The following is a 54,556-nucleotide window of genomic DNA, read 5'->3' on the forward strand; positions in this document are numbered from 1 at the left end:
CTTTTTTTTTTTTTTTACCTGGGACAACAAACCCACTGTCAGTTCTTCTCCAGCCATGAACTAAGAGTTGGTTGTGATCAGATGATGATCCCAGTAGTCCTTACAAACATGACAATCAAGAAGAATATTTTATTTTGTGGAATTACAAAAAATTCTCTTTAAAAAAAAACTGTATGGAACAAGTGAATATTCGAACCTATGAAAAGTATCAGGATCAGCATGGGCTTCATCTCTACACCTGTAAAAGTAAATCAGCTGAATATAACGTGATCTTAAAATGTTACTAGGATTGTGTGTATAAACAGATAGATAGATAGATAGATAGATAGATAGATAGATAGATAGATAGATAGATCGATAGATCGATAGATCGATAGATCGATTGCCAGGTTTTATGGGTTGCATGTACAAGGAATTTGTCACGGTGTGCTGCTACAACAGGAATATGAAAAAAACATCCCAACATCAAAACTAGGAAATAGTAAAAAAAAAAAAAAAAAAAGTATCAATAATAAAATAATGATAAATCAAGATATTAATTGTAGTTTGTGCAGGGGTAAAGCGAGGGAGTGCAATGATCATTTTCCCAGAATAAGTCCAAAATGCAGGGTTGCTATTTTATGCAGGATTTATATTACTGTGATGTTTATGGAAGCACGTTGAAGATAAGAATTTAAGTTCTTCCCTTGAATTTCAGTAGTGCCCTACACTAAAGAAGAAAAATATCAAACCACAGGATATGAAATATAATCTTTACCTACCTGTCAATTTAGAAAAAAATATGAATTCATATAAAAGGGGGAAAAAATTAATATTAATAATAAAAAAGAATATATATATATATTCATCTTTTTTTATTATTATTTTTTTAATTATTATTAATTCAGCACAAATTGAGTTTTTAATAGCTTTAGAAATCTTCCTGACCTTTTGAAAGGTTGTTGTGTCTTTTTTTTCTTTTTTCTTTTTTTGTTAATACTTAACACACAAACCCTGAATGTTTCCATGTCTAACTTAACTTTTTTAACAGCCAAACAAAAAACTAAACACAATGCGAGTTGTACAAGTCATTGTTGGTAGATTGTTAAGGCGCCACTCCCATGTTCCTGACACTGCCTAATCTTGCTTCATGACTAAAACTATGACTTCCTTCTATTTAACTTTACGACTACAAACAAGCAGCTCTCTGATTTCACAGTAATTTCACTTTCATCTTGATTACTGATTCGCGTGTAGATAACATCACTAGGAGACTCTTCTCTCACCGCAAAAATTACAATAATTATATATTTAAAGCACGAAAATTAGTTTGATTACATTTTAAAAACATTTTCTAACATGTGTATTTCCTTGTTTTGCAGATTTAATTAGGATTTGATCTTATTGTGTGCCTGTAGTGAAAACACGGCGCAACACTGGCGGGAAGGAAACAAAGGAGACCTGAAATACTCGTCCTGTAGGTCAATTATATAAATAACAGCAGCAGATGCAGAGACCTGACCAGAAGAACATATTTGAAATATCAGGCATTTTATTGCATGTATCATGTTCTTAAATACGGTGGTCAAGAAGTGCAAAAAACATGAACAAAAACAAAATCACAAATCCGAAAACAAAATAAAACAAAATAACAAATCCGAAAACAAAATAACAAAAATCTGAAAACAAAATAACAAATCTGAAAACAAAATATAAAAACACAAAAACAAAATAACAAATCCGAAAACAAAATAAAACAAAAACAATAACAAAATAACAAATCTGAAAACACAACGACAATTCAGACAAAGTGGAAAACGGAGGTATAGTTTGCAAATAAAACGCTTACTGATCATTGGACGAGATGCCTGTCATTCAAGATATACGGGAAGTATGAAATCTTATAACTTTGTTTCTTGTACATGTGTAAAGTTCTCCATTAAACTTTTTTTTAATTTTGAATAGTGCGCCTTTAAAGATAAGAAAATAACACACACTATACCTTCCTTTTCCGGTTTGTCTGAATTGTTGTTGTGTTTTCGAATTTGTTGATGTGTTTTGCATTTAAGCTTCACCGCACCTGTTTTTTGTATTGTTTTTATTGTTTTGCTGTGATGCAGGTCTGTATTTCACCACTCATTCAGGCATCAGCGATACACTCATTTCTCACGCACTTTTATTAAATTGTTATGTTCTTTTCTGGATTTTCAGTCTGATAAATGCAGAAATGCTGCTGTCTGATATAATAAACAATGAAAATAAATGTGCTAGAAATCCTGTAATGGAGGTGCGATAGAGAAAAGACACCATCATAATATTCAGCAAATATTGCAATAATTGCTGAATATTTCCTCCCTTTAGCAAATATTGTTTTATTCTGCATTTTAATTTGAAAAATGTTTATTTCATTTGGACACGCCTTCTCCTTCAGTGTTTTTTTTTTTTTTTCTTGAACTGTACATTAATAGTGTTTTGAACTAAGTGCACGTATGGAATTCTGTAGTAAACCCATAATATGGTTTATATTTTCGATTGTCCGAACGCATTGCCTCGCTTTGTCCAAAACTCAAACGTTTTAAACAAGAAACATCACAAATAAAACATCAAATGTTTACATGGACAGTATTTATTATTCTGTTGATAAATCATGTGCACATTGATCTGTCCTGTATATTATTCGGTTTGCTCTAACTAGTTTTGTGTTCATTTAGATATTTTTGTGTAGCGTATCAGCCCTGGAGGAATGCCATTTGGTTTCATTTTGTACTCCATTGTACATGGTTGGAAAGACAATTAAAGCCATGTGACACAAGACGTGCAATAAACCCACTGAAATGTTATGATGTAGAAGAATGTAAGACGGAGTCCAACTTACATGCGTGAGACTAATTTGCGTTTATGCTCTACATATGTGATGGAACTTGTTTTATGTTCAGAATGTGAGTTGATGTGAACAGGGAAACACACGTCTCATACACAGCCATTATTTCACATGTAGTATGTTAACAGAATGACATAATGAGGTATAATTAAATGGCAGCTTCCCAATAAAGCAACTGTTCTCTATTGTAATACACGTGTCATCAAAATCAGTGAAAACGTATCCATAAGGCAACACAAAAAAATTCTTTAAACAACATATAAATACAGTGGAACCCGGTTATCTCGCCCTCGGTTACCTCGTCGACGTTTTTAAAGTGGAACCGCCAAATTCTCGCTTTTTCTAAGCATTTTTTATCGGTTGTATCTCGAGCACAAGTGGGGAAAAATTTGCCATTTAATGTCGGTTATCTCGGTGTAGCCGCAGAAGAACTCGCGGAAGTGGCGGAAAAATCAAGCCTTACAGCTGCTCCAGGTGTTGTATTGTATACTGGTGAATCTCTGCTGTTAGTTAGTGCTAGTGTTCGTAGTGTTAGTAGGGGTGCGGCGTGGCTTTGGGAAGAAAAGAGCAGCCGTTGAGAGAGTGCCGGTGGGAAGGCACGTACCGGGATACGCATGCGCGATAACAACGACCGCAGTGAACCAACATATACCAACAATAACGGACGGTGAGAGTGTGGAAGTTTAAATAGGAGCTGGTGATGATGATAAACGAGCACCATATGTGCGCGATTGAAGCAGAGCTTCAGAGAAAGCGGCCGAGAAAGCACCTGACACGCTGAAGGGGGCCGAAGGGGGCGTGGCAGGTGGATTCCTGACAGATAAACATGTAGTGTATGTATTTTTATAGCATGCCTTCATCAAACAAATCGCAGCAACGCTGTTGTGTAAAAACCCTTCAAAAACACGTGCATGCACAATCTCATTTATTAACGCACATCATGTACATAAAGAAATTTCAAGCACGTCAATATACTGCCGCCATTTTGATTTTCGTTTATCTCGATCATCGGTTACCTCGATGCTTTTTGGCGACCCCCTAGGACATCGACATAACCGGGTTCCACTGTATTAAATTGTAAATATATATAGATAAAAGAGCACAAAGCAGGAGATGCTCTCCAAAAGGTGGTGAGATCAGCTGATCTTTATCTACAGCGAGCCGTGCTGGACCAACAGCCAGGAAGATAAAGAAAGACCTCCGCCAGTGGACTGTTCTCTCAGTTGCTGTCAGGACATGCAGAGAATATTAAGGCGCTTCTTCTTCCTCCAGGACATTCAGACCCTCGACCAGGAGGACACCAAGGAACACAAACCTCAAAACGTCCTTCTTCTTCTGCTGTTTCTTTTTGCACATACTGCACAAATATTTGCACGCATGTTTTAACGCTTTACTGTATCAGAAACGCTTGAAATATTTTCACTGCATGGTGTTGGATTGGGTAAGTGACAGATCACAAGAAGAAAACAAAATTAGCCAGAGGAGAAGATCAGATTTGCGAGAACGAATTAGGAATCCACTGAAAAAACATTTGTGAATCCTAATTTTGGTGAAAAGTGTCACAGTTTTGTTTTTTACTGTCATTTTTCCATTGTAGAAAAAAGACATTTCTTTAAACACTCTGCTGAGTTTTTATCAGCCCACGTGACTGCACACCAAAACAAAACCAATGAACAGACGTGGACGAACATCTGCTAAACACATGAGTAACGATTACAATATCCAGACCCTGTCGAGATCAGAGCAGCACTAAAGAGCAACACGGTGGATTTTTGTCATTTCTACACTTCCATCCATGGAGGACGAGGTTCATCTTCACAGCAGGATGCCGTGTGAAGGTCACGGGGTGATGTTTCTAAAAATCCAACTACGCATGATCAAAATGTGAAAAAGAGTGAATTTTACAGTTGCTGGAGGCTCATTAAACTAACAGGTTGGAGAAAACGCGATGGAGGAACATCAACTCAAGTCATGTTAAGTAACGTGGCTTCACAGCAGTCATTCTCCTTCGTACAAAGCTGTCACACAAAACACTGTTCCTTCAGGAGCGTCACCGAACATCTCAGAACTACATGAAGTCAAGTGTTTGTGGTGTTTAATTATCAGTGAACAGAAAATAAAAGATGGAAAGAAACGTTTGTGAATTTGCGAACACACACACACACACGCACACACACACACACACACACACATCAATAACCCAGCATTGTCATGCTAAAGAGCGAACACTTACCTCTGCCTCTGTAGTAATGAATGTGTTTGAATGTCCTAATTGTGATTTCTGAGCAGCCAGAAATCTGATCTTCTGATCTTCTGTGTGAAGAAACTGAACAGGCCGAAGTAGAACTTGGTGACATAAAGGAAACTTAGACAACTTGAAATACTCGTTTTTTTTCTTGTCTGAAGCTGTGATATAAATGACAGGAGCAAATTCAGTAACATGAGCCGAGGATCATAACTTAAATATCAGCCATTTGAAAGCATCTGCTGTTTTTTTTAAGTTGGACTCTGAGGAAGTAAGAAACACTGCAGTCTGATATTATAAAAAAATATTAATAATAATGTGGAAATGTGGAATGTGTTCGTATACGATTCCTTTATATTTCCCTCATTCAGCAGGTTTGATTCTGCAGAAACCTCAGCAACAACTGTTCATCCATTAATAAATAATCACAGGATTCATAACTTCACGACGAGGTTCTTCTAATACAAGAAACGAAAACGAACAAACGGAATCGAAATCGTTTGCTTTCATTGTTGCACTGGAATGAAAATTTCAATCTGATGTCCAGCTGCATTGCGAAACTGAAAGTATTTGCAAACAACAACAAAAAAAACGGTTGCCATGGTTACCGTGAGGAATCAGTCGAAGTATTTTTTTGAGAGGTTTACTTTGATACGCAAAGCAAAATGTGTAATGAGTAAAAAAACTAGCTGGAAAACAGTATCAGACAGTAGTCTGAGATATGTTGAATACTGCATTATTCATAAGATCTGCAAGCTAGAATGTATAAAACACCGCAATTCAGCACAGAGTGATTTTGAAGCTTGGTAGATATCAGATCATCTCATATTTAAATGATTTTCATTATGTTTTACAAATTTTAAGGTTTTTACTGTATATCAGATACACTAATACATCCGTATGGGAAGAATGTGAACACTGACTGCACCTCCACGCCTTCTCATCTCACCTACATTCGTTCCTGAATGTATCCACCCTTGTGGATACATGAATCTTCACTAAATCTCCAAAAAAATCTAGTGAAACATTTTCCAAGAAGAGTGGAGCTTACTATAAAAGGAAATGGAGATTGAATGTGGACTGGGATGTCTTATGGTCAGGTCAATCTTATGGTCAGGTGTCTACAAACTTTTGGCCAAATCTTGTACGTTATTATTTCCATAGCAATCGCTTGTTTCCCAGGAAAAAGCATAACCAGACTTGTTTACAATTTTTGAAGTACACTTAAAATGCTGAAGATTATGCAACATGTATGGAAGGAGTCTCCAGTGCTTTTACAGTGCTTTTCTAATAGTCACTGTAACTTCAAGTTTTTAGACATCTTCAGAAAAGGAGGAGTTTACACCATATAATAAGTGACAAGACAACATACAGTCACAGTAACACACTATACAACAAAACACATACAAATGAGATATCTCTTAGACAAGGCTGCAGAATCGGACAGTCTGATCCCAAAGAAAAGTCCGTTCTATGTTTACAGCAAAAGCCCACTCAGTCCTTTCTTCACCTCAGTCTTGGTACTAGAAAATCCAAAAATCCCTGACTAGAAGACCTCAGAGATCTCCACTGAGCAGCGGCGTTACAGGAAGGCTGAGTATTCCAGGTATGTGTGCCAACAAGAACGCTAGAGGGCTCCAAATCACCACTTTGTGGTTATTATTATTATTATTATTATTATTATTATTATTACTACTATTATTATTATTATTATTATTATAGATTTCTTTGTAATGGTGGAATGTGAGTTGTATGGATGTGTGAGACTCGTGTATTATATTCGCAACGGATTAGCAAGTATCCTATCGTCTAACTGCGATGAATCAAATTTCTTAATTCATTTAGTTTTTTATTACTTTTATCTGGAAGGGGGGCCACCCAATAAGTCTGTCTCAATTAAAAAATATCTTAATTCTTGTATTTATCGGTTTAACTGAGAATCAAAAATAATGCTCACGATCTAGACAATAGATTCATATAAGGATTACGAAAAACGAAAACTCCAATTTTTATCTTTATTTAACCTAAACATGTTTTAAGGCACCCAGTCCTGCAAAATATTTGTATTGATTCATCTTTTATCATTAGTCAAAGAAGTGTAAATTTGAAATTCTAATACCGCAAAGTTTTAAAGCAATAGAATTTCAGCAAATCATAATTATAATAAATTAAATTGTAAAAAGATATTTTATTAGTTTTCATTTTCTTTTATTTGTATTCTACACTACAATTGCTATCATTTCCTAGCTTTGTTTTTTTTATTTTATTTTAATGTCACAGAGAAGTGGTTCAAAGCATTTCACTGCATATTGTACTGTGTATGGTTGTGTGCTACGTAACATTTGCTGATGTCAGTTTAGTCACTTTTCAAGAAAATAGCAGAGAAATGTAAATTAATTTAAATAGTTTTCATTGTTATCATTTTTGTAACACACTCAAGTGCTCTATTGTGTTTGTTTATACAGGACCAGCCAATAGTTTGGACACACAGCGTTTTTTTGTTATTTTCATCATTGTATTATTATCATTGTATTAACAGTTTTGATTACATGAAAATGTTTATCTACCAAAAACGTGTTAAATAACCCAGAATATGTTTTATATTATCAATTCCTCAACTTAGCCACCTTAAGCTTTAATGAAAGCTTTACACTCTTTGAGTTCATCACCTGAAACGGTTTTCCAAAAATCTTGAACAGTCCCCAGATGTTTTAAGTGTTTCAACTGGATTCAGATGGAGTGATTGTGAAAGGCAGGTTATCTGATGCAGTATACAGGACTGTAATATATAATTTTGTATTTTTTTTAAGGAGAAAAACTATTGTCAGAAGTGGGATTCGAACCCACGCCTCCAGAGGAGACTGCGACCTGAACGCAGCGCCTTAGACCGCTCGGCCATCCTGACATTAAAAAAGACTTGGAAACATTTTGTCTATAAAGATAAACTTAAACTATTTGACTCAAAAAAGACGATAAAAGACATAAGAAATAATTTATTACTATTTCCTTCAAAACACAAATTATACAATTTCATTATTTGGTTGTAACTTAATTTTAGTGTTTGTAAAAAAAAATGTACATTAACGTTAAACCGAACAACTCGGGAATCGGGCAGGAGACTCGAGACGTGTTCTGGAGTATTAGAAGAAAATACAAATATTTAATTTTCTCTTTCTAAAGCGAAAACTGAACGACCAGAAGATACACGGACCAATAGAACTTATGCTCAGAGAACTTTTACACTCAGACAATTGTGTTGGCCGAGGAAAACCCCAGGTCGAGGTCATAATTCCGCGACGGCGCGGTATGTTCTAAATGTGTTGTATGTTTTTAAAACGTGATTTACTGCGATTTTACTACGTTTAAATGCTTGTTTTCAATGTTTCTATATTCAATTTATGTGTTTATATAGTTTAATTATTATACACAATTTTATTCATTATTTATTATCTATTGAGCTGTGGCGACCCCTATTGGCAGCAGCCGAAAGAGGAATAAGCTTATTGTATATTTTATATATATATATATATATATATATATATATATATATATATATATATATATATATATATATATATATATATATATATATATATATATATATATAAAATAAAATGTTTTTAACCATGGTTGTCAACTTGCCATCTGCAGTTATCATTAAAAACAATACAAATGTTGATTTGCACAATTTACACCTTGCAAACTCAAATACTTTTTTTTCTTTTTTTTTACAGAAAGCAACAACCCAGCATGAGTGAATTTGTTCAAAGGAGAAATCCCCTGTTTACTCCCCAACAAGCAGCCACTATACATTTTCAAATGTCTCAATTAATCTCGATACAGACGCTCCCCACCTTACGAACAAGTTACATTCCGAACGACCGTTCATCCTAATGATGTAAGAGCTATAAAAACTATCAAATAAACATTAAAGGATACAAAAACAAATAAAAATAATCAGAATACTGTATGCAATATTTTGCATTAAGTAATAAAACAAAATAAAAATTCATAATAAAAAATTTATTGGTCCGAGTCCAGTGCACATCATGTGGACTCATTACGGTCGCCGAATGTTTTCATCTCCGAACAAATTTCACTTTGAGGACAGGTTTGGTCGAATCCGCGAAAGTTCGTAAAGTGGGGCGCTTCTGTATATGGCTTTTGAATTTTTAAAAGTAAATTTTTAAACATAAATACCAAGATTCAGGGTTCTCGATAGTTATAATAAGCAAAACGGCTTATTTCATCTTTTTGTAAATAAAAAAAAAAGATGAATCAATCAACTAAAAAAAGATCAGCCGATTAAACGATTATCAAAATAATCGTTAGTTGCAGCACCACTTTGGTTGTGCTAATGCTAGCAAAGACTTTGTGATGTCTCTTGTTAGCTGTTTAGGATTATTAAGTAAACAGTCTGAACATAAAATAAAGAGATCTGTAGAACCAGCCTACATCAGAGAACACATTAGCAGTTAGGGTGATTTTTCTTATGGTTTTAAAGCGTTTTCGCTGCAAGAAAATAACTTTATCCACCACATCTCGACACCCATTGCCGTGTTTTTTTTTTTGTTTATTTAGCTGAGTTAGTGTAAAGTCAATTTCAGAAGCTTCATGGTTCACCATAAAACATGCAGTGAAAACAAAAATGCTGTTCTGTTATTCCCGTCCGAGTGTCTTGTCCTGGTCTTCAAAATCGCATGGGACTAGTAAAGGAATAATTCAAAAATTTTGTTTCTGTTATTTATTAATTTTTTGAAATATATTTTATAATTTTGTTTATTCTTTGTACTTTTTAGGTCACTCTTGTTTTTTCAGAGCGGTTTATTTTGTGTGGATCGGAACGTTGTACTTGACCTTCATTACAGCCTTCTGTCTGATGTTACCAATATAAAAACAAATAATGTTTTTATTTACCGTTTATTTAACTTTTATTTACTCTTTTGAACACTTTCAGTAATATGACTTCCCAATAAGATATCGCCTGTGAACATTAGTTAACTACGCTAACAATCTAACTAACAATCAATAATGCTACGATAGCATTTATGAATCAATATACATTTCTAAATTTAGTTCGACATTTCAAAACATTGTTAGCATTATCTAATGCACCGTGAACTAAAGCGAACAATGAACAATTGTATTTTTAATACTAACATTAACAAAAGTTAATAAATGCTGTAAAATGAATACATTTTTAGAGTTTGTTCGTGTTAAGTAACAACTAACGAGGCCTTGTTGTAAAATTATTCTCCTTTTATTAGTTTAATACTTTGCAATAATCAGTTACGTAATGCATTAACATGAACAATCTACCAATAATGTATTTTATAGCATTTATTTCCCTTTGTTAATAAATGAATTCATATTAGTTATTAATTAAAGATTATCCAGTTCTTTTCTCTCATAAAGAAGCTTCATGATTTATTAAGTCACTCGTTTTCTTCTTTTTTTTAAGGTGTTTTTACTTCATCAAACAAATAGAAGGGCACCAAAGTGGTGAAAACAAACACCGGCCATCTTCAGGTGAACCCACGAGTCCTTACCATGTTATAGGAACTTTCAGATCATGATTTTTGTGATGTCTGAATATGGACTGATTTAAGTCAAATTTCTGTCACATGACCTTCAGTTCGAGGGATGCTTTCCGTTTTTATGGCCAGTTAATCAAGATTAAGAGGCAAGTAAATTTTTCAGATAATAGTGTTAAAGATTCGGTTTGTATACAGCTGTTACAGAGGTTTATTGCTCTTATTTTTCTGATTAGCATTTCTGTACCTCATTTTGAACAGCCTGCTTGTATATATTGGTATATTTATTTTATAATAAAGAAATGCAGTCATTCTTAAAGTATATATATATATATATATATATATATATATATATATATATATATATATAAAAAACGTTTTCCTCATAGAAACTCTCTTTTTCATAACCTTTTTTTTCTGTATTTTTTTTTTCTCATTTCACTTTCTTTCATCTCTGGATTAGATAACCCATCCGTCACATGCTCTCTTTTTTTTGTATTGTGTGTAAAGTAAACTTTCTCTTTTGAGGCATATCTACTTTTCATTTAGATTTTTTAGTTACAGTTTTTAACATTTCTCATAAACACCAAGGTCAATAAGGTGGTGCAGTTTAAATGTGCTTAGAATTTACTTTGCAAAGTGTTACGACTTCTTTTTATATGTCTAGGGTTGAAGCTGTAACATTCATACTGTGATCCATTCTGTGAATGGGCCAGGGAAAAGGACACGTAAACCAAGTATAATATAAAAGGATTTATTCAAACAAAGAGGAACAGGAGGGAATGGCAAAGTATATATAATATTTACACTAATCAAAATCCAAAGGCTTATTAAATAATCCCACAGGAGAGAGAGGCGGAGAGTGGCGCTAAAGAAAAGAACACAACAAAACCAACCCAACTACCTCAGTTATAAACCACTAACCTAACTCTAAACAAAACAGTTTTCAGGCGCCTCTACACGCCCTAGCTTACCTACTCTAAACTAACAAAAATACAGAAGTAGCGCACACTCCTAGCTAGTGTCTCTATACATAGTATCACCTACGTGTTGCAAGATGTAAGTCACGTGACATACTACCTGCCCAACACTCCTGGGGAAAACACAAAGGTTGTTGTCGGAATATAACCACTCAAAAACAAGCAAGATAACAGTCAACGATTCAACAATTGTAGTACAACCAATAAACAAGCAATGCTTCAAACACACCAATGCAAAACAAATGGTGCTCATGGTGCTCTCTCCAACGTTCCTGCAGTCCTCTTTTTAAACCCCAACAGTTGACTGGATTGGCCACAGGTGCAGTCAGGTCACACACGTTGATTATCTCCCTAGCCAATAGCATTTCAAAGAGGGCGGAACCTTGAGAAATTGACAGGAAGGTGAACCAATAGAGAGAGACAAACACCCACACACACGAAGATCCAATGGGACGTAACACAAAGTTTTTCAAGTATTTTGTAAATGTTCATATATTTTTTACACAATAATTTTGGTAATCACAGCTGCCAATTTTCTTTATTTTACTTTAATTAGCGGATTTTCTTTGTTTAATTGTTAAAAAATGTCACTCTTTCTTATGGTAATTCACAGTAAAATCTATGGGACATTTTATTTAGTGCATAATTATTCTGGAGAGTGCACAGTTTTAAACTGTAAATGAGTTTACATTTTTTATGTATTTTTTTAACTGAATTATTCAGAGGTTATTTTTTTTACACAGCAGTAAATTTGCCAGTGTTGTTTTTCCAGTGTTGCTATAAAGTGTTAAAATAGGGGTTTGCATAAACAGATTGTTTTAACACCAGACATGTCGGATCTTAGTAAGCGGTGGTGTCGTTTGAGTAAAAGTGAACTCTCTTTCAGACGTAACCGGACCACACCTCCATTTCCGTGCAGCCGTCATGTTGACTGAACCAGAACACATGCGGATGCAGAAATGAGTCCAGTGCAGGGCTTTTTCCAGATGGATTTTGTTTCATTGTCTCTCCCTCACTTCTGAATCACTAAGAGGGTGTATGTTGGTTTTGTAATGAAGTGAAGTCCAGTAGCCATTTATACTGCAAATATGTGGTAGCATCTGAACACAGAGGGACTGGTGCTGTGGAGGAGGCAGAGACATGTGGGGTGGAGACAGGTGTGGTGGGGTTGGAGACAGAAAGAACAACGGTGGTGGTGTCGAGGAGACGTGTGGTGTGAAGATGGAGCAACAGGTGGTGTAGACAGAGAGACAGGTGATGGGGACAGAGACGTGGAAAAAGTTGTAGAACAGCAGTTTTGCTTAGGAATAACATTTATGAAATGTATCAGTCATGATTTCAGCCTCATAGCACATAGACACCACTGGTTGAGGTGGTAAGCCAGAAGAAATATTGTTGCTTTATGCATAAAAGCATAGCAGGCATCATAGTATAACTTAAGTTATATAAAGTTATTAGATTAGATTCTACTTTGTTGTTGTGCAAGGTACATGAACAAAGTTAATGAAATTTGGTGCAGTAGGTAATAATATATGGTGTGTATATATAGTAATATACAATATATTGTGCAAAGGTAAACATGTCAGGAGAAAATATACTCACATGATATTGTTTTGTACAATTATGGATGTATGTATATACAGAATAAATATGGGTGGAATATACAGTTATGCCCCTCGCCCTTTCCAGTCAGCGTTTCTTGTGAATGTCCTCCAAGATGGTAAGCTGAGTGCCGATGAATCGTTTGGGCAGTTTTCACCACCCTCTGAAGGGTTTTACGGTTCAAAGCAGTACACATTGAGATGCAGTTAGTGAGGATGCTCTCAATGGCACAGTAAAAGTTCTCTACTATCCTGTAGCACTGGTGGGACTTTTTAAGTCTCCTCAGAAAAATCAGGCGCTGTTGTGCCTTCTTGATCAGGATAGGAGTTCGGGAGACCCAGGCGAGATCCTTGGAGATGTGGACTCCAAGGAACTTAAAGCTGGGTACACGCTCAACAGCAGCTGGTTTTTCTGTCAGTGTGTACAGCAGTCAAAGACCTTGGTGTGATCATTGACTCGAGTTTTTTCTTTGAGTCTCACGTAAATAATATCACCAGGATCTCCTTCTTCACCTTAGAAATATTGCTAGAATTAGAAATATGATGTCGTTACAGGATGCAGAGTTCATGCTTTTGTAACATCTAGATTAGACTACTGTAACGCTTTACTGTCTGGGTGTTTAAGAACGTGCATAATTAAGCTTCAGTTAGTCCAGTATGCAGCAGTAAGAGTCCTCACTAGATCTACCACATCACCCCTGTTTTAATCAGTCTACACTGCTCCCAATTAAATCTCGCATTAATTATAAAATTCTACTACTGACGTATAAAGCACTTAACGCTCTCACGCTGCAGTATCTGAGTGAACTCCTGTACCATTATAATCCCCCACACCTACTTAGATCAAAAGGTGCAGGCTATTTGTTGGTACCTCAAATAATGAAGACTACAGTGCGGGGCAGAGATTTCTCTTACAAAGCCACACAGTTATTGAACAACCTTCCAAGACAGGTGTTGGAGACTTAAACAGGTGGTATGGGCTGGTGAAGACAGAGGTACAGGTGATGTGGTAGAGAGAGAGAGAGACAGGTGGTCTAGTGTGGTGAAGACAAAGACAGGTAATGCTTTGTGGTGGAGACAAAGAGACATGGTGGGGGTTAAGAGAGATAGGTGGTGTGGTAGAGAGAGAGATAGGGGGTGTGGTAGAAAGAGAGACAGGGGGTGTGGTAGAGACAGAGACAGGGGGTGTGGTAGAGACAGAGACAAGTGGTGTGGTAGAGACGAAGACAGGTGGTGTGGTGGAGACAGAGACAGGTGGTGTGGTAGAGAGACAGGCAGGTGGTGTGTTTGAGGTGGAAACGGCATCTCTGACCGTTCTCTGATTTAGGGTAACAATTGTATGTTTGGATGAGATAAGACAGAGATGATTTTCTGGAGCAAAACACCCTGTCATTTTCCTCATGTTGTAACCTAGTAACACACACACACATGCACATATTCTCTCTGTCTGTCCTCCAACTCTCTCTTCTTTTTGTTTGTTAGCATAGTGCAGTTGTCATTGTTGTGTTAGTGTAATTGTTAGTGTAGTGTAGTTGTGTTAGTGTAGTGTAGTTGTGTTAATGTAGTGTAGTTGTCAGTATAGTGTAGTGTAGTGTATTTTTAGCAGAAGTTTTAGGTAAGAAGCATTTTATTCATACATTCGGTTGCTATAGTGGCGAGTCCTCACGCTGTGAGACAATTTGGCCCTCATCAAACTCGCTCCCATTTTTCCTTCTTCTAACACATCAACTTTGAGGACAAAATGTCCACGTGCTGCCTGATATATCCCACTAAAAGGTGCCATGATGAGGAGATAAGTACTATATTCACTCCACCTGTTATAATGTCAATGTTATGCCCGATGTTTGATATATACAGCATATATGTGTGTGTGACGGCTCGGTCGTGTCTGATTCCAGCGTGTGTAGTAGAGTCTCGGCTCCTAATCAGGAGAGTGTGAATCAGAAGCAGGTTTTGGAGGTCTCACCTGCTGGAGTTCGACCGCTTTACATCTCCCCAGCCTTCACGTGTCCTGATTCAGCAGTTCAGATTATTTTTGCAGTCACAAGTTAAGTTTTTTTTTGTGTAACTGATTGTAAGAGTCCACTTCAGTCTGATCAAATTCATCCAATTTTTTCAGAGCAACTCAAACTTTAATATATTATACATACATGTTGTTATCGGTGTGTGGGGAGAGCTCCATCATGCACTGCTTCACACTGCTCACTCATGTAACACTCCAAAGGTGTTTGTTTCTGTGTGACCAGTTGTAATAACCTTACCATCTTTTTCTACATGTTCCAGTACAGTGTATAACACATCCACATTATCCTCCTGATCCAGTGTCCAATTGCACTCTTTCTCCTTCTCATAGGGTGATGGAATGGAGCTGGCCTCCCACAACCCCCCTGTGGTCTGAGATGGGGAAGGGAGGGGTTAAAGGTTTTGGGAGTGTTCTGAACGATCAGTTCCAAACCAAAAATTGGGAGGGTTTGCTTGAGAAGGTGTTAGCCCGATTGTCTAAATGAAAATAAATATAACCACAATTGTCCTACCAAGGATGTCCCAAGACTAGAAGGTTTTTTTAAACTGCTCAACTCCTGGTTCCAGAGTTTTGAAGAAGAGGTTTCAGATCAAGTGATTATTGGGGGACGTAAATATAGATATTCAAATAGACGGAAAGTGTGTTTGCTAAATGACTTGTTAGGAACAGCAAAGTTAGCAATTTGGAAAACAAAGGTCTAAAGCTGGCTTCCACAGAAGGAGATGTTTAAAGGTAACAGTTCTCTAAGGTGTGGTGTGCCCATCTGGCTTTATGTGTGTGTTACAAAGATGAATTGGTGAAATGAGTTATTGTGGGTGGGAGACTGGCTCTTGGTTATGTTTTTATATTTACCTTCTTTTGTAAAGTGAAAGATTGGTAAAACAAAAGGGGAAAAACTAACCGTTTATGTAAAGCTACAATAAATGTCTTGTTAAACCTCTCCTCTTTTGTTAAACACTCTCCCCTGCTCACTCTCTCTTTCTCCCTTCCTCTCTTTTTTTCCCTCCCACTTTCTCCCACCCTCTCTCTCTTTCCTTCCCTCTCCCTCACATTGCTTCTCACTTGTTCACTTCCACTGCTATTCTGTTCTCTTGCACCAGGGGGAGCATGTTCCTTTAGAGTCAGACCCTAAACACTGTCTCACTACTGGACACTTGCAGAACCAGAAGAAGAGATGATCACCCAGAAATCGCCTTCTCTCAGGACATTAATAACAAATCAAATGTTCCTCAATATTTTAAAGCATTAAATCACTAATTTCTCTGTCCGTCAATGACGTGTAAGTGACCTCCACTCACGAGCGCTAATTTTCATCTCCTTTAAGGGCTCATCTGATAAACCTCCCTTGAAATAGTGATCAAAGTGTTATGACCATCTAGTTTAGTGATGCCTCACAAGGGGTGTAAGATAATGATAGATAGATGAATTATGACCTTCACTTGTTAGTACACTAGCCAACAAGCCTGTTAGCGAGCTAGTTTTATGATTAACTGGCCCACCCAGCCTTGGGTGCAGTGGCTTCTCTGTAATTAATGATTGTGTGGTAAGAGTAAAGAGACTGTTAAAGCACAAACACACTTATCAGTAATGTTTTTCTTGTTTCAGGTTCATGCTCCAACACTGAGGAATAGTCCAGATCGATGTAAACATATATACTGTATGAATGTGGATTTTGGAATCTGTTCAAGGTAATCGGTCTTTAGAAAAACTGCAGCTACTCAGTGAATAGTACATTTCAGTCTGATAGCTCTGATTTGGAGTTTATTATAGAATAGACTTTATTTGGTACATAGACATTACAGCACAGTGAAATTCTTCCTTCCCATATCCCAGCTTGCTCAGAAGCTAGGGTCAGAGTGCAGTGGCAGCCCCTGAAGCACAGAGGGTTAAGAGCCTTGCTCAAGCTTGGCTATACCGGGGCTTGAACCCCCAGCCTTCCGATCAGTAACCCAGCACCTTAACTACTGAGCTACCACTCCCATATAACAAGCTTTTGGAGGGACAGAGTCTGTTCCTAAAAAGAAAAATATATAATAATTAAACACAGATCTATGTTTAAGGCAAAGTGCCACAAGAGCTGAATTTCCTGAGCATTTGATTAAACATTTATTTAGACACACAACCTTTTAGAGTACCACAAAACGCACACGCTGCTGAGGAGCAGGTGGTAGTCCAAAAGGGGTTGAGGCTTGTAATGTGTTATGTCACAATGATTAACAGTGTGTCAAAGAAACGCCCGAGTTTTATTTCAGAAGATAAACCCTGCTCAGAAAGGAGGTGTTTCACGCAGGACTTGGTGGCTCAGTGGTAAGAGCCTTGCCTCTCATATGGGAAGTAGTGAAAGAGGTAAGTAGAAAAGATAGGAGAACAGAAGTTAGAGTAGACGGGGGTTGTAAGAGTAGATAGGCGGGGCAGGGGTCAGAGTAGATAGGGGGGGGTGAGTTATGAGAGTGGATGGAGGAGGACTGACCCACCCAGGAGGAGGAGGACCCAGGAGGCGGCGGCTCGACCCAGGAGGACCCAGGAGGCGGCGGGTCGACCCAAGTCAAGTCAAGTCAAGTTTATTTGTATAGCGCTTTTCACAACAGACATTGTCTCAAAGCAGCTTTACACAAATCAACAGTGATGGTGAATGGTGTGCATTTGTCCCTGATGAGCAAGCCGTGGCGACTGTGGCAAGGAAAAACTCCCTTAGATGTTATGAGGAAGAAACCTTGAGAGGAACCAGACTCAAAAGGGGAACCCATCCTCATCTGGGTGACATCAAGAGTTTGATCATAAATCTTTCAACAATACAGAACACTGGAGAGTGAGAACTAACATGATTACTGGAGTATAAGATTATAAGTAACCCAGGAGGACCCAGAAGGAGGAGGCGGCGGGTCGACCCAGGAGGACCCAGAAGGAGGAGGCGGCGGGTCGACCCAGGAGGAGAAGGTGAAGGCGGCGGGTCGACCCAGAAGGGGGAGGCGGCGGTGGCGGGTTGACCCAGGAGGAGGAGGAGGCGGCGGTGGCGGGTCGACCCAGGAGGACCCAGGAGGAGGCGGCGGCGGCGGCGGCTGGACCCAGGAGGCGGCGGCAGCGGCTCGACCCAGGAGGACCCAGGAGGAGGTGGCGGCGGGTCGACCCAGGAGGAGGAGGACCCAGGAAAAGGCGGCGGCGGGTCGACCCAGGAGGAGGAGGAGGCGGCTTTAACAGTGTGTCAAAGAAACGCCCGAGTTTTATTTCAGAAGATAAACCCTGCTCAGAAAGGAGGTGTTTCACGCAGGACTTGGTGGCTCAGTGGTAAGAGCCTTGCCTCTCATATGGGAAGTAGTAAAAGAGGTAAGTAGAAAAGATAGGAGAACAGAAGTCAGAGTAGACGGGGGGGGGTGAGTTGTAAGAGTAGATAGGCGGGGCAGGGGTCAGAGTAGATAGGGGGGGTGAGTTGTGAGAGTGGATGGAGGAGGACTGACCCACCCAGGAGGAGGAGGACCCAGGAGGCGGCGGCGGCGGCTGGACCCAGGAGGCGGCGGCTGGACCCAGGAGGTGGCGGCGGCGGCTCGACCCAGGAGGACCCAAGAGGAGGAGGACCCAGGAGGAGGCTGCGGCGGGTCGACCCAGGAGGAGGAGGACCCAGGAGAAAGCGGCGGCGGGTCAACCCAGGAGGAAGAGGCGGCGGGTTGACCCAGGAGGACCCAGGAGGAGATTCCAAAAGCCACATTCATACAGTATATATATTTACATTGATCTGGAACCTTTCTGTGTTGGTTTTTGTGCTCCAACAGTCTTTAAGCGTTCCCCTGGTACCCTTACTCTTACATCATGATATACACATGAGAACATGGGTTGTAGTTTTCACTGCCATACACACATTTCTGAGCTGAAGTAAATCTTAGCCAGACAGCAGCAACACCCCCGGCAATGAGTTTGACCTACATCGCAATCATGGTGATTAGAATATCACGATCAGTAGAACCCTAGACAAAATTGTACAGTTACCAGGTTAACGTTTGGATTAGTTTACAGGACACTTAAATGTTGGAGAAGTGTATATATAGTGAGATTTAAAGGATTTGGGACGTCCAGTGCTCCAGCAGGCGAGATCTTCACATCCTGCTTCTGATTCACGTTCTCGGTGATGATGAGCAGAAACTCTACTTCATACAGTGAAGCGCTGAAGGGAGCACGCTAGAATCAGACACATCCGAGCCGTCACGCACCATATCCTCTTCTTAACTGGGGAACAGCTCCAGCTGCCAAAACTGTGGGTCTGCATACACTGTCTACACACACAAAACTGTAAGACAGTAATTAAATAAATAAATGTATTTTATATATATATATATATATATATATACACACACACACACACACACACACACACACACACAGTAATCCCATGTATATCCCACTTTAATCCCCCACTTTACCACGTTTTATCGCGGAATTGCCTTTGTCACATAACTAATTAGTTTGGCTGATTTTCCCAGTCTCTCACGGAGAGCACCATAGTCCAAAACACTTATAGAGAATAGTTTTTATGAAGTTTTATGTTGAACTAATAAAATGTATTAATTAAAATATAATTATTAATTATAAAATGAAGTAAAATGTTAATACAGTACAATAAGTAAAGACTGCTGTGACGCCTCTTTTTTGACGTTTTTTGGGGTGTGGCGTCTGTTTATCGCAGGCGCTTTCGGAAACGGGGGATTACTATAGATCCTACCTCTTCTTTCGGGTGCTCCCATTAGGGGTCACTACAGACCTTCACTTCTCCAGGCTCTCCTCCACCTGCTCCCTACTCTCACCACAAATCACAAGATCATCCACAAACATCATAGTCCACAGAGACTCCTGCCTGACCTCGTCCATCAACCTGTCCATCACCACTGCAAACAGGAAAGGGCTCAGAAATTTCGCAGTAACATTTCAAAACAGAGTTTGTACTAATAAATTACATAAAAATCTTTAAAAAACTATTTTAATATTGTATTTGTTACAGGCCCCGTGCAAAAGGCCGTGTGAGCAGATTAAAAAGTCCCTGTAAAAACAGGAATAAATGAGGAGACAGGAGCAAACGTGTCTGTGTCTCACACAATCCCCAGCAATTGTGAGAGCACCTGTGCGATACTGCTCCTTCACGCAAATCCTCAGTTCATTTTCAAAATAAGAGTCCCGATCCTTCTCAGCAATACACAACATTTCAAACGTTGCAGTTTTCAGCTCTCCATGAAATTGAACATAAGAAATATATGTAACAGACAGTATTTTAAACTTTGTGGTTTTTCAGCTTTCAATTACATTTAACATATTCAATATATATAAAACGAAAAACAGGGTATAGAAAACAAACTTTGTTCGTTCAAAATCACAATACCCATAATGTGTACATACTTTAGGGTGTCACATCCTCCCCAACAAAATAAAATAGGCTCCAGTTACAAAAAAAACTCACACAATTAAACTCTTCAACACATCTATTTGTTTCAATATACTGGCATTGGATATGTGAATGGTCCGGATGTGTTCATGTCAGTGTAAGGTGATATCTGAAAGGAGTGTGTCAAAGGTGTTGTCCACACAGGTAAGTATGGGACTGTATAAGCTGCTATGTAATTGAGTGTGTTCTGGGGTTGTACTGAGGGTTGACCTAGTGTCTCATATGTGAACATTAACTTTGGTTTTCGTTCCCGTGCAGATCGTCTTATGAATATCGGGTCTTCTTCTGCTGGATCGTCCCTTGCATCATTCATCTGTGGACTTTCCACTTCACTGTCTTCACTCCTTGGTGAGGATATGGAGCAGTGAACTGCTTCATCCATTGGCTGACTACTGCTTTAGATATCTTCCCCTTGTAGTGACACTGACATTTGATCTTGTTCTCCACAGGCAGGTACTGGTGACAACATTTCTACCTGAAGATTCTCCTGATTTGGTTCTGGACTTGGTAGGTAAGTATTCTCTCTTCTAGGTTCTGTCCAACTAGCAGGAATCCTCAACCAACACTCCAGTATCACTCTCATCCGAATCAGCCTCTTCTCCTGCATGGTAAGCGAGCTCCTTGCCTTGTGTCTCTCTGTCCCTTTGACTGTTTTGCTTACGCTTCACAGGTTTCCCAGGATCCAATGGAGTTTCCACAGGTAAGTCATTTACCAATAACAGCAGGTTTCGATGCAGAGTGCGTGTTCCCTTCTTGCTTCCATTTTCAGGGCTCACCTTATACACCGGGTTGTCAGCTACTTGTTCTGTGACCACATAGATGTTTTTCTCCCAGTATGGTCTGAGTTTTCCCGGACCTCCTCGCTCACTAAGATTTCTGACCAATACCCTGTCTCCGGGTCTTAGCACTACACCTCTGACTTTAAGGTCGTACTGGGCTTTGCCTCGTGCACTTGCCTGCTTGCTGTTTTCACTTGCTATTTGGTATGCCTCACCCATTCTTCTAGCCCACTGTTCAGCAAAACCTCGGGGTGTTTGCCCCTCATCTTCTTCAACCAGCCCGAATATCAAATCAATTGGGAGGCGAGGATGTCTTCCGTAAAGCAGGTAGAATGGAGAGTACCCAGTTGACTCATGACGAGTGCAATTGTAGGCGTGTACAATCTGGGGTAGGTGATCTTTCCACTTTGCTTTTTCTTTGTCAGCCATCGTTCGGAGCATCTGGAGGAGAGTCCGGTTAAATCTCTCACAGCTGGGTTCCCTTGAGGATGATATGGAGATGTTCTTGAGTGACGCACTCCAGCCAATTGTCTGAGACTCCGGAACAGTGCATTCTCGAACTCTCTGCCCTGGTCGTGATGTAGCTTTCCAGGGTAGCCGAAGCGAGGGATGTAGTCACTGAACAACCGCTCAGCCGCTGTCCGTCCGGACTTATTTCTCATAGGGTAAGCTTGAGCGAATCGTGTAAAGTGGTCTATGACAACTAATATATATTCATACCCTCCCTGACTCTGTTCCAAGTGCAGAAAATCGATGCAGACAAGTTCCATTGGCGAGCTGGAAGTTAAACTCCCCATAGGTGCTCGTACATGTGTCACTGGTTTTTTTGCTTTGATGCATGGGCACTTTTTAGTAATGTACTCCTCTACTTCTTTCTTCATGTGTGGCCAATAGAACCTCTCCCTCATTAAGTGGATGACTCTTTCTTGGCCTACATGTCCCATCCTATTATGCAGGTACTCTAAAGCCAGTTGTCTATACTTTGTTGGAAGAACAAGTTGTTTTCTTCCAGCCACGTGCCGATACAGACACCCATCTTCCAAAGACAGCTTGCTCCACTCTCTCAAGAGTTTCCTGGCTGGACCCCTCACACTTCTCCTACTGTCTTCATCTGGCACCTTATCTGTCTCTTTCATCTCCATTATCCTAAAGATCACTGGGTCATCCCTTTAAGCTTTGGCGAGTTCATCCTTGCTTACAGGCGGCAACAAGGGGGCAGAGGAAGATTGGTCCATGTTTGCGTGAGCCATATTCAGTGCTGCAATCCAAGCCACATCCTTCTTCCTAGCTGCATGAGTTCCATCCCAGATTGCTCGTATCACCTCTAGTGAGAGATCCTCTGTGCACTCTGCAACATATTTCCCCATATCAAGAGGAAGGCGTGACAACGTGTCAGCATCAATGTTGGCTTTGCCAGGTCAGTGCTTGATATCGAAGCGAAAATCCGCCAGTTCTCCCACCCATCGATGGCCTACTGCATTCAATTTTGCCGTGCTCATGACGTAGGTCAAGGGATTATTGTCGGTGTAGATGGTAAAGTGCGGGGCGTAAAACAAATAATCCCTAACCTTCTCACACACTGCCCATTTTAAAGCAAGAAATTCCAGCTTCACACTATGCAGTCGGTAACCCTTTTCAGCTGGAGAAAGGGTCCTAGAGCCGTATGCGATGACCCGCAACCTCCCATCCTGGTGCTGATATAGGATGGCCCCTAGGCCCCTTTCTGATGCATCAGTGTGCAGCACGAATGGAAGGTTGAAGTCTGGGTATGCCAAGACTGGGGGGTTTACCAGCATGTCTATTAGCAGGTCGAGGGTTTTCTGGTGTTCACTGGTCTATTCCACTGACGTTCGCGAAGGCATCTGGGGACCTTTTCTCTTTCCTGGGTTGTACTGGTTCTTTGTTGCCCCTGGCTGAGTCTGGAGTAGTTCGTAGATAGGTTTGGCCACACGTGAAAAGTCTTGTATGAATGGGCGATAATATCCGAGGAATCCAAGGAGTCTCCGCACCTCTCCAACAGTCTGGGGTCTGTGACTCTTCAGTGCTATCACTGCCTCAATTTCGTGAGGGTCGATCCTTACCCTATTGGCCGACACCAAACGACCCACATACCGGACTTCCTGGCGAAAGAGTTCACACTTCTCAGGCCTTAATTTTACTCCGTGGTGCCTAAGAGTCTGAAGGACTTTTCTGATTACTCCTACATGTTCCTCAAATGACCTGGCGTAACACAACACATCATCGTGGTATGGAGCACAGCACTCATCCCTGAGGTCATCCAGCATCCCCTCCATGCTGCGTTGGAATGCTGCTGGTGCATTGGACAGGCCAAAAGGGATTCTTACCCACTCATATAGGCCCCACGGAGTGATAAAGGCGGTCATGTGTCTCGAACCCTCGGCTATGAAGCCCTGGTGGTAAGCCTTTCCCTGGTCAAGGATGCTAAACCAAGAATACCCTCCCAGGGTGTCGATCAGGTCTTGAATCCTCGGCAAAGGGTGTCTGTCTGGTACGGTCTTCTTATTAAGGAGGCGGTAATCCACACACAAACGCAGTGACCCATCCTTTTTCCGAACACAGACTACTGGTGCCTAGTAGGGGGACTTAGATTTCACAATCCACCCTTTCGCTAGAAGGTCTTGGATGTAATCCTTTACTTTCTTGAACAAGGGTTTGGGTATTGAGGAATAGGCACGTTGTACTGGTATGTCATCTTTGAGGTTGATGGACATTTGGAGACTCGGGATGCAGCCAACATCACTTCCATCTCGGGCAAAGGATGCAGACTCCTCATGCAACATTTGCTTAACCACTGCTAGCTGGCCCTCATTTAGATGGCTGAGATCGACAGGTGGATGCCACGGGGTTGAGTTTTCCTCCACCGCTGCCACCGATGCACCATGAACCTTTCCACTGGTCTTTGTTTCATTTGACATGTCCGATTCCAACACTGTCTCAATGGGGTGGACATACCCTAGGATGCTGTTGTGAGGCAGGGTGATGTCGAATGTAGAGTGGTTGCCGACAGGGACTGACACGTATGAACTCTGGATTTCCAAAAGCCCTTCACCCATATCCAGCTGCTCCAACTGCACATTGTCTACATCTGGCTCAAACAGGGCTATAGTGCCAGACTGATCCATTTTGGGTGGTACTCTGCACTTTACCCATGCTACCTGACCTGCCGGTATCAACACGCTGTCTCTGTTTACTCTCAATCGTCCCCACTGTCCACTGTGCTCAGGCGTTTGTACAAAACTAACCAGATTCTTGGCTTCCTCACTCGATACTGCTATTGCACTGGAAAGCAATGAAACTAAAGTAGGAACTAAACGCTCTGGTTGGCCCTGAATTAGCTCTTCTACCACATTAAAGCCAAGCAGCGGCCTCTCAATTGGGATATGGCTCACCAGAAAAGGGACATTAATTGAGAGGTCAGGGTTGTTGTTTCCTTGTAAGTTGACTGTAATGACAGCCCACCCATCAAAGGGTATTAGATCTCCATTGATGGCATAAACTTCTAACTGCTCTGTCATTCCCATTAGCTCCACTAGAGGCCTTACATCTACAGTGGGTAAGTATTTGTCTTTCCAGATTCGATCGATCATGCTTACTTGAGCCCCGGTATCAAGCAGAGCAGTCACCGCAAGGCCATTGAAGTTACACTGAGCCAGGGCTTTTTTTCCTATCAATTTAACAATAGTTTCCTTCTTAGTTCCAGGTGACGATGGACTGTCAATTTGCTGATACCTTTCTTTCTCACAGAGGGTTTGTTCTTTATAGCAGGGAGACATTGTTGTAGGTTTACATTTTACAGAGTCAGGTTTGATCCCCAAAATGGAGTCCTTGGGGTATTGGGACATACAAGGCTCGGTCACTGGTCGTCCCCTGGCAGTGGCCGTTTCCCGTTTCCCTGCGGTTTCTGCTTCCGGAGACATCCACGAGCCCGGTGCCCCTCTTCGCCGCAGAGGAAACAATGAGTGCAGTTCTGTTGACCAGCTTCAACACACCTGGGGCAACCTCTGAGTTTTGCTCCTAGCTGTGGGGGGTGGTCTCTTGTAAAGCATTGACAGGTGTGTTCAGGTTGCGGCCTTAGTGTTGACTGGCGCATGGCATCTACCATACTGGTAAGCGCGTCAATGCGAGCAGTAAGTTGTACGATTGGGTCGTTTTTGATTTTCTTAGGTGGCTCTTTTACTCGGTCAGGTTCACTTTCAAGTTGGGCAGAGCTTGCATTGCTTTGTTTGGGACGAGTTATTTGACCCAATCTTCGTGCTCGCTCGTTTTCATCATTCGTGATTTTTATTACATTTCTCACAATTGCCTCATCTGTGATATTGTGGTCAGCCAAAAGCGGTTTGAGCTCACTCCTGACGTCTTTATACTTGTGCCCCAGGCCCTGATACACAGTGTGAAGAAACACATCCTGGATTGTGGCTGGGCTGTATCTCACATCAGTGTTGGACTGTTTGATAGCAAAGAGTATTTTCTGTTTAAGGCCTATTGCCCTGTACAGGAACTGTTGAGGTGTTACGGTCTCCATCTGTTTTGCACACATTAATTCCTGAAATAACTCTGTGCTGCTTTTGTCCCCTAGGTGTGACTGAAGAAACCTCTTAAGTTCTTCCACTGTCATATCTTCCTTATTCATAATCATTTCTTTGAAGTTACCTGGTTTAATTGCACGTAGTATTCCCCTGACCAATTCAGCTTCACTGAAATTCTCTTTAACTCCATCATCAATCTGTCGACACACACTGGCATATGTTATGTCAGATGCATAGTCACCAATTTGCCCTCCTTGTATCTTAAATTCACGACGCTGCAGGTAGGAGAGGTCTCATAACGAGACTACTTTTTCAGAGATCCCCTGTGAGGTGCATTCAAGAGTCTTATTTATTGGCATGTCACTATTGTGTCTTACAGGTGGGCTTTGAGTGGAGTGCTGTGTATGTGGTGTAAGATACTGAATGAGTTTTCTGCTCAGCTCTTCGAAATCTGCGTGTGTGACTGTAGGGTTGGTATCTAACTCTCTAACTTTCCCTAAATCAGATGCAGTTTTGAGTGTTTCTCCATGCACAGTGTCTGAAGTGATCATGTGACCTGTGGAGGTGTGTATATGTGAAGTGGATACAGGTAAGACATTAACATTACTCTTAACCTCACCATGACCCGGCGCTGTAGCACCATGCTCTAGTATAACAGCCTCTACAGTCCCTTGTAAAACCAAAAGTTCAGCCATACCTCTGTCCTCTGATTCTAACAGGTGAGTGCTGTACATGAAGGCATTTATGTATTCAAGACAGCCCACTTGATCCTCAACATCAAGTTCTGAGAAGTCCTTCCCTGGTATTGGACCGATGCTTTTGGCGACTTGGAACAGTTCAACAGAAGACAAGTTGAGTAAACTTTTCCTGATGTCCCACACCAGGCCCTTGCGTACTCGATCAGCCATGATGACCTCCTTTCCACAGTCCCTCAAGCCACTCGCACAATCACCAGCCCACTCCTCACCGACGTCCTCGCCTATTGGATCACCAACTCACTCAGCGTCCGCACTCGTTTGGTCCTCAGGATCAGGTTTGGTGGATCGACCTCCCTGGGCATCAGGAGTCGATCCCGGACGAGCCCCCAAAAATCTGTTACAGGCCCCGTGCAAAAGGCCGTGTGAGCAGATTAAAAAGTCCCTGTAAAAACAGGAATAAATGAGGAGACAGGAGCAAACGTGTCTGTGTCGCACACAATCCCCAGCAATTGTGAGAGCACCTGTGCGATACTGCTCCTTCACGCAAATCCTCAGTTCATTTTCAAAATAAGAGTCCCGATCCTTCTCAGCAATACACAACATTTCAAACGTTGCAGTTTTCAGCTCTCCATGAAATTGAACATAAGAAATATATGTAACAGACAGTATTTTAAACTTTGTGGTTTTTCAGCTTTCAATTACATTTAACATACTCAATATATATAAAACGAAAAACAGGGTATAGAAAACAAACTTTGTTCTTTCAAAATCACAATACCCATAATGTGTACATACTTTAGGGTGTCACATATTATTAATTTAAAGTAGTAAATAAAACATGACAAGTAATTCACAATTCTTGTTGAGTTTAGTGGTTTTCTATTAAATTGTTCCTCTTCATTTCATAGCTTAAATCTAAGATCCTTTCTATGACTTAATCGATAAAACGCTTCCGCACTGCCCCATACCCCCATAAACATGCCTCATACGCTATACTTCCTGATAATGTTCCTGTCTCTAATGAAAGAAAGAAAGAAAGAGAGAGAGAGAGAGAGAGAGAGAGAGAGAGAGGGGTAAACAAAGAGAGAGAGATGGAAACAAACAAACAGAAAGAAAGACCCCTGAGATTCATGTCACTCTTACCAGTGAGACCCGCACACACAGTCTACACTCCCGACATGCAAACTGAAAGAGATGGATGGAGGTGTAGAGAGAGAATCGGAGTGTAAGAGATATTAGAAGCTTGAGGTGGACATCAGACTGCGTGGAGCTCATCTTCTTGAGCTTCTTCTTTATTGGCGTTCGCATTCTTAAGTGGAGCAATACCGCCATCGACTGTCGGTAGTGGATCAGACTTCTATCCCTACTGTCCAGATCTGCCAGGGCTCAAGCTTTCGATGTTGCTGCGTGTTCAGCTCCTCCATCTACACCCAAACCCTTACTAGTCCAGAGAAGTGGAGTAATCTTAACAATAATAATAATAATAATAATAATAATAATAATAATAATAATAACAGACTGCATCTATAAACTTTCCTCCATCTAGATCCATCTTTTTTTTATTTCTCCATAGTCACTCCATTTATTACTTCATACATCCACGACTTCTGTCCTCCAATCTTATCATTTATTACGATGTGCTTTTACACCATCTTTAGTTTTATGGCTTTGTTTTTCTTCTAAACAGTAAAGCACAGTCTTGAATAAGCCACCATCTCAGGATCTCCCTCAGACTTTCTCAGGCATTGTCTCGGTTCTGCCCCGAGCCCCCTGCGGTGTCACAAACTATAAGAATAACGCGCATGCGCAATTAACACAAAAGGAACAATATAAATTTTTTTTTAAATGAACAACTTTTACTTTAATTTACTTTTTGATCCGATATTAAGTAGTTTCAAAACCAGTGTATCAGTATTAATAACAGAATAATGAAAGCCATTATAATTCATATTAATAAGACTTTCATGGACTGGACTTTTTTGTTCTTTAAACTAATCATGCAAATTATAATCTATCACACAAACCTGCTTCTACATTACTTTCTTTTCATAAAGGGATGAAAGTATGTTGAAGTTTTTCCCCTCGAGCCTGTTTATGTTTCCTCTGACTGATCGCTCAGGATTCTGGAAAAATTAAGCTCTCTCAGAAGGTCCAGATGATGCCGTAGTCCCATGATATATGACTGAGTGACAGAACGCTGATTTGTTTGTATAATGAATGCAGGTTCCGGTCCAAGATAAATATCGAACTCACTCATTTCTTAGAAATTCAAGGAAGGTTTGATCCTGTCCATACAACACCAGTACTGAAAGTATGGTAAGGATCGAATCACCAGTCCCTAATACAAACTCGGAAATAAACCCGCCGATGGAAGTGGTGGTAGCATCACGTCCACTGACGTGACCTGGAGCATGTTTTATATATGTTCAGTTATAATGGAATTAAAAAGAGGTTTTATTCAGTCGTTAGAAGTATTCATTGTAAATGCTTTATTCTTGATATATACTTAACACTCTTCGTAGTTTTGATAGTTTTCTCCTTCTTAAAGGAACATTTCTGTTTATTAATCAGGGTTTGTGCTGGCAATGGTTATGGTTTAAAACAATTGGAAACGCATGACGAATAAGTGGAAAGTATTGCTTTATAACTGTTATAACTGTGAGACGTGTGTGTAAGTGTGTTATATGGTGAGGTTTGCATGCACTCTTTACTTAATTATCTTTGAAGTGAACCCCAAAATGAATGTCACCATGTCCGTGTGTAGAATCATTCCAACACACATCACTAACTCCCTGCTCCCTGCTTTAAGAGGCACGGATCAGGTAATGCAAAATATAACACTCGCTCTACATTTTCCTGACAACCATCAATTTTTTTTTACTTTTTGAAGTAATTACAATCAGATTTGTATTTATAGGAACCCTGAAAGATCACGTTCATGCAGGATCGTGATGAAGAGTCGATTGTGTTCCGAGTTATGTTCTCTGCGCTCATTTGCTCCTCACCGTCCACCTGCTGAGATCTGTAAGGACACAGCGACTGTTCAGATATACTTTTTGTCGTTGGTTTTGGACGAGATCTCCTCAGTTCCCAGACAGCGCACTCCCTCCAGCAGCATGGGCGTGCCGTGATGGCGATCTGCAATATTCGAGAATGAAGATACCAGGCTTAATTTTTTCATTATCTTCTAGCAACATTGTGGTAATTTTTCCATCACAACCTACACTAGTTTTGCACTTTGAGGGCCCTATATGGGCTTTCTCTGCTACTCTACAGAAAGCCACAAAGGCCCCTCAAACGGTTAAACTGCCATGGGGTCCATATGGGCCAACCCTCATGGGGCTCTTTTGAAATTAATATAGATTTGCCCTGCCCAAACTGCCCCTACAGTAAACCTACACTTTCTCACAGTGGTGCACACAAACATACACACACACACACACACACACATACATCTACAAATATTTTTTAATGCCATTATATATCATATAAGAAATGATTATCTAACGTGGAAAACCGTGTACACGTGACTGACTGATTCCGGCTGGTTCTCACCCATCACTCTGGCGTGCACTCTGACTTTAACGCTGCTGTCTCTCCTGCTTCTGTTGATGAGTGTGAGCTCATCCTGCACCACTCCTTCCTGCTGAGCGCTGTACTCACACACTACTTTCACTCCTCCTACACACACCGAGAACAAGACAGCACAAGTGTGTGTAATGATTTAAGAAGGTATTACAGAGGCATTACACAGAGAATTGTGACATTTTGAACTCTGTACGACAGAGAAACTAAATAATTTTTACAATAAACAAAACGATATACAGTGAGAAAGACCTTTTTGGGAAAAAAACTCAGAATTGGGGCGGGGTTTAACAACCCTTTTTACTGTAATTGGATATTAAGATTTTGGATTGACAGCTACAGTAAGTAAAGTTCAGTAAATTTTGGAGTGAGTTCTGGTTCCGCTTCTCCGCACACATAGTGTTTGTACGGTGTAGTAATGAAAATAATTTACTCAGTAAAATGTTTGTTATTAATAACTGATTCGTCTGCACAAAAATATTCACTCACCACATACAAAGAACACGAATACTGAACGCGAGAAAACAACATTGACACTGAAATTGTATTATTTATTTCTAGATTCATTTTTTATTTCTAACTTCACCTCCAAGAACCAATTTGGGTCAGTATTATTTTTATACGGAAATCCGTTTTATACGTTTTCTGCGAACGCTGACCTCTAGTGGTAATTGGAGGTTATGGTTGAAATAAAATATGTTAAGAAAGTTTTTTTTTAATTAAAGACTACACTTACATAATATATAACCAAAATGATCGGATAAGTATCCAAGCAGGATGAATAAATAAAGAAATGTAAAAAAATAAATAAAAATAAATAAAATCACTCAACGAACTCAAATTTATCTCTAGCATTAAGATTTACAGCAAACAACTTCCTCAGTGAGCATTTAATTACTGATTTATTATTCATCCAGAGTAAGTAATTAAACAATTCTGGTGGTTTGTAGCTTTGAAAAAAAGAGCATTTTGTTTGTGAGAAAAACAATTTCAACTGTTCATGAATATTATAATTGACGACTTAATTGGACTTGAACTTCTAAAAGCTGTGTATTTATTATTAATGTACTGAAGCTGATGTAACCCCTGTTTTCCTGCTTCCTGTGTCACAGCGTGAGAAACACTGCAGAAGTTATAAATAATTAAAGACAAACACCATAATCGAAAGACAAATACAGCAGATGTAAATATACTGCATCGATCTTTGAAGGTTGGAGGCGGAGTTACCTTCAGGGCAGGGTACGATGTGGGTGGCACGAAGGCGCGGTTTGGGCGTGGCACGTAGCGCTGGAGAGAGCATGCTGTCTTTTCCTAAAGTGGGGACTTGCGGGATCAAGAAGGTGATCTCGTATTTATGTAGGATTTTCAGGAATCCTGCCTGAACACAGAATGTCAGAAACTTCAGTGGAACACAGAGACCAACTAATGCATTTCATCATTACAAAGTGGCACAGAGAGGAAATGTTTAAAATATGTGTGTGTGTGTGTGTGTGTGTGTGTGTGTGTGTGTGTGTTACCTTGACCAGGTAGGTTCCATCAGGTTCAGCGATGGCGGTGATGATCTTGTCATGCTGCGTGTCGTCGCCGCTCTCGCTGAGCACATCGTCCTCCGTCTCGTCTGGGAAATGAACACCTCCGCCTTTAGACGTGGAGCCTGTCGGAGGGACGGTGAGCAAGAGAACAAGATGGTTAGAGAAGAGTGAGACGAAACAGCGAGTGGGAGTGAAAAGGACACACAGGGTGGGTGTGACGGAGCGAAGTGTGTGATGGAGAGACGAGGAAGTGAGGAGAACGGGCTTGTTTGAAAAATAAAGACAAAAATAAAAAGAGTTGAACGAAAATTCGAAATAAAATATAAACTCCATGCCAACAATAACACACACACACACACACACACACACACACACACACACACACACACACACACACTGACTTTTCCTTCCTGTTGCCATGTCAACACAAGGCTGGGATGACGGCGTCAGCGAGATGTCATTGTTAATGGACAACGTCTGGTGTGCGTCTCTGACACCACACACTTCCTGTCCTTCTTCACTTCCTGTCCTGCTTTACTGTCGGTTACACTGAAAAAAGAATTAAACACACACACACCTTCTTTACTGTCGGTTACACTGAAAAAAATAATTAAACACACACACACACACACACACACACACACACACACACACACACATACACACACACAGCCTGGGCACAGAACCTATACAAAGCAAGAAATATGAAGAGGAGAGAAAAACGCAGTGCGGACGCTTGGAAAGTGGAGATCACCGAGTTGTGCTTCACTCAGACTGGTTACATAAAACCTCTTTATTCCCATGTGGATGAAACTCACAGCAGCAGCAGCAGCAGCAGGACTTCGCTCTCACACTGACAGGACAGGAAGCAGCTGGTAAACGCCTCGGATTCACACTGCGACACAGTCACTGTATTCAACCTTACAGTCGTCGTTCCACACAAATCACAATACAATAAAGCCTGTGAAGGTGAAGGATTACAGATCAGCCACACTGCTACTTTACTTCTACATTCTAAACAGATTCAGGACAAGCATTCAAACATCATCATCACCATCATCATCATCATCATCATCACTATCACCAAAATCACCATCACTATCATCACCATCATCATCCTCACTATTAACATCATCATCATCACCACCACCTCCATCATCATCATCATCACTATCACCAAAATAACCATCACTATCATCATCTTCAACACCATCACCATCATCATCCTTATTATTAACCTCACCATCAACAGCATCATCATTACCATCATCATCATCACTATCATCATCTTCAACAGTATCATCATCCTCATTCTTACCATCATCAACAGCAGCAGCATCACCAGAATCACCATCATCATCATCATTCTTACCATCATCATCATCATCATCATCCTCATTCTTACCATTATCATCACCCTCATTATTACCATCATCACCACCATCACCAAAATCACCATCATCATCCTCACTGTCACCAAAAGCACCATCAACATCACCATTACTATTACTATCATCATCTTCAACAGCATCATTACCATCACCATCATCATCCTCATTACTAACATCATCATCACCAGCATCACCAGCATCACCAGCATCATCATCATCATCATCATCATCATCATAATCACCATCATTGTCATCATCACCACCAACATGCTGGGGTTTTTGTCCTGTTTTTAAAGTGTGTGTGTGTGTGTGTGTGTGTGTGTGTGTGTGTGTGTGTGTGTGTGTGTGTGTGTGTGTGTGTGAGAGAGAGAATCAGTGACTCGGCTATATAGGATTAAATTTTACTGCTTTTTTGTTTTCTCTGTGAGATTCTGCCGCATCTCGTAAATAATAAAACTGACCTTGTTCCAGACGTCCTTCACCTCTACTTCCATCACAACTCCTCCTCTACCTCCATATTTACCTCTACCTCCACTCATCCTCTATCTCCAGGACTCTCTTGGTTCTCATCTTCATCCTCTCATCCACTCATCTTCATCCTCTCTTGGTGCAGCATTTGAATCCTCTGGGATTGTATTAAAAAGTCAGAACCGTGAACTCTGGAGATATTTGGACCGTGACGTCTCCTGTGTGATGTGATAAACGCTGATGTGTGCATGGTGCTTGGTATGTAATTTGATCACTTTTCGATTGATCAGATCGCAGTGTTTACACATGAGTCTAATATGAGTCTGATTTAGTGTCTGATCTTTAAATCTTCTCTCTGACACACAGGAGGTCTGAGTGTAGTTTTGGTGCTGCTGAACTGTAGGTGGGTATTTATAATTGAATGCTCGTTCTGATACATTACAGACGGAGGCTCCAGTGTCCCCACTTTGTACCAGTCGGGTGTTAAGCTGTAACTATAAAGTGGTTGCTGAGGGATCGAGTGTTTACAGCGACTTTAACGTAACTGATTACAGGAACCAGGTTGATTTGCAGATGTAACTATAAAGGGATACAAATTATGTCGTTTTAAAGAAGCTGATGTGGTGTGAAAACAAATAAAACACTTGCAGATGTGCAGAAATGGGAAAATAATCTATCTAATCAGGAGGATAAGGGAATTCTGGGAATTCTGCTTTATTTCACCTCCGCTATTTTCCTACAGCAGCAGGACTCCGAGTGGGGTGTAGTTTTAGAGGAAAGAGACTGAGGATGATGATGAACCTGATTATCACCAAAAGACTTCACTGATGACAGAAATAAATAGTATTATGTCCTAATTATGCACACACACACACACACACACACACACACACAGAGCGGTAGGACTTTCAGCTCAAACAGATGGAGCATCAGCGTGATATTTTTTGGGGGGAAAAAATAAATGAGCCGCATATTTTATTTATTTATTTATTTATTTAACACCTGGAATAGAGCACAGCTGGGTTTGCAAAAGAAAATAAATAAATAAATAAATAAACATTTTACATCAGATGCTCACCAGTATAGAGTTTAGCGTCAAGGTGATGGTATTTGATTGGACATCGTGTTCACACACACACACACACACACGCACACGCACATACACATACACACACGCACGCACACATACATGCGCGCACACATACATGCGCATACACTTAAGCACATACACACTCAAGCACACACACACACACACACACGCACACGCACACACGCACGCACGCACGCACGCACACACACACACACACACACACTATAATGCGGTCTGTAACAGAAGAAAAGCACACAGACCTGTGTATCGGTTCTCTGGCTCTGTCTCTCTCTCTCTGATGCGGGAAGAAAACTGGTTTGTGATCTGATGCGCTCGCCCCCTTGTGCGTGTGTGTGTGTGTGTGTGTGTCTGAGGTGTGTCTTCTGTCCTTTCCGACGCGGAGGCGCAGCCAGCACCTTTCACGCAACACGTCAAACAGCGGAGATGCTGCACCCATTGGTCATCTGGACCTCATATTAAACCACGCCCTTAATCTCACACACACACACACACACACACACACACACACACACACACTTGTTTTTGCTACATGGTGGGGACACCGATTTCTAAATACATTAAGGCCACAATTTTAAGTCAGACGTCTCTTTTGTATTTTTTGTTTCTTTATTTTTAGAAACAAATTATAAATTATAAATTAACTGCAGATTACCCAATATATATGCAATTATAACTGTGTATAACATTAACGAAAATGAAGATTCAGACCATAACTAAAGTGTTGTTTAAAAGGAAGAATTTAACTGTTTTTATTTATTAATTATTTTTTATCATCGCTTGTATTTAATTAGACAATTAGAAAGTAAACAGTAAAAAAAAGTCGTACCTCACTGCCTGTTTAACACATTCAACTCTCTTCAATTCTGAAATTCTGAATGTTTATGTTACATCATCATGGTCTAAAATAAATAATGATGTGTGCATACTGGAATCTGTTTAAATTAAAACAGAACGTGCACGTGATCAACCGTGAGATATATTGCTATAGTAGTAGAAGATATTTGATGTACAACCACCTGAAAAGTTTGGACATTTGGGCAATTCCACAAAAACAAGAATCTGTGACATCTTGAATCTCTTTAACATTTATTTGTCAGCAACTTGAACTAAAATGTTTCTGAACATGTTGCCTTAAACAAACATATGAAAAAAAAAACATCCATTAAAGGCTTTTCACCTTTACATTGGGATAAGACACACTCACTTCATTTAGTTCCACAGATTTGGTTGAAGGCTTGCAGATTGCTAAGGGTGTTCTTATCACCTGACATCATCGCCTCACATTCAATAACGTTTGCCATCTTCTTGAGGTTGTGCCCAAACTTCAATAAGCCTTATAAACCCACATGGCTTCTTTTCGATTCTTCAACACATGTAACTCATATTAAAAGAAGGCCAAACAAAGCTTTAAAGAAATACAAAGAAATAAAGCAATCTTTTCAACAGGTCTCTATAATTAGATTTACAGTTTAATGTCACAAAGAAGACAAACTATTAGATTTCAAAATAAAAATAAAAATGCATCCTTTACAATGGTGGGGCATGAACCCACAACCTTGTGGGGAGCTACTGATTGGTAAACCAAGAACTTACCTACTGAGCTATCACTTCTGACTGGTGAAAGCAGTCAATAAGCCTAATAAACCAACATGGCTTCTTATCGATTCTTCAACACATGACATTAAAAGCTGGCTAAACAAGGCTTTCAAAAAATACAATTAAATAAAGCAATCTTTTCAACAGGTCTCTTTAATTAACAAATAGATTTACAGTTTAATGTCACAAAATAGACAAACTATTAGATTTCAAAATAATTTTTTTTTATACTTTACAATGGTGGGGCTTGAACCCACAACCTTGTGGAGAGCGACTGATCGCTAAACCAAGACCTTACCCACTGAGCTATCACTTCAGACTGGTGAAAGCATTCAATAAGCCTAAAAACCCAACATTGCTTCTTATCGATTCTTCAACACCTTGTGGGGAGCTACTGGTCGGTAAACCAAGACCTTACCCACTGAGCTATCACTTCTGACTGCTGCGAGCAGTCAATAAGCCTAATGAACCAACATGGCTTCTTATCGATTCTTCAACACATGTAACATATTAAAAGTAGGCTAAACAAGTCTCTCAAAAAATACAAAGAAATAAAGCAATCTTTTCAACAGGTCTCTTTAATTAACAAATAGATTTACAGTTTAATGTCACAAAGTAGACAATCTATTAGATTTCAAAATAAAAATAAAAATTTGTCCTTTACAACAGTGGGGCTTGAACTCACAACCTTGCGGGGGGGGGGCTACTGATCGGCAAACCAAGACCTAAACCACTGAGCTATCACTTCTGACTGGTGCAAGCAGTCGGCTTCTTTTCCATACTTCAACACATGTAACTCATATTAAAAGTAGACCAAACAAGTCTTTAAAAAATACAAAGAAATAAAGCAATCTTTTCAACAGGGTTCTTTAATTAACAAATAGATTTACAGTTTAATGTCACAAAATAGACAAACTATTAGATTTCAAAATAATTTTTATTTTTTTTTACCTTTTACAATGGTGGGGCTTGAACCCACAAGCTTGTGGGGAGCCACTGACTGTTAAACCAAGACCATACCCTCTAAACTATCCCTTCTGACTGGTGTGTGCAGTCAATAAGCCTAATAAACCCACATGGCTTCTTATCGATTCTTCAACACGTAACACTAAAAGTAGGCTAAAGAAGTCTTTCAAAAAATACTAAGAAATAAAGCAATTTTTTCAACAGGTCTCTTTAATTAACAAATAGATTTACAGTTTAATGTCACAAAGTAGACAAACTATTAGATTTTAACATTTTATTTAAAATTTGGCACAACAGGCACAAGCATCCGTGTACGATGTACGATACATTGGATACACAGCTGGGATGAGCGAATCTCTCCCCTGTGAGATGCCCCACGCTTGCTAGCGCTCGACAGAGTAAAGTTGTCTCAGTGTGTATTTCTATCTGTTTCAAAAGGTTTTAAACAGCAATTAAAGTGAAAAAAAAGCATGTCTTCCAAATGCCCAAGTATGTCTAGTGCTGGTAGTGAAAAAAAAAACAAGAGGAAAGCCATCAGTTTAGAGCAGAAAATGAAAATTATTAATCAGCATGAAGCTAAAAAGTTTGTCATAGTCATAACACAATCTTCAACTTACGATATTTTTAACTTATTTTTAACTAACAAGTCGTCGTAGCATATTTCCATCGTAAGTGGGGGACTTAATACCATTTGTATATATTGTAGTGAAAAATCAAAAAGATAATACAGTAGAGTTAAAATAGCAGCTGCCAATTTTAGACGACTGTATATTATCAGGACCTGGTGGTTTGTTAAACATTTTTTTTTTTGGATGTTTATTGAAAGTAAACGCTTTGTGAACTCTGTTTTATGTATGCAGAAAGGCTCAGTCAGAAAGTAAAAAAAAGTGTATTATCATTTACTTATCATGATTTTTTACTTATCATGATTTATTCCTCTGGCATACAACAGTCCATGTGAAATTAGGATTGAAAGACCTGGAGTTGGCGTGTTTGAATATAGACAGATCAACAATAAATTACATTAAGGGCTTTAGTTTTAACAGATCTATTATATTCAAATTATTTCATGCATTTTCATTTAATCTAACAAAAATAATTTGCTTAGTAATAACATCATTTGTGGCTCAGTGTACCCTGAAGTTTCATTCTGGTGCATCAACAGTAAATGTATTCCATTTTGTTAATTTTATAAATTAATATGCATTTATAAGTAAATAGTATAATAATCGATTGTGTAATATACATTACATTTATATTTTATTACTGACCGATAGATGGCGCTAAAGAGTGGGAAGGACGTGACACACACTTCCAGAACAATGTAACGGTGAGGTTGGCAATACCATGTGTGATCTGTAGGGGGCGTGTGATCACTGGGCATGTCTAGACACTGTTTGGGAGGTGCTTGTATGGCTTTGCCCGTGGGGACCTAAATTGAGGCATTTGGGTCCCCAAGAGTCATTGTGCATTTAGGTTGAAGTCCCCACCGGGATAGGAGAACAAGAAAACACACACACACACACACACACACACACACACACACACACACACACACACACACACACACATTTCAGAGTCAGGTGAAACCAAGCAGGTGCTGATGATCATCATTTTCATCTGTAGGTTGATCTTTTTGTAGCTTCAGATCCATGTCACTTTAAGATGTTGTTGATTTGGTCAATCCGAGACCCTCTAGCAGGTGTACAATAACATCAGCCTTTTCGCGTCCTTCCAATGGATGAAATCGCGCATCAGTGCTCACAAACCACATCTGTAGCAAACTGCACAATCTCAAATACATTCATTTGGATTTAATAGCTGTATTTTTTAAATACCACAATGACTGGCAGAGGAAAAGAAACTGATTTGACTGATTTTACACTTACAGGAACATTTACAAGTCGGACTTTTCAAGAAAAGCCGGACATGGTAAGGAAAAGTCGCCAAAACAGTTCAAAACATTTACTTTTTTTATGAAACATTTACACTTTTGCGTTTTCTTCCCTGTAGAATTTGCAGAAAAAACACAATTTGCCTTCATTTCAAATCCTCAGGAAAAACCTTAATGCCGTAAATATCAATGATTCTGTTAGAGATGATGTATGTGGAGGTGCAGTTGTGGCTACAGTGAAAGGAGAAGTGTTAAATTGGGTTTCTTGCTTTAGTGACGATATTCATTCTCACTGTGTGAGATTCCTGTGTGTGATGCAGCTCTCTGATTTACTGCAATTATATTATATAATATATATAAATATATATTATATTATATATATAAAATACTATAAACAAGGACAACATCAAGCTGTTATTAAATTTTATATATATTTAGAAAAGTGAGATACAACAGAAGGTAGAGATAGTGAAGCATCTTATAGTTGTAAAATACAATAAAATGTTATTCACACACACACACACACACACACACACACACACACACACACACACACACACACACAAAGAGGTCTCTTTTAATGAAAACTAATTTCCAAAAAATGCAACTTTTCCTAGATATTGTACTCCCATACCTGACTACAGCGATACAGCGTGACAGAAAGAAACCTGTTTAAATGTTAATATTGAGGACCTCAGCACACAAAGTCGTACGTGAACGTGAACTTCCGTCACTGTGAGCACGAAGCACCGGATCAGTCAGAAGTGAGAGAGTATTTCACTGTGAGCATAGAGAGCAGAGACACTCCATGTCCTCTCTACACATCTCATAGCGGCTGCGGAACATCTCAGCATGCAGAGCTGGACTATGGCAGCACAGGAAAAACTATCTACAGACAACAAGGTACGCTTAGCTAGCAAGTTCCTTAAGATCGTCACTAACAACAAGGAATTCTGATGTGATAAATAAAAACACTTGACAGAACAAATCCACTTCATCTGAGCTATCTAATATAGCTCGCTTATACAACGTACCGCTGTCCATTTCTCACTCTCAAGTTCATGAAGATGGTCAGTGACATTCATTCAGACGGAGCGATGGAATAAATGACTAAAGGAGCCTTGTTTTTGCCAGATTTGTTGGTGCAGGGACTGAAACATGGATATAAGGTTTCGGTAAAGAAGTAAACGTTACTGAAAATAAGTGTCATGGTGTCAGCGTTATAGAAAGACACTTGTCCTTTTTCATAGTCGATGTAAATCCCAACCCTCTGAGGTTTGGGGTTCAGGTAAATCGGAATCAGCGGACTGGAACGGAAGGCGTATTCGTGCTGGTCCCGCAGACTCAGGAGCCAGTAGCCGTTAGCCGGACTGACCGAGATCTTCCCCTTGCGGTTGCTCGAGCGATTAACAACGCCTACGTCCCAGTCTGTCTTCTCACCCACGTGGACCTCCCAGTAGTGACGTCCTGAGCTGAAGCCCTGGCTGCCGAGCACACACACCACACGGTCGAAGCGTTCGGGCGTGTCCATCACGGCGTTATAACGATCACTGCAGTACACCTGCTTAAGGTCATCAGAGATCATCAGTCTCGGGTGGGCAGAGTCTCGATCCAGAGTCACGTTCACTGAGAAAGGAGCAGAGATCGGGGTTAGAGCATTCAAATAAAAATAAGGTATGCCATTATGGGAAAAGAAATTAATGACGGAGTACTGTGATGTGACCTAATATGAAGTCGATTAGTACATTTTATAGCATTAAAAAAAAAGGGATAATGAATATAAAATTTAGACTAAATTCCAGGAGTGTCCACACGGGGGAAGTAGAGTTCACATATGAAGGTTGATCTGAAAGATCATTTGGAATTTGTTCAAAGCGACAAGAAGCAATTGAGGAAAATAACTTACATGCATGGTCCTGCATCTTCCAAAGTCCTACAAAACACACACACACACACAAACACACACATTAAAATAATGACATGCTAAATGTTATTTACCCCTTCGAGTTCTGCAAAGAGAACGACATGAAGAACAGCTAAAACTCACGAGATTGTTGTTTTACAGGTGATTCTGCCGCAGAATACAAACCTATAAAACGCACACACACACACACAAACAAAAATATATTATAAACACCCTGACTGATTAGCCATGACTTAAAAACACCTCTTGATAGCATAATATGTCTAGCCCCGCCCCTTTTTCAGCCCCGCCTCTGCATTGTTGATTACTCTGTGATAAATTGAGTCCATGTATGAAACTGATCTCATGACCGTATTCGTGCTTGATATTGAGATGAGTGTTGCGGTGTGTGTTTACACATCTGTGGAAGCTTCCTCAGGTCCTCCTGGACCTTATCCACCATCTGAGTGACGTTTTTAAGGACCATGCCAGTTGTGGGTTCAGGGGTCAAAGTCAATTCGGTCAGGCTTTTCTCGGGTTGGGCGGTAGAGAGAGACGAATACGTCTGAGGAGAGAGAGAGATAGAGAAAAATATTGTATATTGATTTAAAAAATCTGAATTAAAAAACAGTAGCTGCTCGATTCTCCTCTAATAAACTAGCTGGCGTTAGTAAAGTCACACAGATACACAGACAGTTTCCCGGACGTGACAGGTTCGCTACGAGCAGTGCTTATTACACAGAGCTGATGGAAACGAGCGGCTGATTACTGTATAATGAGTGGGAACAATGATGACTGCTTCTCCACGTCTCTCTGGTGACAGAAACGAATAAAGAAACTCATTCTCAGCTAAGCTATGTTTTCTCTTCACGCAAAGGCATTCAAAGTTTTATTAAAAGCACAGCAGGATAAAATCCTGAGTCGGTATCTGCTGAACCAGGCACAGCGTGTGTGGTATTTTAAAAGGAATCCTGTCAAAGACAAAGAAGGATGAGAAGATAAAAGTGAAAAGGGTTGAAGGTAAAAATAACACACACACAAACACACCCACAACTGAGTCAGATTTTCTGAACAATAACAAAAGATTGAATGAAGAGAATAAAATATAAATTGGACAAGTTTGTGGACACCTGAGCATAAAATTGCTGCTTCTTTTTTGACTATCCTATTCTACATTTGTTTCATGTGCTCTTTTAAAAACTTTCAGTTTTCTGGGAAAATGTTCCACAAGATTTGTATGGAGATGTGTGGAGTTTAGATCAAGTATTTATAAGAAGAACATCCCGAGGTGACGCACCTAGCCATGGATTATCACTTCACATACAAGCTGTGATTGATGTTTGCAGACCAAAACTGATACAATGGATCAAAATAATAATTTATTTTCCTCACACATTTTCTATACAACTTGTGGCGACTGCTGCTCACACACACAGATAAAGTAGTGCCACAGGTTTTAATCAAAAGCCATTAGAAAGCAAATTTCTCTAATAATAATAATGAAGCTGTTGGAGTTAACTACTGGTGCTGCTTTTCTCCAGTTCATCTTCAAATACATCTTGTGCCTCGAGTCTTTCACGAAAATATCCGTATTCACAATATAAGTTCCCCCACACACAAAAACTTAGGACGGTCCAATCCACTATTCAAACCTGAACTTCCAGCCAATCACAATCCACTATTCACACTTGAACTTCCAGCCAATCACAATTTACTATTCGAACCTGAACTTCCAGCCAATCACACTGACCCTGTAATAAAAGTAGATATATATGGATTTCAACATTTTTAGACCTTTGTTAATACAATCATGATGCAGAACATTTCATGGTTGTTGTACTGACCTTGAAGAAGCTGAAGTGGTCATTAGACTGAGAGAGCTGAGACAGTGTGCTGCTCCTCTTCCTTAGTTCACTGATCTCCAGCTGAAGGTCCCGGATCAAGGCCTGTGAGCGAAGTTCCGCAGCAGCACGACCCATCTCCACGACCTCCAACACCTCTGCCTGAGCTCTGTCCAAGGAATTAACCAAGGCACGGAACAGGCTCACCGTGATCTCCACCTCCTGCTGTGCGTTGGCCTGAAGAAAGGCACCGGGTTCAGGTTTGTTTTTGGAAAATATACATCATCGTTTATTCCTCTTACTTATTTTAAACTCTACATCAGTATGGACAGTGATGGTGCTGAGATACACACTTGTATGTCTGTAAGTGACATCTGAATCTCCTCAATCTTCTTCTCTCTGGTTGTGATTAAATTCTGCACTTCCGCCTCCATGATCCCCAGCTCAGACTAAACACACAAACAGATCACAGTCACATTTTGAATTAAACTACCATATACAAAGAACACACACACACACACACACACACACACACACACACCCTTTCACCTTCTTAACGGTCATCTCACGCCGGGCCGGCACCACAGAGTGGCCATGATGGTCTCCCTCAGCACACATCGCACACACACATGTCTGGTCATTTCTGCAGAACATATCCAGGTGAAGTCCATGCTTGATACACTGTGGTGCGGTGGAACTCGCTGGGCCAAACCCGCTCGCGCTGAACCTCCTCCTGCTGGCCTCATATGGAGGTGGTGGTGAAGATGGCGCTGCCACTTCCAACAAGTTCCCGCTAGACGATGTCCTTTGGAACCTGCTCTTCATTTCCTTTAGCAGTCCTCCGGGAAGCTCTCCAGGTCGAGGTGATGTAGCAGTCTTTCTATCCGAGGTACGAGGAGAGTGAGAGCTTGCAGCTTGGGTACTGGTGGAGATCCCAGAGCTTTTAGAGCACTCAGCCATGCACTTGAACTGCTCTGTGATCTCCTTGAGCGTGTGATTGATGTGGAGCTCAGGACGTTTGCGGAAGCTCTCCTTGCACAGTGGACAGATGCAGTTCTTGCCCCGGCTATCCCAGTATGACGTGATGCAGGACAGGCAGAAGCTGTGGCCACATGGTGTAGATACGGGGTTGGTGAACACATCCAGGCAAATGGAGCAGGAGAACTGCTCCTCAGACAGAAAGTCCACAGGAATGGACATGGTATAGATGGACATTAACTGAAGAAGAAAGGAAGAATTATTGATAATGTATAATGCTGCTAAATCTAAAGCCGGGGTGGGTTTACAACACTGCAGGCTCCAACAAGACAAGACAAAAGGTCCATCAGGTGCAGTTCCTGTAGCATTCTCAGTAGTGTAAAGGAATTTCAGTATAAAGTTGAACTCTAAATATAGTGGTGGTTATACAGAGGTGTGGTTTCAGCATGATAGAATACAACCTCCACAAAGCATGACGCTGGAAACAATTATGTCTCAACACAACCTCAAGCTATTCTACTGTACCTCACACAACTGTTACATGCAAACATTTTTATATTTGTAATATTCACTCAGGAATAATATATTTTCAGAGCTACAGGTGATTCTGCATTCTTTTATTAATCCAGATTACATTTTTATAATGAAATGTAGCTGCTCTGGTGTCCAAATCCACTGAAGCTTCCTGAAGATTAATGAATGAATGAATGAATGAATGAATGAATGAATGAATGAATGAAATGTTGCTTCATTACACAAAGAATAATGTTTTATATAAAGTGGCCCAAAAAAGAATAGTAAAAACTAATTTTGCACAGGGGAAGGAGGTGCGTTGGGTCCTTGAGCAGGACCCTTAACCCTTGTGCTCCAGGGACACTGTAACATAGCTGACCCTGTACTTTGACCCCAGTGTTGCAGAAAGAATTTCACTGTGTTGTAATGTACATGTGACAAGTATAAGCACCTTTAACTTTTTTTTTAACTTGAATAAAGAAATGCTAATATAGTGTTAATGCCCCTTGTTGTTTTCCTGTTTTGCTAAATGTTGTGAATTTGCCTACCTGCTGCCACTCTGCTTCCACCCCACTTCCACCCTGCTGTAACCCTGCTGGAACTTCATTGCCACCCTGCCAAATCCCTGCTAAACCTCACTGCCAACCTTTCAAAACCTCACTGCCACCCAGCCCAAATCTCACTGCCACCTCACTGCCAACCTTCGAAAACCTCAGCGTCACACTGCTGCAACCTCTGCCACCCTGCCAAAATCTTACTGTCACCCTGCTAATACCCGCTTCAACCCTACTACCACTCCACTGCCACCCTGCCAAACCCCACTGCCACTCCACTGGCACCTTGCTGCAACCTTGCTGCCACCCTGCCAAAACCTTACTACCACTCCATTTCCACCCTGCTGCAACCTCACTATTCTGCCAAAACCTCAATGTCACCCTACTGCAATCTCACCGACAGTCTGCTAAAACTCGCTAGCACTCCAATGCCACCCTGACAAAACCTTGCTACCACTCCACTGCCACCCTGACAAAACCTTGCTATCACTCCACTGCCATCCTGCCGCAACCTCAGACACTCTGCCAAAACCTCACTACCACTCCACTGCCACCCTGACAAACCCATCTGCCACTTCACTTTGACCCCATGTCAGTCCCCAGAAAGCTTTACAGAGCCAGATTCCTTTTGTTACACAACATGGACTCACAGATTGCAAAAATTCCTTCACAGAACATGCTTCTGTTTCAGAAACAATTCCACTGAGAAAAAAAAATGTCATTTTTTTTTTGTTTTTGAGATTAGCCTTACAGATACAGTTATACACATTACAATACATTTATCATATTTTTTCATTCAGTGTCTTTACTGTGAATATTATCAATGCTTAATGTAATGAGGCAACAATCAAAAGACCAGCAAACAATGAACAAAGAGTAAAAGAGCGACTGGGAAACACCCCAAGGTACTTTTACACCTTACATTCAAAACTGCTTATAAAAAGAAAAAATATTCATTATTTTTTTTTGAAGCACAAAGAAAAAATTAATTCTCCCAGTGAGAGTCAAAATCGTGTATGAGAGACGGCCGTTACGGTCATGTCTGATGGTAAACATCATATTTTGATCAGTTTTAGTGGAACAAGGATGAACCCACTGTGCCGTAGGGTCCGATTCCACAAACACAACCTCAAACTTTAGATTTTCTGAGCTGTAGTGAGAAGAATAAGAGTGAGTTACTAAGTTAGTTAGTTCTTTAGTAAGTCTTAAGAATAAGAGTTAGTAAGGAACATACGTCTTCACTGTGGAATGAAGTTGAACCTGCTCCAATCCTGGCCATCGACACACAACCGCAGTTAAATCTCTGCACAATAACGAGGTTTTAACTCATCTCAGGTTTATTTGTCTGAAAATTGACTTCATATTCATTATAAATAAATGACTAATGATCATCATCAGCAGCAGCTTCCGAGTTTGTGTGTAGGGCTGGTGAGGATGAACTTACCTTTCCGATGCTCCTCTTTACAACCAGAAATCCAATTTCAGTTTGCAGTTTCTCCTCCGCTTCTCTCTTTTTCCTCTATAATGATTTTTTTAGACTCTCTCTCTCTCTGCTGATTGTTAAAAGAAACCTTAGTAATGAACTTATAAGGGAGGGTGTGACTGCATACCTACACACACACAGACACACACACACACACACACACACACACACACACACACACACACACACCAGTCCAGTCCAACAGGTTATACAGGTACAACCATTCACAAATACTTTAAAAACACCTTCTCTCTCTCTCTATCTTTTTTTATCTCTCCATCTGACATATGTACAGACTTCGAGATTGTGTGTTGTTGTGTGTTATTGTGGTGTGCTATATATGGAGATGGGAGCTTAGTGGTTAAGACGTTAGGCTTTGGATCTGAGGGTAATGAGTTTAAATCGGCTACACCAAGCTGCCACTCCGGGGCCCCTGAGCAAGGCCCTTAACCCTTAAGTCGCTCTGGATAAGGGCGTCTGCTAAATGCTGTAAACGTGAATGTTATTCGTGTTTGTCGTGTCGCAGAAACACCGATTTATTGAGGCTGTTTGTGTTTAGACGTAATTGTCACTTCCTGCAGGTTTTTTTCACTCCGCAGTGTGTAAATGGCGACCTGGTAAACTTCATGTAGGGAAGGAGTCTCCCGTGTTGGTGTTCTGTTCCAGTCAGAGGAAAAGCTGAAACTTCATGACAGATTTTGTTGTTTTCTGATACAGTATATAAATGCCAAGTTCTGATTGGCTGTTCAGAGTCCATTCCTGCAAACAGCAGGTCTCAGGCCTGGTCTTTAAGTCCAATATAAACATTATAAAGCAAACACAATGTGTGATCATTACATTAATACCCAGCATGCTTCTGGCTCCTGATTGGTGAGGAACGTCATACAGTGTGTATCAGCTTGTTTCAAGTGCAGTGTGTGTGTGTGTGTGTGTGTGTGTGTGTGTGTGTGTGTGTGTGTGTGTGTGGTGTTACGATATCTGACAGAACAGCTGAATAAACTGATTATTATCAAAAGGTTTAGTGAGTCAGAAAACAATTCGTCACACACACACAAATGTACACTCGTTCACAAACACAAACACACACACAAACACACAGAGACTACAACACAAACACACACAATCACAAACAGAAATGCACACACACACAAAGTCAAATAAATGCACACTCGTACACATTCATACACACACAGCACACACAGACTACTACAAACACACACACACACACACACACACACACACACACACAAACATAAATGCACACTCGTACACACCATCACTAACATAAATGCTCACTCATACACACGTCCCAAAAGCACACACAAATACACACACAATCACTTAAATATAAATGCACACATACACACACACAAACAATGTAAAAAATTAAATTATACATGAAACATGGAAGAAGAAAAAAAGATGAATACTTGAAAACGTTTTTGTTTGTTTGTTTGTTTGTTTGTTTGTGTTTGTTGTGAGCTCAGGTTTTAGAAGGAAGCAGCATGCATCAGTTGATCATGTGATCTATGACATTGTGCGTAAATGATGCAGGTCAACCTTTTTTTTTAATCGAAATAAACAACAATAAAATGTAACATCAGATGGAGGAGTGTTTTATTAATAATAACTCTTTTATATCAGTTACAGAAGCTACACTGGAGCTACAGTGTTTATTTACCAAAAAAAAATTTATTCTAATTCGTAATAATTAAAAAAAATCTAAAAATGATGGAAGATTGTAGAGGAATGTGAAACCGAGCATGGAACGAAAAGTGTTTAGACATTTTAATTATTTGAACATCATTTCATTTTATTGTGCTGATTTTCAGCCAATCAGAACGCTCCACACGTCTCCTTTACCTTCCTCAGCATGAGTTTACTTGTTTCCTCTGGTGCAGGGCAACTTCCCGGCTCTGTAGAGGTACATGAGCGGCTGAAAGAAACTACCAAAGAAACAAAACGTGATGGCCAACGTGATGAGATCTCCCATGAGCTGCTTGGAGATGAGGGATTCGATGGATGATATTATGATGAGGGGCGAATAATTGACCAGCAGCTTGACCTGCAGCAGAGTGACGATGATGAAAGCTCTCTTCTTCACACCGCTGCTCCGCTCCTTCTCACCGTCCTTGCTTTCGTGAACGTCTCCCGGGCCGCTGCGCTTTAGGACGGCGAGGATGGACAAGCTGCAGAAGGTCTCCACGAACAGGATCGATAGCAAAATGCCCATGAGCGGGAAAAGGTTCGAGGTCAGTCGGCTGCTCAGAGAAAGGAGCACTGCTACGAACCAGAACACACCCAGTCCGGCTGCCTTGTACCGCAGAGGTTTGTACTTCAGGTAGGTGACGGGATGGACCACGGCCACGTAGCGCTCCAGACACACACTGCACTGGAACACTGGCTGGCTGTGAAGACTTAGCATGCAAAAGGTTAAGCTAAAGGTCCGTAACACCACCGGATTGCTCAGGAAGTAGAAGTTAAACGTCGCGCACAGGACGATTAAAGCGCAGGTCATGTCTGTGCACAGGAGATGGAGAGAAAAACATTCGGACTCCAGCGTCGCCCTGGAGCTTCTTATCATCAGCCAGGCCGCCCACAATCCGCTGGGCAACATCAGCGTGAAATTCAGCGTCCCGAGCAACAAGATTGCAACGATCCAAAAACTCACGGGGTTCAGCAGAGTCACCGCGCTGGTGGAGTTCATCACCGCACTGGTGGAGTTCATCACCACGCTGTTGGAGTTCATCACTGCGACGCTCTCATTCAGCATAGCTGAGGTTTGATCTGAAATACACACTGTAAACATCACACGCTGATCGCTTGGTGGTTTGGACAAGTTCCTGTTCTCACCTACAATACAGCAGATATACTATTCTGCCAAAAGTATTAAGACTCATGATTTTTCCAGCATGTGTTTGGATGCAGGAGCTTGAAATTGTGCCTTCACTTGAACTAGGAGACCCAAACGTGTTCCAGCTCCATGAAGATCTGCTTTGGGTTGGAGTGGAAGATCTCCTGCTATAGAGCTCCAACCCTAATGAACATTAATGTATGTGAATGCTGACTGCATCTCAGGCCTCCTCATCTTCTCTCCTACATCAGTACCTGACTTTACTAAAGACTCTAGTGGAACATCTTCCCAGAAGAGTGGGGCTGATTAGAACAGGACTACATGTAAAAATGGGATGTTCAAAACCCTGACCAATCACAATCCAGAATTTCAGAGCACTGTGGGATGGAAGTAAATATATAATGTTGATTTGTGAGTTAACAGATGCTTCAGGCTGGAATAAACGATTAGGCGCTTATTTTGCATGCATCATTAATCAGAGCTAAAAAACAAAAAACAAATCCGCTCACTCACCTGCACGGAAAGACCCGGAAAAATCTCCCCTTTCGCGCAAAAACACCTGCTGAGTGACAGAGAGTGATATATTTATAATGGAGGGAAAAATCAACAAGGGTGTGTGCTGTCTCGAGCTCAACGCTGACCTGAGACTCAACTCACTCCTTTAAATAAATTTGAAATATTTTTATTATTCTATAAACACAGAGACACCTGCAGGTAAAAGGTAGGTGTGGATGAAAATGCGGTCGTGCTGGATGCAGATGCGTGCGCTTATTAAATCCAAATAAAAGTGTTATACATGATCAAAAAAACTTTCTTTCGGCTTCTCCCATTAGGGGTCGCCACAGCGGACCGAAATAGTGTTATACATCATATGTATGATATAACAATAATATAAATGAAGACGTCGTTTGGGGATTAGACACGTCTTCGTTACGCAGTGAAATGAGATTCACACCTGCAGTGAGAAAACGATCCCATGGAACATAAACAAATGTTGTTGTGTTGTATAACATTGTGTTTAGAGCACGTTTCTGGCTCACGCCACACTTTGTTTACGAGTCGCGAGCGAATGGCGTTTGATTTGTCCCCGAGCTGTTCCTCGTCCACCATCAACGCGTGAAAATCAAGAACAAATTCGATCCAAATCTCGAATGCAAATCATTGCCCGAAGGTTCATCATGTATCTGAACCATGTTTTTCTACAATACAATCGTATTCCATTTAAGCTCCATCAAAACTCAACGGATTCTTTTTAATCAAATATTAATTACAACAAATATATATAGAAATGATTCCTCACTATATTATAATTCTATTCATTCTGGTCCTTTATGTAAAAAAAAAAAAAGCAAACAAATGCATTCAATTAATATATTTATTTTATTATAAAATGTAAAAAAAAAAAATATTATAAATAATATATAAAAAAAGTATATAATTAAATGATATTTTATTTGATTTATCAAAATATTTAATTATCAAATAAATGCACGATGCGAGGGCGAATATCCTGGGAGGCGTCCAGGAGACATTTTATTATAATTTACATTTGTTAATAAAGTGTGTATTTCCAGATGTTATTATTGCGCTGATGTGGTGAAGTTTTCTGCACAGAGATATTTATTTAACATTTACAGAAGGAGTCTCCGTGTCCGTTACATCTTCATCTGGCATTTATCTGGAGTTATAGATTTACCCTGAATCCCCAATGATCTGATTCTCTCCAGTTCACCAGGATTGATGTTTCAAAAACATCTGTAGAGGTGAATGGTGCTGCTCAGGTGGCTGAGGTGCAGACCTTCTGGTTCATGTAGACTGGACTGGATTTTGAGTTTCTTCTCTAGCAGGAAGTCCTGAAGATACCTCAGCCGGAGGCCCGATATCGCTCACACCACATTATAAGCGATCGTCACAAACATCTAATTAATTGTAATTTTTTAGCCCTGTGGAGAAAAACAATCGGATGCACAAACCCTGCACTGAAATTCATAGACAGGCTGATGGCTATCCCGAAGTTAAATACCTCCAGAGAAAACTTCTGCCTCACGAAAAAAAGGTACAAGAGAGGTATGCTTTGCACCAAAAACACCATTAAATTGACACAAACTAATTTAAAAGCCTTCCTCTTGAAGGCTTTTCCCCCAGCCTCATCACACCCTCTCTCCATATCGCCAGGTCCTGTTTCCCTCAAAGCCTTCAGAATCATCAGGAAGCAGAAAAAATCCACGATGAAAAGAAAGCTGAAAATGGCAGCGAGAGTGCTGAAGGGCAGCTGTGGGAAGGTGAACATGGTGGAAACGGCACACACTAGAGAGTTTATCCAGCTCACCATGGCACAGGGCAGGCGATACCTCGCGCGGTTGTACTTCAGGAAGGTGATAGGATGGACCACGGCTATGTAGCGCTCCAAACACACACAGCACTGGAAGTGGCAGCGAGCTGACATGCTAATCCCCCAGAAGAAACCCAGAGCTTTAACAACACACAGGTCAGAGTTAAGGTGACATGCGATGGACAGCGGTGCGGTGAAGGACAGAAGGATCTCAGAGGCACACTGACTCACATTAAAGGTCACATCCATGTCTTTTCTTGCACCTTCAGTGAACAGAAGGAAAAGCATATAGCAGTTTAGAGGAAGTCCTACCAAGGAACTGAGGATCTGGCTGCATATCACAATCATAGAGGAAGCAGCAAGACCCTGATGGTAATCCATGTCCAGGGAGGAGTTTATCATGCTGGTGTTCATATCTTCAAAAGTCACAGAAAATGAATATGGTAAAATTCGCATTCATGAGGTTCCTTTAACGTTCCTTGGCTAGTTGTTATTAGCTTCCTGCATGGAGTTCAAATCAAGAGCACAAAAGATCTACAAGGGAATTAAAGAAGAAAACTTCACTGAAAATATAGATAAATAATGAATTGATTGATTAAAATTCTTCCGTATCCTCTGTAAAGTCGTACAGAATCACAACAGAAATTAAACATACCTGTGGAATGTGTAGAACGCAATGTTTAAGTGAATCGCAGCATGGAAACGACGTTAACCGTGTAGGAAAATATCTCAGCTGCAGGTCAATGACTGAGAAAATACATCACTACACTGACAGCACATGCAAAATGGTTGTTGATTGATTCTTAGCTCTGACTGTAGGACAGTTTTATTATAATAATAATAATACATTGTTGTTTCTATGGCAACAGCTCGTTCTCAAGTCCTCTCTAGTCCTCAAGTTGCGCCAATCACCAACAGAAAAACTGATTATTTCTATCAGACACAACAAGGCTGCAGTCTGATTCCAACTTTATAAAATATTTATATTAATGCACTGGCAACAACCCTTTAGGAATCCTCCTGCCCCGTCTGACCCTCAGAGGACAAGGCGCAAAGGAATCTGCTTTAAACAGATAAAATAATCTTGTTCTCACTAAAGGAGGCTCTACAACAAATCTTTCACTGTTAGATCATCACAGGTCCATCTGAGTCTTACCAATAAAGTCCAAAACGATCATATTTCAAAAGAAAACTCTTACTCACACTAAAAGCTGTAATTATTGCGTTTTGATGATCTCTGCATCCAGACAGCTTGACTGAAAACCTGAACCCACACAGACCTTTTGTGGAAAAGACTGGACACCTGACTGGACTGCCTTACACCATTTTAATGTCGAGAGTAATCCTGATAAAAAATCTAAAAAAACCCCAAAAAACAATAAAATGTTTTTTCTCCCTGCTGTGATTTAATAGATGTTTATTGGAATTTTTTAATTTCATATATAAGTGATTTTCCTCTCTGCTTGATCTTCATATTATTTTCACAATGGACTGAGCAGTGACAAAAAAAATCCATGCAAATGTGGGAGACTGTCAATCGTGAGTGTTATTCAACTCAATCCAAGCATGTGGAAATCATCGGTTGTCTCTTACTTACTACAGCGTTTCATCCATGCAAGTCAACATATGCACTGTTTCTTCCTCCAGGTTACATTTCTTCTGAACAAAGACCCCTCCCACATTCCTCTGCTCCGACACGCAGTACACCTGACCTTAATACGTTAGCACAAATCAAAGCCAATTGGACCAACACCTACAGTTTGTGCACAATAAAACTTTATTGTAGTCATATAACATTTTAATCCATTTATTTCATATCCACGATTACCACATATTGCATTTGTACAGATGGAGTACACGGTGCTGTTGTGTACTTCATGACCAGTGTGTGTACTGAACTATGTTTAAAGCTGCAAACGGAATCTCGTGTACACCCTGTATTTCAGTATTTGGTGAAAGAGAACAGTCTGATTCTGATCATCAGGGTTTGCTCAGGTGCCGTTAATTGTGAAGGAATATAGGTCATAAATAAATGTTCATTGTGGTCTTATGTCAGAACTTCAAGTTGATCTGAAGTTCATGGAGCTCTGTTATAGTCTCATACACGGTAGTGTAACAGAAACAGTGAATAAAGGTTTCATGTTTTGGGGTTTATGTTAGATTTCTACTGTTTTTTTTTTTGTTGTTGTTTCTTTCTTTCTTTTTTCTAGTGTTTCCTGCTTTCGCCACGAGATGTCGCCATTGTGTCCCTCACAATTTCCCATTATTTTCGTGAACATGTGTTTAATCTCCTCCTGTGTGTATTTAAGTTCTTTGCCTGATTGTAGATGTTATATAGTCTGTTCCTTGCATTTTGTTTAACTGTCTCGATTAGATTTTTGAGCGGGTTTTTTTTTGCCTTTTCCTGTCAAGAGTTATGGCTAGTGTTAGGGTAACTTTTTTGATTTAGTTTTGCTCTACCTTTCTGTTAAATTTGTCTGCCTTTTCCTGTCAAGAGTTATGGCTAGTGTTAGGGTAACTTTTTCTTTTTTGATTTAGTTTTGCTCTATGTTTCTGTTAAATTTGTTGGTACAAAATTTTGTCGAATTCTTTTGCTTTTCCCTATTTTTGGTATTTTGGACTTTCTAATAAAATTATGTATTTTTCAACCTAATTGAGTGTCTTTGCACTTGGGCTCACACACCCCCACCACGTGGCAATGCGGTCAACGCTGGTTTAAGCCTTGAACCTGATAGGAAGGGGTGGGGACAGAACTGCAAGGTCCAATTTTCATTCCCCTGTTTATTCACGAGTCATTGCATTTTTTGTATGAAGATACAGAAATGTTCCTAGGCCAGTCAAAAAAATTATAAATATTTCAGGC

At 40.2% G+C, this 54,556-nt stretch overlaps 3 protein-coding genes, 2 long non-coding RNA genes and 1 other non-coding gene across 9 annotated transcripts; 1 reads left to right on the forward strand and 5 right to left on the reverse strand.

The window, feature by feature from the left end:
* Window positions 1–7,927: 7,927 nt before the first annotated feature.
* Window positions 7,928–8,010, reverse strand: trnal-cag. The gene has a single exon. It is a non-coding gene; the product is annotated as a tRNA-Leu (tRNA).
* A 61-nt stretch (window positions 8,011–8,071) lies between these two features.
* LOC124381589 lies at window positions 8,072–10,662 on the forward strand. The gene is made up of 3 exons (XR_006924884.1): window positions 8,072–8,409; window positions 8,840–9,003; window positions 10,567–10,662. It is a non-coding gene; the product is annotated as an uncharacterized LOC124381589 (long non-coding RNA).
* A 6,329-nt stretch (window positions 10,663–16,991) lies between these two features.
* LOC124381144 lies at window positions 16,992–20,137 on the reverse strand. The gene is made up of 3 exons (XR_006924803.1): window positions 19,955–20,137; window positions 18,703–19,522; window positions 16,992–17,257 (listed from the first exon to the last, which is right to left on the reverse strand). It is a non-coding gene; the product is annotated as an uncharacterized LOC124381144 (long non-coding RNA).
* A 9,029-nt stretch (window positions 20,138–29,166) lies between these two features.
* Window positions 29,167–35,181, reverse strand: si:ch211-151p13.8 (uncharacterized protein LOC562078 homolog). Of its 3 annotated transcripts, XM_046843494.1 has the most exons (8): window positions 35,019–35,181; window positions 32,628–32,770; window positions 32,480–32,482; window positions 32,211–32,358; window positions 31,795–31,931; window positions 31,505–31,655; window positions 30,248–30,373; window positions 29,167–29,830 (listed from the first exon to the last, which is right to left on the reverse strand). In XM_046843494.1, the coding sequence occupies exons 4-8, from the start codon at window positions 32,227–32,229 to the stop codon at window positions 29,736–29,738; spliced, it is 528 nt and encodes a 175-aa protein (XP_046699450.1). In that variant the 5' UTR covers window positions 32,230–32,358; window positions 32,480–32,482; window positions 32,628–32,770; window positions 35,019–35,181; the 3' UTR covers window positions 29,167–29,735. The 3 variants fall into 3 exon arrangements, with proteins under 3 accessions (XP_046699450.1, XP_046699449.1, XP_046699448.1); XM_046843493.1 differs by lacking the exon at window positions 32,480–32,482; XM_046843492.1 differs by lacking the exons at window positions 32,480–32,482; window positions 32,628–32,770.
* Window positions 35,182–39,651: 4,470 nt separating this feature from the next.
* On the reverse strand, window positions 39,652–46,652 carry btr01 (bloodthirsty-related gene family, member 1). 2 transcript variants are annotated; one of them, XM_046843489.1, is made up of 9 exons: window positions 46,469–46,652; window positions 46,259–46,327; window positions 43,529–44,197; window positions 43,333–43,428; window positions 42,983–43,216; window positions 41,556–41,703; window positions 41,283–41,324; window positions 41,142–41,168; window positions 39,652–40,861 (listed from the first exon to the last, which is right to left on the reverse strand). In XM_046843489.1, exons 2-9 carry the CDS (start codon window positions 46,301–46,303, stop codon window positions 40,317–40,319), a joined length of 1,806 nt encoding a protein of 601 aa, XP_046699445.1. In that variant the 5' UTR covers window positions 46,304–46,327; window positions 46,469–46,652; the 3' UTR covers window positions 39,652–40,316. The 2 variants fall into 2 exon arrangements, with proteins under 2 accessions (XP_046699445.1, XP_046699446.1); XM_046843490.1 differs by lacking the exon at window positions 46,259–46,327 and having other exon boundaries at window positions 46,469–46,650.
* Window positions 46,653–48,386: 1,734 nt separating this feature from the next.
* LOC124381219 lies at window positions 48,387–53,361 on the reverse strand. The gene is made up of 3 exons (XM_046842646.1): window positions 53,291–53,361; window positions 49,875–49,920; window positions 48,387–49,294 (listed from the first exon to the last, which is right to left on the reverse strand). The coding sequence occupies exon 3, from the start codon at window positions 49,278–49,280 to the stop codon at window positions 48,387–48,389; it is 894 nt and encodes a 297-aa protein (XP_046698602.1). The 5' UTR covers window positions 49,281–49,294; window positions 49,875–49,920; window positions 53,291–53,361.
* Window positions 53,362–54,556: the final 1,195 nt, after the last annotated feature.

Source organism: Silurus meridionalis, chromosome 28 (genome assembly GCF_014805685.1).
Source record: "Silurus meridionalis isolate SWU-2019-XX chromosome 28, ASM1480568v1, whole genome shotgun sequence".
In the NCBI taxonomy this organism is placed as follows: Eukaryota; Metazoa; Chordata; class Actinopteri; order Siluriformes; family Siluridae; genus Silurus; species Silurus meridionalis.

Bases quoted from the DNA above. Each gene is read 5' to 3' on its own strand.
- si:ch211-151p13.8 (XM_046843492.1), bottom strand. The intron at 30,374-31,504 runs GTAACTCCGCCT...CGGTGTGTGTAG, and splicing joins CATCGTACCCTGCCCTGAAG to GAGGAGTGAAAGTAGTGTGT. The intron at 29,831-30,247 runs GTGAGAACCAGC...CGAATATTGCAG, and splicing joins AGTGCACGCCAGAGTGATGG to ATCGCCATCACGGCACGCCC.
- btr01 (XM_046843489.1), bottom strand. From the start codon at position 46,303: ATGGCCAGGATTGGAGCAGGTTCAACTTCATTCCACAGTGAAGAC. The intron at 43,429-43,528 runs GTGAAAGGGTGT...TTGTGTGTTTAG, and splicing joins GTGAGATGACCGTTAAGAAG to TCTGAGCTGGGGATCATGGA. The intron at 41,704-42,982 runs GTCAGTACAACA...CTCTCTCCTCAG, and splicing joins ACCACTTCAGCTTCTTCAAG to ACGTATTCGTCTCTCTCTAC.
- LOC124381219 (XM_046842646.1), bottom strand. From the start codon at position 49,280: ATGCTGAATGAGAGCGTCGCAGTGATGAACTCCAACAGCGTGGTGATG.